The 72089-nt window shown below is 36.6% G+C and overlaps 1 long non-coding RNA gene across 2 annotated transcripts; it reads left to right on the forward strand.

The window, feature by feature from the left end:
• Positions 1-21337: 21337 nt before the first annotated feature.
• On the forward strand, positions 21338-54509 carry LOC121060872. Of its 2 annotated transcripts, XR_005814944.1 has the most exons (4): positions 21338-21464; positions 29763-29923; positions 33158-33220; positions 33908-33959. It is a non-coding gene; the product is annotated as an uncharacterized LOC121060872 (long non-coding RNA). The 2 variants fall into 2 exon arrangements; XR_005814943.1 differs by lacking the exons at positions 33158-33220; positions 33908-33959 and adding an exon at positions 54040-54509.
• The last annotated feature ends 17580 nt before the right edge of the window (positions 54510-72089 follow it).

Below are 72089 nucleotides of genomic sequence, written 5' to 3' on the forward strand. Positions count from 1 at the left end.
TTACTTGTCTATGTTTTAACAAATTGTGAAGTTAAACTGCTATCTATAGACTATTAAATGGTCAGAAAATGATACTGGATATGAGGGAAGTCCTCCTGATTTGTAGTTATTGTCCACTTATGCTCTGCCTTTTCTTGTGTCCCCTCCACCTGACTGCTGTAGACAGCTTCTGAGCAGTCTTTCGTTGTGGGCCTAGATGGTGGGTTAATAAACTGCCTGACATACTGAAGCATGTGGGATCTTGATGATTTGTGTAGGTTATTTTTCAGCATTTGCTGAATTTGTAGTTTCAGAATCATTGTTTGCTTGGTCCTTACAAAAAATAAAAAATAAAAAATAAATATTGAGCATGTCACAGAGCAGCTTAAGGGGAAAGTTTAGGCATATCCTAAATGTGCAAAAGAATTCACCTTAAAAAATAGTAACTGTAAAAATATATAACAACTATGTCTCTGTTAGAAAATTATTTAGAAATTGGGTAAGTTCCCAGGCATTGGAACTCTATCAGCTATCCTGTTATCATTGCTGTAATGATCCTTGGCAGTTTAGCCTGTGGTAGCCCGTTTTCTCCCAGAAGAATCCCAAGGATCGTTTGACCTTTAGCACTGACAACAGACAATTCATGCTAGATACTTCCATGCTTTGGAAAGTAAGAGAGTTCAGACATAGAAACAATTCTTCCTACTGGTTTGTGGATTGTGTGAGTTTTGACATTTTGTGTATGTTTACCTTATGACCCAAACACAATTAATTTGTAATGATCTAATCCATGAGGACCTGGCACATGATAAAAAGTAACAGGATGGTGCTATGTAACTACCCAATATATACAGTACAGTTAAAGGTTGTAGCTATGAGGTGAATGTGCCCTGCAGTGCATCCTTTGATTTTGGCACTAAGCATATTCTGCTGCTGTCTCAGCTTTATAGTGTGAGGAGCTGTGTTAGGTCAACACTCCACTGCACATGTGGATTTCCTTCCAAAGGGCAGAAACAAAAATATGTTCTAGCAGGCCTCTTCATGAAGATAATTAAAGCTTATCTTCTTTGCAAATTAAATGAGGCCAGCAAATCCAATCTGCCTACAGCAGGATGTACTGAAACATAGTTCCAGCCGCAGGGTGTGCTTGAGATTTTTAAATGTTACAGTGTGAAAAATCATTGAAGAATATTCACAAAGTGTAGAAAAGCCTTAGAGCACCAATATTTCAGCATTGAGATTTATATAATGAGAAATAAAAGAAAAATATTCAAAATGACAAAGAAAGATGTGGAAAATATAGTAATGTGTTTGCATAAATCATCTAGACCCAAGGAAAAGATAATGAATGGTATTCTACTTGCTCTCTGTGCTGGTAAGGGGCAGGGTGGGGCACGGGGCACACCTAGAAGCCTATTTCATTTCCTAAGAATTCCTGCATAAAGTCTGTCACTAACTTTTAATGTTTGATAATATTTGCTTAATATTATAATATATAATATTAAAAATATAATCTGTTTACAAATATGACACTTACCACTTACTAATTGGATACAAGTGCTCAATAGCAGGGGTCTAGTAGATCAGAAATGAAGTGCAGAGGCAAAGCTATATGTGAAAAATGTACCAATATATCACACATTATGGTTAACTCGTGCCAATATTATTAATCTCATTCTTCCAGAAACATTAACATTTATTTTCAGTTAATAAGTTTTGTGTGTGTGAGTGTGTGTGTTTTAATTATATCCAGTATAATGGGTTTTTGAAAGAAACCACAAAAGGTTGCATAATTAATAGAGTAGGTAGAAAATTGAGAACTTCGCTATCCTTACTAACAGCTAAAAGCTTGTTCAGGTTTGCTATTTTAAGAGTATATTCTATTTTTCTTTCAGATATTTCTTTCAAAGCCTCCTTATAATTACAGTATTAAATATTCCCTGTACTTGAAAGTTAGGTTTTTTTTTTTTTACAGCTGAACTACATTAACTACTTCAACAAGTAATCTGATTAATATGTATAAATGGATTTGGAATCTTTCTTGTATTAGGAAAACACTTATGTGAGTGTATCAGCATTTATATGCACCATATGACTTTAAATGGTGAAAAGTGATGATATTTTAATGTAGCATTTATTTGACCTCTTCAATAAATATAGTTTGTTAGACAGTCACCCACACGCATTTCTCTGGGCTTAAGCAGAACATAATTAATCCAGTTTCATTATGCAAAAGAACAGAATTTCAGTGGCTTATATATGAGAAATAATTTTTCTCATCTTGTGTTACTTATGTTGTATGGAATCTTTTCTACTCTAAAGAGACCCAAAAAAAATATTTATAGGTTCCTCCTTTTATCAGTTAATCTCTGTGTTTGTCTGGAGATTCACTGAAAACAATGAATGGAGTTATAAAATTCAACCATTTAATGCCTTTAAAAGAAAAGACTTTGTCTTTCTGTCCTTTGGTTTTCTCACAGCACTAATTTTCACATGAATCAGTGGGAAACAAGAAATATTTACTCTCCTCTAAAGGTTGTTTTGTTTTTACTGTAATGTTGCTTGAACTTATCACTGACAACAGTAGTAAAAACCTGACAGCGAAAATTATTCAGCTGTGGTTATTGAATCAGAAATCATCCATGCTCCAGAATTCATTCAATATTTTTGCATATGAATAAAATCAAATGAAACAATGACTCAAAAATATTCAACATTATTGTGTCATAACAGTCATAGAGTGGAATAGAAATTAGAATTGTGTTCACTGCAAATTCTGGTTAAAAAAAAAAAACATACCTTGTATTTGAATAAAATATAAAATATTCAAAATTCACAATGAAATGAAAGTTCTGAGCTCATTTCAGACATTTCTTGAAAAAAAATGTTCTGGAAATATCAAATAATTATCTGATTTTATTTTTAAAATAATAAAAAATACAATTATAAATAATTTGCAATTCATGCATAATTTATAATATAATTGTAATGGAGACTACAAAGGCAGTTATGCTACTGAAATTTAACATATATTATAAACCATATACTAATATGGTTTATATGATCATAATTTGTCTTATCATGCTAAGTCAAGTTAGTTATAGCAGAACACAGATAGCATTAATATATTTTTAATGAGACTGTCTTCTTTTTTTTTTAATTCAGCTGTTTCTAATTGGAAAAACATTCTGCTGGGAAATTTTGTTCAACTGTGTTTCATTATTTTCATATCATAGTTCTGAATATTTTAAATGTTTATTTATAATTTAACTGCCAAAATAAAACATGAAAATTCTGAAAGGTTACTAAGAACAGCTGAAATGTAGTTACATTAACTTTGTGTATATTTTTCCCATTACTGATGTTATCATACTGTATTTAACTCAGCTTTCTAGCAAGTAATTCCTGTGACAACACTAATTTAAAAAAAAAAAAAAAGGCAGAAAAGTCATTATGCTAAGCAAGTAATCAGACAGTAACAGAGAAAACTATCAAGGGTAGTTAATGCTGCAGGGAAAATCTGTTGCAAAAGTTATGCTGGGAAAGAAAAGCGTAGACAGAAGCCAAATATATGATATGCATTAATCTAAATAATAAAATGGGAAATATGAGAAGTGGATACATTTTCACTGAAGAAAATTTTCTTCTAGCCTTTGTGTTGATAGAGATTCCCTTCATGTATGCAATGAAGTGTCTCTCTCTGACTGAAATACAATAAAATGACTCTGCAAACTTACCATGCCATTTATACATCTGCATATCTGTATAGTCTTCTTGTGATTTCACAGTCTGCCTACTGTTTACTCCTCTTTATAATTCTGCTTGTAGAACATTAGATTTTGGGAGGATGGTATTTTCAATCTGATGGGGGTGAGTTGGATTTTATTCAGTAAGGATGTTATCCATGGGATAGCAGAATTTTTAATGTACTTCAAGAATCATATTCCATATACATAATTTCATTTTTGTAGGAATGACACAAGTTTCCAGAACAGTATAGATCCTTTAAGGAAAATAAAATAATAATAATAAAAATTATTCCAACTTTGCAGACAGTTTTGCCATGCTACATTTTCTGTACAACATACAAGAAAACATACAACTGAAATAGACATCATTCCATGTGAAAAGTTTCTGTTTGTTTATTTGGTTGGTTGGTTGTTGTTGCTGTTGTTGCTTTCTAAAATGTTTGTTATCTGCATTCTATGGTTTAATATGTTTTGGCAATATTTCTTTTTGTCATGAAGCTTCTGTTGTATTTCCATTTTTCTTGACCAGCAGAACAGTTGACATTACAGAATGTGATAGTAGCTTCAACTCGAGTTAGCTGAAACTGGTAACTTTTACCTATTACTGTTGTGAGTTGTAAAACTATTTCTGAATTTCCATCTCTATATGACTTTACAAATCAGTGGTGAAAGAATCAAAGATGTGCATATACTATGCAGTATGCTGAGTCTCATAAAGTGTATAAGAAGCTATAAAAATGTAAGTTACATTATTTATAGAACATTGTATGTAGATAGAATCATTCACTTGAGAAACTTGAAGAACTTTCTCATGATTAACTAATAGTAACACTATCTATGTACTATCCTTGTAGGCATCTGTCTGCTCTCATTCTAAAGATGCAAAATCAAAGAATTATAGAATATCTCATTTGGAAGAGACCTACAAGGATCAGTTAAGTCCAACTCCTGGACCACTTCCCTGGTGAGCCTGTTCCAGTACCCAACCACTCTCTTGGTGAAGAATCTTTTCCTAATATTCAACCTGAACCTACTGTGTTGCAGTTTCATGCCATTTCCTCAGATCCTGCCATTGGTCAGTAGAGAGAAGAGACCAGCACCTGCCCCTTTGCTCCTCCTTGTGAGGAAGCTGTAGGCTGCTATGAAGTCTCTTCACTTCAGTCTCCTCTCCTCCAGGTTGAACAAACCAAGCGACTTCTGCTCCTCATACACCTTGCACTCTCGACCCTTCACCATCTTTGTAGCCCTTCTTTGGACACTTTCTAATAGTTTTATGTCATTTGTATACTGTGGTGCCCAAAACTGCACATAGCACTCGAGGTGAGGCTACGCCAGTGCAGAACAATCACTTCCCTTGACCGGCTAGCAATGTTGTGCTTGATGCACCCCAGGATATGGCTGGCCTTGTTTGCTGCCAGGGCACACTGTTTACTCATATTCAACTTACTGTCAGTCAGAACCTCCAGATTGCTCTAATCAGAATTTCCAAATTCTGCAGGGCTGCTTTCAAGCCTCTTACCCTTCAGTCTATATGTATATTCAGGATTGATCTGTCGTAAGAACAGAATCCAGCACTTGGTCTTGTGAGGCCCCACTTGGAGTACTGTGTCCAGGTCTGGAATTTCTTCTTCATGTGGTCGGTGATTGCCCAGCCCTCTTCTTTGTCCAGATCCCTCTGTTCCTCTACAAGGCATCTCCACCCTCAACAGAGTCAACAGGTCCTCCTAATTTAGTATCATCTGCAAACTTACTTAGCATGTATTTGAGATATACAGATAAGTGAAATACATAAAAAAAAAAAAAAAAAATTACTTGTTTTGTTGATAGTTCTTTTCTCTGTAAATTCAAACACTTTTTCATAAGCCCTGTTTATGAAATGTGGCTTATTTGCAAAAAAGTTTCAGAAACAACACCAGAAAAAATGTATTGAGAAGTCCATGAGGTAATGATTATTTATATATTAGAACAAAATATAATACATTCTGTACACCTCAGCTATATTATAAGCAAATTAAACCATAAAACCCAAAATATAAATTAGCTACAAATTACCATCAAAGAAAGTTTTATAATTTGACATAATTGGATTGTATAAATGTCAGGATCATACATTCATAGAATGGATCAGGTTGGAAGGGACCTTAAAGATCATCTAGTTCCACCCCTCTGCCATGGGCAGGCATGCCAGCCACTAGATCAGGTTGCCCAGGGCCTCATCTAATCTGGTCTTGAACACCTCCAGGGATGGGTCATCCACAGCTTCTCTGGGCAGCACATGCCAGTGCCTCACCACCCTCTGAGTGTAGAATTTCCTCCTAATCTCTAATATAAATCTCCAGTCTTCTAGTTTGAAACCATTTCCCCTTCTCCTGTCATTATCTGATTGAGGAAAGAGTCACTTTCCATCCTTTTTATAAGTCCCCTTTAAGTACTGAAATGCCACAGTGAGGTCTCCTCAGAGCCTTCTCTTCAGGCTGAAAAGCCCCCCCCTCTCTCAGCCTTTCTTTATAGGAGAGGTGCTCCAGTCCTCTGATCAACTTAATGGCTCTTCTCTGGACCTGCTCTAACAGGTCCACATCCTTCTTGTGCTGGGGGTTCCAGACCTGGACACAGTACTCCAAGTGGGGCCTCACAAGGGCAAAGTAGAGGGGGACAATCACCTCCCTCAACCTGCTGGCCACTCCTCTTCTGATGCAGCCCAGGATGCAGCTGGCCTTCTGGGTTGCAAGCGTCCACTGACAACTCATTTCGAGCTTTTCATCCACCATAACCCCCAAGTCCATAACCCCCAAGGATATGCAAAGATGTTTAAAATGTAAACCTATTAAATGTAGATTCCTTATAGAATTTAAAATGAGGTGAGGAATAAGAGGAAAATTAACATTTCCATTAAAATACTGTCTCTTAGCATTTATTATACTTCCTTAAATTTCAGAGCAACTAAGAATATGTGCTAACAGAAACTATACCACAACATATAGGAAAATAATGTTTTAGGAGAAATTTGTGGAAGTTCTGTCTATGAAACTGAATGAAAGTTGCCTTTCTTTTAAGGTTTCACATCTTCTGTAGAATATTTTAGCAGTTCTATTCTCAATTAAATTGTACAGGAAGCTCAAAAAAGTCCTCTAGGAAAGGTACTAACTTATAAAAATCTTCTCCCATAAAGGTTAGTGAATCTCTGATGCCTTCTTGTAGGCACTGAAGAGAAGGCATGATGTTGTTTGATGAAAATCACAAATATTATGTAGAAAACTTCTGATTCATTTATCAGTATGTATACCTGATTTCTAAGGCACTGTGCATTTTATTAGTCAGTGTTTATCCCCAAAGAGGAATTTGCCCAACAGATGTTAGTACATCTGGTTTTGTGTTTGATGACTGAATGCTGTTCTAGACCAGCTAAAGTCAAGATTTCTGGAGATCTGCCTTTAAGATCAGGGACTAATTTGAAAAAAATGTGTATACGTCAACAGAAACTTTATATCCCTAAATCTAGGGTCTTAGATTTTCTATTCTCATATATATTGTATGGGATATAACTTGAAAATCAAGCATATTTTCAACGTAACTTAAAAATTAATGTAAATGACACAGTTCGGAGTCAAACCCACTACAGTATATAGCTAATATAGTTAACATCTATTTACTATTATTTGTATAAATATCAGTTCAGATATTTTAGAAATTCTGCTCCTGACTGTGAAGAATGTCTTTATAGTCAATTACAAAGAGACAAGATAACAGATTTAACTTTGGAAAATAAGTGATATGATAACTAATCAAAAAGCAACACGAGTCCACTAGGTATGTCTATTTTACTAAATATATGAAAGCCAAAGACCATCAGTGGCCCTTAGGTGAACAGATCAAGTTGCTCATGTTTCCAAGACTTTCAGATAAGTCCTTCTAAAGCAGATTTCTCTAGGAGAGAACTAACTGGATTGGACATAATTAATGTGCTTGCTTCTGAATATTTATTTCCAGTTAGGATTTGGAAGTGTGCTAGTTGAGAGAAGACACTTCAAAAACTTCCCTTTCTGATGTAATACCCTCGAGAGAAGTTAAAATTTTAATGTTTTTTTATAATCTTTATTAATATTTCTGAAACAATCTTTACTTGGACATCAATTAAAGACTTTTTCATGTCAATTCTGCTTATGCCTATACAAACCCTGGTTATAGGCTGAGCAGTACCCCTTGTCCAGTCCTTTTAGATAAGTTGTTCTGAATGCAACAGTCATTTCCTTTAATATATTTCCTTGAGGGAAGTACAGTGCAGCAATTGTCACTTACTTGTAGTTTAACTGAAGCTTTTAAATAGGTTCCTTTGTCCTTTTTGCCTTAGAGGCAAGAATGGAGTAGCAAGACCACAGGAAGTTACTTCAATCATTAGTTAAAGGAACCTTCACACAGAAGGTCTGCTCTGAATATTGATGAATCCATTAAAACTACTTCATTGGCTGTGGTTTTGCTTGCTTTTTAATACTAATACATTGATAAAGTCTGGACAACCTGCCTCCAGTCATAGATTCCATACAAGAGACTGTGCATAGGGAGTTAAATGATCTAGATAATAACACACACACAAAATGTGTGTGTATTTATATTACCTATACCTGCATATACATGAAGGAAAATTCTGTGCAAGAAAAGGAAATTTAATTTGACAGCTAAGCGCAAATGCAGATAAAATCACATTAATCTGTTTGATATATAATATTCAAACTTGATGCTCATGATTCCAGTGACTGGGAAATAGTCTTAAAAATACTTCATGTCTTTTAATATGTTTCATTGGTTTGTCATGGCTTGCTACAGTAATAGTATTTAGGACATTTTGTGACCTGACACAATGTGACATATTCTGACCAAAAAGCAACATGACTTCATATAGAATGTCAGAAATTTACATTAAACACATCATTTGTTTTGAACTATCAATATGAATTTCAAGTAGTAAGAATGATTTCAGCCTGCATAAGAAACAGAAATTCCAACTCCCTGCTGTTTTATTGTGGACATTAGAATATGTTAATCAAAAAAATTCAGAAAAAAAATAGCAATGAATTATAGGTGAAGCTGCATTTAAACAATAAATACAAATCCAACTACAATTTTACTGCAAAAATTACTGTGTTAAAATGCTGTCACCGTTTCACTCGGTAAATCAAGACTTCCAACTTTCTTTGTAATGTCATAAAATATGAAAAAAAAAAAAAAAAAGTACTGCTTGTATGTCCTTTTAATTACTATTCACAGATTTTTAGCTGGCAGTGCTGTCTGCAGAGAGCATCAGCTTAAATTACCTTCACTTCTCATTTCACTGAAGACTTTTGGGAGTGGTTTATTAACCACCAAACAATTTTGCTATCACTTCTGTTATAATTAAAAAATAGAAAATACAACAACAACAACAAAAACATAATGAACAAGTGGTTTTGCTAGCTGATACATTTTGCTTTTTGCCCACTCCTCTAATGTGTATTTTTACAGCATTGCTGTTGCATATCTGCCTTATTAATAAATTGCATTTATAAGAAGTAAAATAAAATAAAAATAACGAATAGTTTCAGTATAGTTAAAAATTCACGTGGAATCAATAAAGAAACTCAAAAGTCTTGAATCAAATACCTCATTTTATATATTAAAAAACTATATATTACTTAAGATAAAAATAATTTCATAGAAAACAGCAGGAACACTCAGTATAAGGTGAAGATGTTTGCCTTTCTCAGATCATGTTTGTTCCATTAAGTAAAACTAAATTGTAAAAAAACAAAAAAAAAAAAAGTATGAGAGTTGACTATAACACAAAGGGACTAGAAGTAAACATATGAAGGAAGTTTAAAATAACTCTTCAAAGGTCATTTTAGCTAAACTTGATATATATCTCCAGAAAAGTAGGTTTCGATTAGACATGATAGATAGTTTTGTGACAGAGAGAGGAATGGTAAAAATACTTGATTAGAGTAGCTCTTTGGACTCAGCTCAGACACACTGTGATTTAGACCATTAAGCTCAGGAACCACTTATATTTTTAGACACATGATGTATAACTTTTAAAATTTAATTTTTATGGAATCAATGGAAACATTTTATGCCTAGTTCTGATTATATATTATAAAGGAAAATTCAATATCTTCTTTCCAATGGCAGGTTCCTCCACTAGCAATGTAAATTCAGGTGCAAGCTAGATGCCTAAATTGGTATATTGGACTGTACACCATAATCCATAACTATATTCAATCATAATAAAAAGAACTGTTCTTTATAGCACAAGAAGGATAAAATATGGTTTTTCTGTATTAAATACTTATACTACTGATACATCATCAAGAAAGAAAACTACTTACAAAAATCATATTGTCTGTCCTTGGTAGAACCCCAGCTTCCTGTATTTACTCCAGCATCTCAGAAGATTTCATATTATGTATAAAAAGTATTTGAAGACTAAAGGTAGAACTTTGAAAACCTGTACCTTCTTTATTAATGTCTCCTGAGGAATAAAATGACCTCATATAGTCAGGCTATCTAGACTATATTATGAACCTAGAAAGGTCAGTGAAAAGAATGATTTATAATCTAGAAAAGTCGATAAATACTATAACATTGATATTTTAAATATATTAAATATGTTTTGTTGCATTGATACTTTTAAAGTTGTTTTGAATATTTTAAACATGTCCACTGATGTCATAAAAACTATTTCTCTGTTGCATTTCATGTATTAGTGATATGTCCTTCTACTCTTTCCAGCATGACTCTTTGTGACATTTCTGTGGTTCTAAAAATAGGAAGTCCTTGAATTAATATTTGAAGGGAAGTTAGATACAAGCTCAGGACTCTAGAAATCTTCTTTCTAAATACAAATCACAGAATCACAGAATCACAGAGTTGTAGGGGTTGGAAGGGACCTCGAGAGATCATCGGGTCCAACCCCCCTGCCAAAGCAGGTTCCTTAGAGCAGGCTGCCCAGGTAGGCATCCAGATGGGCCTTGAATATCTCCAGAGAAGGAGATTCCACAACCTCCCTGGGCAACAAAGATTTCTATGTTTCTATTCTTCATCTATCTGTTGTCTAAAGACACGTAGCTCTTCAGATATCAGACATGAAGCATGTATTCAGTGTTAAATTAATATTGTTGTCTTCAAGTGTTTACTGCATATTTTATTTGGCTATTTCCACCACCACAAAATCAACTAGCTCCTCTTCCCTTCCAAGGAGAGTAACTCCCATCATCAACTCATGCTACTTACCTTATTGAGGTGCACAGTGGATGAAAGAAAGAGTAGAATGAAATTTTGTGGAGAAAGTATGACTCATTCAGCTTCATCTCAGTATTCTTTAAATCCTTCTACACTATCCCCATAGAAATTCATGTGCAAAACCCCTCACTTTACTGGTACTTTCAGAATACAAAAGATACCTTGGATTTTTTTCCAAATGAAGTCTTGCCAATTTCAAACCCTTTTTAAAATGCTGATTAACTTCATCCAGAATGTAATTCCATCTTTGTGGCTTGCTTTTCATCAAAATCTGTTGTAGAAGCAAGAAGTACCCCAGAAATATCAACAAGTCTTACTTGTGCTACAATATTATTATCATTTATTTTAAATCACCTTTTCAAGTATTTTTATTTTAAATCACCTTTTCAGCTGACATGAGTTTTGGTTCTAATTCTTGTTAAGACTCTCTTCTTTCTCTTTTTATCCTTCCCATTTAAGGAAATGCAGATATTGGACTCAGCTGACACTTTCTGTTGCCTTCTTTTTGTAGTAGTCCAAGCTACAATAGAGAGATGACAACAGCATTGCAACAATGTGTGGAACTTTTACTTCAAAATCCAGTAGGGATTTTAGGACACTTAGGCCCAGGCAGAGGTCTCGAATACCAATCTTTCAAAAAAAAAAAAAACCTGCTTCACTGGTCCCAGTAGTTCAGTCTTTCATGTAGGAGAGTAATGTAATAAAACCCCCCAAAGTCTCTGAAAAGTAATTGAACAGGTAAAATTTATCTGTGTGGAGAATATATTAGCACTGAGATAGGATTGGGATGAGAGATTCTTTTTTTTTTTTTACTTGCAAGACATTCACATTATTTCATGTTCTAATTATGATCATATCAAAAACATGATGCAATGTGCTATTACACTGCTGATATAACTGAATGATATATCTATATATCTCAATGATATATAACTCGATATAACTCAGTGATATGACTTGGCACTGTACAAACGTTTTCAGTTCGGTCCTGTATAAACAGAAACATTCTATGAAAGTGTAATCTGAACTATTCAAAGGGGGGCACAAACATGAAAAAAAAAAGGAGAGGGAAAAAAATTATATATATAAATTTATATATATTTCTGTTACAGTATGAGACCCAGAGGTGACCCATATACAGTCTAGAGAAATTGTAGTTAAGATGTGAATTTTGCTAAGTACTTCATTCTGTCAGGAAAGAGCAGACTTACAAGCAAAAAACAGTTATCAGAAAATTTCCGCTGACAGATAACTTGCACCACCAGACTAGATGATGGGTATTTAAAATACCTGTAAGACAGCTAACCAAGAATATCTAGCAATGTGTCTTGTTTGCAATGCAGTCTGAAACTATCATAAAATCATTTATCTATTTCTGTTTCACACAGATTTTCACACTGTTTCAAAAGCTGCTCTAATTTCATGATTGAAACTGCAAACAGTTGACAATGTAGTTCTGACTAAAATTGCTAAAGCACAGATACTCAGATTCTCAAGTGATATATATTTTATATATTCTCTAAAATATATTTGCCTGCCATCAATAATATCCTGGTTAATACTGTTTTCCTATATCTCAGGCCCATTTTTGGACTTTTCAAAACTATAAATTGCAGGGTTTTCCTAAGTGTTTTGTGGAAAAGTAAAACTAAAAGAAAAGCAAGAAAAACATTGAAAATATGTTTAAAAGTGGTTTGAATTTAAAATATTACTTTTTCTGTTGAAAATACAATACAATTACTTTTCATTGTTAACATCACTGTTTGATTTGAAGTTTCACTTCTGAAGAAAAATTGTGATTTTCATTATTGCACACTGCCTTAGAATATCATAACTGCATTTCTGTCTCTACTTCAAATTCAACTAATATATTTATTTATTAATGCCATTTTTTCATCTGTTGGCTCATTCTAATATAACAATTGCTGCAGAAAACTAAATATACTCATTAGTCTATATCATTCACAAATAATCATAAATTATTCAAGGTTCTGTTTATGACATGGGCAAAACTAATCAGTTGTTGATGAGTTTTAAATATCCTTTTTAGCTGTACCTTTCATTGGTTCTACATAATGACACACAAAAAGATTGGAGAAGTAACATTTTATTTATATCAAGAGAGCTGATGGACATTAAATAATATTGAAAACTGAAAAAAACAGAACAGTTTAAATTATTGTTGTGCTTACGCTTGTCAACAACAAAAGGAAAATTAACGAGGGTATTTTTTGGTGTACTCCTGAAAAAGTACAAATGAAATATTTCAAAAGCAGTAGATGGCTTAAAAGGTGATATACCACATCTGTCTTCCTTCTCTCTGGACATTTCCTGTCTCTTTCCACAGACTATGAAAAGTACGTGTTTTACTTTAAGATGCTGTCGAAGGCAAATTTACACCAACAGCTTCAGGAAGGTTCAGCTCATGTAGATTTAAAGATGGGTTACAGTTGCCTAGACGTAGCTGTCTGTTTTAATTTGAGTTGCAAGGTATTATCTGAGACAAAACTTGCAGATATCAAACAGAGCCTTTCAGGTGTACCATTCTTATTTACAGCAGGACTTGAAGCCCAGGCAGGTTACCCAGGAATGCCTAAAACAACAGTGGATAACCCTGTGTGGATAACAGAACTGAGTGCAGAATATTATCTGCATGATTAAAATAATTTGATGAATTCTATTCCAGCTTTTCAGGCTTATTTCTTTTTTATTGTTTTAATAGTAAGAATAGTAATAATATTTTTAAAAGCAATATGGGAATAGAAGAAAATACCAGAGAGATTCTAGCAAAGATGAATATGAGGAACAATTGTTTAGTTCTTTGTTTGACTAGAAAATAAGACAGGAGATTGTCACAACTGTCACTGATGTAAATCATATTATAGGCAGCCCTATAAAAGCCTTGCACAATGCATGGTCAAATACAAAACCACTCTATTCTACATGATATAGTTCTTTTGAAAATTCAACAGGATTTTGATGTCTTTAGCAGTTATAAAATGTTTTTATGTTTAAAATGAGGGACAAATATGAACCTTAGCCAACAGTTTGTCCAGTTGACCAAGAAGGCCAATAGCATCCTGGCCTGCATCAGAAATAGTGTGGCCAGCAGGACGAGGGAAGTGACTGTCCCCTTGTACGCAGCCCTAGAGAAGCTGTACCTTGAATATTGTGTTCAGGGTTGGGCTCCGCACTACTGGATACTGATTTGCTCAAGCATGTGCAAAGAAGAGCAACAAAACTGGTGAAGGAACTAGAAAACAAGACTAAAGAAGAACAGCTGACGTAATAGTGGTTGTTTAGTCTGGAGAAGCTGAGGAGCTGAGAGTGACCTCAGAGTGACCTCATCACTCTACCACTACGAGAAAGCAAGTTGCATTGAGGAGCGTGTTGTTCTCTTTCCTCCAGTGACAAATGGCAGGACCTAAGGAAACTGTCCCAAGTTGCACCAGGGTAGGTTTAGACTGGACATTAGGAAGAATTTCTGGACAAAAAGGATGGTTAAGCACTGGAATGAATGGGCTTTCCAGGGATGTGGTGGAAGAACCATGGATGTGTTTAAGAGCTATGTGGATGTGGCACTAAGGGACATGGTTTAGTGATGCAATTTTGTAGATCAGGTTGCTGGTCAGACTTCTTCTAGGTCTTTTCCAACCTAGATTAGTCTATGATTCTATATTCAAAGTGAGAATAAAAAGAAAGTGATATGTTTAAATCAAGCTTTACCAATTGCAAGTCAAACTATTTACAATATTTCAGTATCATTATGGTACTGAAAACAGTAGAATAATTTAAGGTTCAATTGGTCTTTTAAAGGTTTCTGGTTCTGTTTACAGACGCTTCCATTATCTAGAACTAAGAAGTTCAAAAATAGGTGTGAAAGTTACATACAGAATTTAGTTGTGCATAAATTACCATTGAGAAAATATTTTTGAACACTAATTTTTGTATGTAGTCCTTAATACTCTGTTTTATGAATATACAGCCCCATCCCCTGTTGAATTTTCTTCCTTATTCCTTGTGCAAACTTCAACATGACAATTTAATATTTTTATCATTGTGATTTATCAAGGTTGTCAAAATTTCCATAATCAGAACTACAGATGCTTTATTTTCTTGTTTTTCCTCTTTTTTGTCCATTTGTCAACAGAAACTGGTGTAAAAAAGTCAGCACTGAAATAAATGAAAACAAACAAACAAACAAAAAACATAAATAGTCATGGCCATAATGTAAATAAGATAGCTTTTCTTTACAGCCATAAGGTAAAGTGGAAAATAGCCAAGAGAAAATGTTTATTCTTTGTGTGGAAACACGTGACTTGCTTATGATTTGCTAGTTATCTTTACCACTGAGAAACCCTTCAATTTAGAAGAAGAAAAGCTATGAAGAATTTATGAGTTCCTTCCTTCACTATGAAGGACAGTAGGCTAGACCTGTCACTGATTCACCATGGGTAAAATTTAGTCTACAAAAGGAGCCAAAACACTTTTGTATGTATCATTCAAACTCAATTTCAGCCATATTCTAAGGGTTTTAATTGAAGTTAAGTGGAACATGGTCTTTCTTTCACATTTTCAAAATGGACTGCACTCCATCTGAGAATATCCTAATTCCATCTAACACAAAGTTTTATATGGTGCTCATCATTGCTGCATCTAAGCAGCACTGCATTAAAGGCAGGAGTAACATCTGTGCTGTGTGAGTTCTGGCATCTTCTCAGATATATTTGCAAGGCAGTTGTTCAAAGCTATGATTTTCAGAAGTTTATAGGTATGTATGAATTTTGTTTTCTATTTATTGCTTCATATAATAAAGTTGTAATGTAAATTGCAGAGACAAAGTCAAAGAAAAGAACCTTGAACTCACTTCAGAAAGCAGTATTTTTTGGGATGCTCCACAATTTCTTTGTGAAAATTTTTTCTAAAGAAACTTCACACCTCAAAAAAATGGCTTCTGGAAAACTAGAATAGGGCACTCTGAGCTCTTGGCTTTTCACTTGCTTTTCTTAGGACTTGAGGCAAGCGCTGCATCCAGCACTTTGCTGGGCTCAGTGAAAATGACAACTACTTTCAGATCAGTAACAGCTCCTCTGTTTGTTCAGAGTACCCCTTCTACTTCTCCTTCCACCAATAAAGGTCCTTGACACCTTCTTCATAGTGTCCCATGTGTTTTGTCACCTTTCCTTGGCACATTTCAGCTTCTGATAATTCTTACCACTGCACTGATGTATCTCCAACTCTAGATCAAAAAAATTAGCTCGATCCTGCTGAAATATATCCCACATTCAGTACTGGGCCCTTGTTAATAAAAAATCACAGGTCAATGCAAGAGCTAAATGAACTCGGTAGATACTTCTACTCATGCTTTTATTCAGCACTGCTAAGATAAAATCACTATGTCCAAGTAAGGCATGTGGAGGTCAGACCTAAACTTGACAGGCATAGAGGGAACTGTGAATCATCTGGTGATGCATAAGGAATGGTTGCAGATCAAAAGCATACTGTGAAATGTAGCAGCAGTTCAAGATTGCACCAAGAAAAACACTTCCTGCAAGTAAGCAAGGGGTATCTATGTATATCAGCATTTTGCAGATACTAAATGAAAGTCAAAAAGCTGAAACACGTTCAGAAAAAGGAAGCTTCCCTCTCAGAATGCTTAATCAGCTAGGGAGAGTAATTGACCTTTATCTGCTCAAGCATAACCTTGGCTGAATTTTTCCATTTAATGCTCTTTTCTTCCTTCTATTCCCATCAAAACATTCCTTCTTTTCACATAGACTCTGCTTGAAAACATGGTCTATTAAGGGTATCCAAGGAAGGAATTTAGTTCTTCTAGATATTTGAAAATGTTATAGGACCATTGAAGTTTGTTAACTTTACAAGAAAATATTAGAATAAAGATCCCGTAGTTGCAAAGGTCAACACAAGAAGAAAAACAGCTAGTGAAAGAAAACCTCTGAGAGTGCAGCTAATAGAGGTAGCTAACAGATGCAGCAGTTTGTGCAGCCCTCAGGAACCAAAGAAAGATGGTTAATATTCAAGCATCACTTCCTCCAAGGTCAAGAGTCGTCCATCTCAACCAAGAGGAAGTCAGGCAAAAATGAAGAGAGGCTGGTACAGATGAACAAGGAGCTCCTTGCCAAACTCAAACATAAAAAGGAAGTATACAGAGTATGGAAGCAATGACAGGAAACCTGGGAGGAACACAGAGACATCGATTCCTTCTTAGATGTCAAGATGTAACCCACTTTTAACAAAACTGAGTAGCAGCAGAAGTAACAATAATCAATGCCATATAAATATCTATTTTCTAGGACAAACAATTCTCATTTTGCTTTCCTTCATAGAGGAAAAAAAAAATGTTTTTATATTCCCTTTTTAAACAAACTGCAATATATAATGTGAGTGGTTTGTAGATATGTTTGTACCAGCCTAAAAGCAAGAAGCAAGTGCTGCCTGGTCATCTGACTGCTACCTGTCTGGTAAGAAGCTGAGATAAAAATACCATTTTACCGGATGCATTGAAAGCACTTGCTTTCAGCTACCAGTGTCACAAAACTAGTAGGAATGTCCTATCTTTTAGCCTTTTTGTTAAATTTAGCTGCAATTGGCAGATGGACTTACAAGTCATAGATGAACTAGCTTATGGATAGTGCAGTTTTATATATTCCTTTTCATTGCAAACACAAATCATATCTAAATAAATAAGAAAAGCAAAACATGCCATCCAAAGGGGAAAACACAAATAGTAACCACCAGAAGAGCAAGCAGCTTACATAAATTCAAATAGAATTGCAAATGTAAATGCAAATGCAAAAGAGAGAGAGTGTGCCAAATCGTCTCATAGATGTCTGGTGAATTGCCACAAATGTTAAAGCATATATGACATTTTCTTTTCACATGTTTGGTTAAATTTAACACAACACTTAACCCCATATGACTACATTTGTTTAAATAGTCCTAGTACCAAATGGAAATAAATGCCTGAAAGAGGTCTCCACAGAAGAGGAATATTACTCTTGTGTTTGCTTTACAAAAGTGTAATGACATTTTGGAGGACATTAAAGATAATATGTGTGAAATAGGCTTCTGGTTGAAAGAAACAGCTTTAATGCAAAATTACCTTTTTGTTTATGAAGCCGTATTTACATTTTTTCCTAAAGTAAGTGATACAAAAGTGTTTGACACCTATCTCCCATCTTGGTTTAAATATATCATTTTTTAAAAATATATAAAGTCTCTTTTGACTAGAATGGTAAAAAAAAACAGCTAGATTAATTATATAAATGTTGATGTAGTAGTATAAATTGATGTTTTCCATTTCCCTAAATGTTGCAGTGGCTTCTTTTACACAAATGATAAATTTTCATAGAAAGATTTTTTCTTTTATTTTAAAATAAGAGATATTGAAACTAAATACAGAATTTACTTATATTTGTTTCAGCCTTTTTGTTCTCAGCAAACTCGTTTGGAGAATGATTTGTCTTTTTGCCACAAAACGCATAAAAATTATTATCTACATTTTCTTCTTTTACATTAGGAGACATATCAGTTCATATCTAAGGCAGCTTTGATCTCATCCTTTAACCACATGTCACTATTTTGTGATTTTTGAGTGTTTCAGAGATCTTATAGGCACTTCTTTACCTACCTTATTTTCTAAACTTCTCTCTTTCTTCTAAGTATAACATTAAATGTCAAGAGGTTTGTTATCTAACCATATACAAATCTATTCCATATAGTTTTAAAATATTAATCTTTGTAACTATTATTTTTATTTTCTATCTTATGTGTCATAAGCCATCAATACCTAAAACAATGCCTTTGGGGAATTTTTGTAAAAAAAATCATTTATTTTTTTTCCCCTTGCATTTATAAATGTTATTCACATTGTATTATTTTGTACATCTAAAGAAATTTAAATATATCTAATCCTTCCCAATTCCTCTTCCTCTCTTCTCATTGCCTTCTCTTTTTACCCTCTTTCATTAGCAAGAAAAAATAGCCTATAACAACTCAAAATTAAAGGATTTTAATCTTCTAGCCTAAGCAATACAAATGCATATTTTCAGCATCAAAGCACTCACCAAAATTTCCACAAGCAGATACTATATTTTCTCCTTGTATTGGAATCTCCATTTCTCCAAGATTGGATCAAGTGTACTTCATTATCTTTGTCACAAGTAGTCAGCCACCCTGAAGAAAGGAAGTGATAATTAGTGTAACACTATGTGAAAAGAGAGTATCTGCCCCTTTAAGGATATGTGGTCAAGAGCCTTTTCCAAGACAATGTGGTGGTTTTACCTTGCTATGCAGCAGCTGAACTCCAGTATGACCACTATCTCACTCCCCCTCCTCAAAGGGAAAGGGGGAGAAAATATGATGAAAAGGGCTCATGGGTTCAAATAAAGACAGGGAGATCACTCAGCAGTTATTGTCATGGGAAAAACAGGCTCAGCAAAGAGAGATTAATAGAATTTGCTGGCTATCACTAGCAGACTAGAACAGTGAGAGACTAAAAGCAAAATAAAAACACCTTCCCCTCATCCACGCTCTTCCACCTCCTCCCCCCAAGTGGCTCAGGGGAATGGAGAATGGTGGCTGTGGTCAGTGCCTAATGCTTCATATTCGCTGCTCCTTCACAGTCACTCTCTGCCCCTGCTCCACATGGGGTCCCTCCCACGGGATGCCGTCCTTCCCAAACTGATCCTGCGTGGGCTTTCCACAGACAGCAGCTCTTCAAGAACTGTTCCAATATGGGTCCATATCATGGGAACAGACTAGGCCTTCAGGAACAGACTGCTACAGAACAGATCCCCATGGGCAGCAGCTCCTGACAGATCACCTGTTCCACTGTGGGCTCCTCCATGGGCTGCACTGTTGAGATCCACTCCACCATGGTACTTCCGTGGGGTGCAGGGGGACAGCCTGCTCCACCGGGGGCCCCTCTGCAGGCTGCACGGGAACTTCTGCTTTGGTACCTGGAGCACCTCCTGCCCACATTCTTCACTAACCTTGGGGTCTGCAGGGCTGGCTATCACTCCTCACTCTCCCATCTCCTTTTTTTTTTTGGTTGGTTTGTTTTTTTTGTTTGTTTTCTTTTGTTTATTTTATTTTGTGCAGTTTTTTTTTTTTTCCCCTTTCTTAAATATGCTCTCACAGAGGCCCAACCAATATCACTTATTGGCTTGGCTCTGGCCAGTGGCAGGTCCGTTTTGGAGCCACCTGCAGCTGGCTCTGGTCTAACATGGGGCAGCTGGGCTCTTCTCACAGAGGCCACCCCAGGAACCAACCTGCTACCAAGTCTTTGCTACACAAACCCAAGACAGAAAACAAGAGATAAAATAGAAGAAGAGAGGAAGTGATGGGAACCAAGTCTGGTCAGTCACATTATTTTATGAGAGCAGGTGGGAATGCAGGAATGTTTATGCCAGCAAGGATAAATGAATACGAACCTCTAATCTGGAGAAAATCACAAGGAACAAACATCCCAGTCACGCTAACTGGTGGGCTGAGAAGCTACAGGACTCCTTCCAGGAAAGATGAACTTTGCAACTGATAAGACAGCACGTGAACCAAGGGGCCCGGAGTAGGAGGGTGCAGGAAACTGCAGAGCTCTGAAAACCCATGGGGTGTACAGGGGAAAGGGGAAGCAAGAGGAACAAAGAGGTGATGTAGGTTAAAAAAAAAAAAAAAAAAGTGTAAAATTGTTGGCTGCATGTAGTTGTAGCTAGTCACCACGCTCATCTGGCCAAGCTCTGCACCTGATCACTACAGTTTGCCCTATCTTCTTGTATTTCCTCATTAAATTTTTACTCTCTGTATTCACACTCTGCAGTGTCTATGTGTGATGCAAGCACTACATGCCAGCTGCTGGTGAGAGGTAGCGTGTGTGTGGTGTGTGTGTGATATCAGTGACTGGAGTGAGTGGGTGTCTTCGAGTCACTGTTGTGGGAGTAGTGTGTGTTCCCAAACCACTTGCGGGGGGGGGGGGGGGCGTGGCCACCAGCACGAGTGAGGCAACGGCAGAGCTCTCCACCGGTGTCTGCTGAGTCACTACGCAGTGAGTCACACAGGCCTGGTGCCAGCTCCTGGGGGCTGAGTGTCTGTATCTTTCCCAGCCTTGTGTGTGTTGGGTGTCTGTGTGCATTCGCTTAGCAAGCTTTAAACTAGATTAGCCAGAGAGGAGTGAGGGCCTCGGGTCCAGAAAAGGGTCTTAATAGGAAGGGGAGGGTGTACATGCTGGTACTGCCTGAGGGATTTGCAAATGTGGTGTGCATAAGGAATGAGCTTTTTAGTTTGTATATGTTTCCAGGGAACTTTAAGATTGACTTGCCAGCAAGTAGGTGACTCATGAAGTGGGTAAGAGGTCCGGGATCAGGGCAGGGGTGCTGGGTAAACAAAGGAGCTGTGGCAGAACTTGAGGAATCCAGGCAGGGGGCTGAACAGACACAGGAACTGCGCAAGGTACACAAAGGATCCCTGAATGCATGTGTGTTTGTGAGTCTAGAGCGTGTTGTGTGTGTGCCTTCGCTAATGAACTTCCATCTCTACCAGCCAGAGGAGGAATGGGACTCAGCTGTCTGTCTGTCTGTTTTACATGAAAGCTGTTGGAAGCAGCCCTTTAGCTGGGGTAGCCTGTGTGACCAGTCATGTTAGTGTCATGTCTGTCTGTGTGTATCTGTATGACTCTGGGATAGGTGTTCAGCTTTGCTACTGGCTGAACTTGCAAAGAGGAAAGCAGAAGCCATGTTTCCCAGGCTGGGCAGAGACCCTGGGTCCCCAAGCACTGGTCTAGGCCCCCGGAATCAGGCAGGAGTGGTCTTTGGCCAGAGCAGCTGGAGAAAGCAGCTGCACACTTGGTTCTTCTCCTCCCTTAAGAATAAGATGCAGTTTTGTGTTATCAAATCTCCATAAAATTTAAAATTATAGGTCATTCAGCTTTCTCTGGAAACTTAAAATTATATAAAAGGACACTTTTTATTCTTATATGCTTTTTCTTACTTGTTATTGTTCTGTGAAATCTACATATGTTGCAATCCTGAAAAAGAAATATAGAAAAAAAAATTAAAACCTTTTCTGTGTCTTTCCTTTCATAGGTTGCAGAGGCAATCTGGATTTGTGAACAGTTTATCTATCTATCTATCTATCTATCTATTATTAAATTTGTAAAAGCACCTTATGGTGACTGAATTTTCTGACCTGCAGAGACTTACAGAACTTTCTCTTGTTGTTGTTTCCTCTGAGTATTTAATTTGTTGGATCTATGAGGAGTCTTACAACAATTTCATTAAGGGTCAAAAATCAAAATAAATCATTAAAACATTTGGTTACTGTAATAAAGGAGCTGTGCCAAAATCAGCAGACGCTATAGAAAAGCATTGAAAAGACAAGGAAAGCTAACCATCATGACATGCTATATGCCATGTCTTGCTGTGGAGAACAGGCACTAAGCAGACATAACCAGTACTGCAAAAATATGAAACTTTTCTTACAGCTGTGTCTGAAACACTTGACTGTTTTCAAATGGGAATATAAACAATGTATGGAGTATTCACAGTACTCTTTGCACTGTCAGTCATGGCAAACAGCAATTGTAAGACTTTTCCCCTTGAGCTACAAGTACTTCCAAAACCCACCACCTTCAATGGGAATTTTTACACAGAAAAAATAATCTTCTTTCAAAAAACAAGACATTGAAGATGTATGGCATTATTAATAATTCTTAATACAAATTACAAAAAATACAAATACACTATTTACTGATACATAAAAAAGAAAACTTAATTCTTTACAGCTAATAGAGATATAAGTTTATGTTCATAGGAAAACAAATTTTTCTGAGCATAGAGTTCTAAAGATATTATATTGACAATTTATGCTGTATATTAAAAGTAAAATTAAAACAACAAACAAACAATCTTTCCTATTAGCTGTTAACGGAATAGTCTACCCAAACACATAGGCATCTATAAAATCTCAAAGGATCAAGGTATCATATACAAGAAAGACAATAAGGGTGATATAGTTAAGGGTGATACAGATATTGTTAGGTGTGTGTTTTTGGATTAGGATTTGGTTACTGGAAACCTGGCATTTGTTCTTTTTATTGTTTATTTTTTTATGGTGCCCTTGGTTGTCTCTTCTGGCCACTGGTTCTGCTTCAGAAGAGCTCAGGTTTCCTCTACGAGACTTATTGATAGGTACTTGTAACCATCTCTTTGTAGGCAACTAAGTCCCAAACCAGCAGGTAGTACTGAATTCTATCCAAAGTGCTTAAAAATTAGGTCAAATTCAGTCCCAGAGTTCTGTTTCAAAGGCCAACACATCTATTGCCAAATCAGTCTGCCTGAACTCCCAAAGCATTGTTTATCCTTAAATTTCCCATATTTTTCCATTCCACATTGTTTATTTTTTGCTTAATGCTTTATTTTTGTTTGCAAAAAAAAAAACATTTAGCTTAATGTTGTTCTCTGATATGTAAATAACTTGTCAGGTAAAAGTCTTTTGGATATGCAGATGCATGAGGGCAGCCAGGCATAAACAATATAAATAAACACAAATTGTATTTAGGTTGAACTAAAAGTCAGGGAAGATTTTATATACAGAAACTTCAAGTTCTTAAATAATAGTCATTTTTTACCTAAATGGGGGTCTTTTTTTTTCCTTTCTCTGAGAATTTACTAGTTTGTTGTCTTTAATTGTACTAAATTACGTACTAATAATGACAGATATTTTCTCCACAAGAAGACACACTTTTTTCCTAAGTGTGTATGAGATTTTCTAGAGCTTTCCATATCTTTTGAATCAGGAGACAAAGGCACTTAACCCTTATCCTGAACTCCATGGAAGAAATCACTTTATAATACTTTCTTATGCCTGAAAAATAAATAATATAATAAATCCCCAGATGTAAATGTAACGTTTATTATCTGGGCTTTTCACACAGTTATGTCTGTACCTGAAAATCATTTACTACTAAACATTTTCTTAAAAAACATGGAACAAATGTTTTGGGTAAGAGGAATAATGGAAAAGGATAAGATAGTGTTGATTCAGTCTGAGTATAAGCTTTTTGCTTATGTTCTAGCTATTCATCTGGGCAACCCAAGAGGAAATATGACACAATCAGAGTATTAATAAGCTTGCCTCACAGCCAGTTACTCTAGTAAGGAAGGCATGTATTTAAAACTAAGATTTCCATCTCCCACATGTAGGTGTCTAAACATAAATTTCTAAATATAGATGTTTCCTTAAATGATGGAATTATAACTACTGTAAATGTGATTCAGTTGCTTCAGCATGGATCACCTGGGATGTCACTGAGTACTCCCTGGATTACAGAAGGGTTTTGGTGTGTTCTACAACACAACACATCTGTTTTACACAGCTAGGAAATCTCAGATACCTTAACCCTTACAAACTTACATTAAAGCAATTCAGTTGTTCCTTCACTGCCCATTACATTAGTATAGAGAACCAGTTTTCATGCTGGCACCTGCAGCTATACATCTCTCCTTAGCTTTTGCAATCTCTATATGACATATTTTTAAATATAAATAGGGAAAATGTGGATTTTCCTTGACATATCTTTACATTCTAGCTGAGTATGATTGTTACTTCGTTATTGTACCTGTTATCTTTATTACTGTATTTCTAAGAGAATCCTAGACCCAAATGATAACAAGTAGATACAGAATCTCTGTCTTGAGTCCAAACTTCACTATCACATACTGGGGCATTTGCCTTAGTGGAAACTGTGCCTTGAAAAGTGTGTAGTATGGGCTTACTCATTCTGAATGTGACCAAAGCCTTTGGAAAATAAGTGGTCTTCCTGCTATGCTTGAAACATCATTTCAGATACACATTGGACAAAAAAGTTTTCTGCCTCTGGGCATCAAGTCCAAAGAGCAGATGAGGAAGAAATAATTCTGATGAGATTCTTCTTTTGACCTTGGGTAACTGAAATACAAAGATTGATAAATTACAGCTTTCTGGCCAGCATAAAGTGTTCCTTTACTTAGTACCACAGCAACTGAGCACATTTTACATATTGTTACTAAATCATCTCAAAATTAAATTAGCATATTGTGTATTTATTTATTTTTTTGAATGTGCTGTTCAAAATGGCCATGATGGGAGTAGCACTTTTATGGGTAATCAGACTGAATAAATACAGCTGCATTATGAAGCAATACTTGATTTATCTGGCCACAGCAGGCACTGGCTTCATTTCATAAAACAACAGCCAACAAAACTTAGCTAATACATTATTTTGATGCTTTTCTGTGTTGGTGCTGTTCATCTGAGGAAGTTTTACCTGCCATTTTCTTTGCAATAGAAACTTTCCAGTAAAGCTCAGTTTTAAGGATTTGGGCAGCATTATTATTACTTATTAAAGTAATAATTTCCAAAGTTGGTTCATGGTGTTTAAAAAAATAAAATAAAACACACAATCATGTACATTAAAAAAAAAAAAAAAAAAAGGTTTGGTCCCTGCCATAAAGAGCTTACAGTCTAAAAGGTACTTATCTTAAGAGGTGAGAGAAAGGTTTCATTAAAGGATTTTTAGATGCATGGAAATGCATTATAAATGTAAGTAGAATAAGCAAATCAATCAGACTAATGGCAAGCAAATGTTCTTTAGTTTAGTTTTGTTTTGTTTGAGGGGCAATACTGCTCATTTCAAGCAACTTTTGCCTTCAAGCTTTTGATTATAAAATGGCTTAGGTCTTCTTTCCATGTTGCATAGCTGCTTCAGTGACAATCATTGCTTCTGATCTTCCCTTACATCTACAATGCAGCCAGAAAAGTTGATTGTTTGAGTCTGCCTTGGTTTGAAATGCAGTTGTAGAAGAGCAGCTCGTTATAGCAACCAGGGGGCACAACTCCATGTCAGACCAGTCACTGTGGGGTTGCAGTATGGACTCACAGGTGGGCAGAGGTCAGTGTTTCAAATACTGACAAAAATAGTGACATAGTGACAAAAAACCTGTCTTGCCTCCAGATCCCATGTGCCAGACAGGGTGGGCTAACCAGCTGTTTCTGACAGGTGACACTCAGGCTGCAGAAGGGCAGTGCTGCTATACGGTGAAAGTTCAGGTTGCCTGCTTTGTGACAGAAGGATGAAAGAAATGCATTAATGAAGGGATACACAGCTTCTTTGATTTTTTTTTAGAAATTTATTTCAGAACTGAATATATTAATATAAAATTAATTTGGTGAAATAATGTAAAGGTTACAATAAAAGTTTAAAATCATATATACAGTATGTATAAATTATATAAAATAAATATGCCATAAAAAAAAAAAAAAAAAACACTCAGAAAACAACATTTAATATCATCCCAATACCTTATTTGAAATTTTCTGTTGCTATGGAGGATGGATGTTAGGGCATTTAAAGCATTTCATTTAACTTAGCTGACTCAGATTTTTATTTAGTTAGTTAGTTTGTTAAAGAGGAACTATTTCGGAATCTGTTTGTTATGGGGGTCCTGAAACAGCACAACCATCTTGTTCAGTGACCCATTTGAGTTCTACCTCTCACAAGAAGAAAAAAAATACAGCACTTCTAATGTTTTTTACTTCCAAATCTGCAGTCAGAACATTTTGATGGCACCTTTAAAAGGCAGCCTGTCATATATTTATACATCAAAAAGCATATTCTACTTTCTAAAATTTCATACAATTTTGCCACATTTAAAATAGTATTCTCATTTACAGCAGTGCTTAAATACATTGACCAAGCCTTAACTAAGCAACACAGAAGATTATCATGACAACCATGAAAAAATACACAGGAAGTCATGTTAGCAAGAAAATAAAAGCAATACAAATTAAAATCAGAACGCTTTTGGGGGGAGAAAAAGACCTCAAAATCTTTCGTACTAAGTGACTGAATGATTCATGGCTTAAAGCGTTAGTGTTATTAATCAGTATCAGTCCTGTTCTGCATTTGAGATTGGTAGGAAATCAGAGCCTGGATTCAACAGAGCAACTTGATCCAGATTAGATTAGAGTCTCCTAGCTGGCTGAAATACTTCACACATAGTTAAACTTGCTATTTCTCTGGTTTTCTCTGCACTCTAGAGGGTAACAATGTTTACTCTTTTGAAAACTCAATCTCTTACTGAACCTTGATCTCAACTGGGCATTCCATCTTCACTTGCTATATCAAAAAATAAATCAAATATGCTTGTGCAGAAAATGTTATTTTTTCTGTTCCCTTACATCTGTCAAAGCTTCCCAGTTGATCAGAAAAATAAAATAAAGTATATGCAGAGAAACTGGATATGGATATAATTTGGAACTAACGCATTTAGAGTGGCAGAAGATTTGATGCAAGGGGATGGTTAGGACATCACTGTAGAAAAAGTTAAACTGATTCTACAGACATTCTGCTTTGGGTCTTTTAGAAGGCATCTGATCAAGAGCATGTTTGCTCCTGTTCAAAGAGCAATAATACCAAACAAACGTTTGGAACCAAAATGTTTCTTGTGGTTAATATTTCTATTTTATTGGTTTCATCATAAAATGTTAAGTCTGGGGTTCAAAAATTGTGAAAAAAGTAGGTTCAAAGTAACTTAGTATTGGAATAGAAAATCTTAAGAAGATAGGATTTTTATTATTAAATGTTTTCCTACTTGACAAGAAGTTAGAGAAGTTAGACCCCTTTATTAGGAACTAGTGGATAAAAGTTTGTTAGAAAACCAAAATCACTTGCAGTCAAATCTGACTGTAAAAATATATAAGTATGCTAGGCCCCTTTTTCTTTTTTTTTCCATTTTTTGTTTTCCTGAAAATGTGCATGAAGAACTGTTCTTTAGTTCATATTTAAGAACATCAACTGTAGCTTATAGAAAAAGTTTAGCATCATTCATTTATAAGTTGTTATATAGATGTCAAAACACATAATTACAACAGCTATCCTAGAGAAAACAATGACATTTAATGTAGGTTTCGTATGACCAAATGTGGATTTATACAGTATTAGGAGCTGAATCAGTTGCTTAAACAGAGTTATTTAATGTTACTAGAAAAGCCCTATCTGGCAATCAGCTTTGTCTTCAGAAGGGTTCGGGTTTTTATAGGTTTTATCTGTCAGCCCTAAGCAGGTGCCTTTGATACTGTACCAAATTTCACCAGCTTTCTACTTTTGATTCACCTGATAGTTACCTACGCTCAACAAATGGGAGTTTAGGTAACTAGGGCTGAATTTAGCTAACTTCAGTGTCACCTAAAACTCATCAGCATCTCTCTGCTATCTGCTTGGGGCTGATAGATCAGGACCAATATCTCCTGGAAGAGGAGCTAGATGCGGTAGAATACACTGGAGTGTCTCATATGATACCAGATGTCTACATGTAGACAACCTGGTTAAGCTGCTGTTCTCTACCTTCTAGATCACCATGTGTTGTCTTTTAATGTGTTACAGTTAAATTTAAAACAATATAAATAGAGCATATCTGGTCAGATATAAAGCATATTTTAAACACTGGCTATGGAAAAATGTTTAATATAATAATACATTATTTATAATGTGAATAAAATATCTTTAGAAGCTGTAGTAAATATTTTCTTTCTTTGAAATACAAAAGTGATTTACATACATAATGGAAAGTCTGCCATTTAGTACAGAAAATATATATATATTTTTTGTCATGTTTATAAAGTTTTGTCTGAGTACATTAATTCTGGAAACTCTTCATCTAGTGCATTACAGTCAGAAAGTGGAAATTGTTTCAGTTCCTAGCTGCCTAACATATGTCAGAGTTTGCTGTTCTGAAGCGTATTCTGGATTATCACATCTTTCAGGCGAAAATATTAAGGTAAAAAGAAACTGAGAAGTTTTACAGGCAATTTGTTTGCAGTCATCACTCTACTCAAGAACCTTAAGTCACATGATGTACAGTCTAAGCTGGCATCACTCTGTGTTGCTCCTTGTATTATGGTTTTAATTGCATTTTTTCCCACTTTTATATTTTACATATGCTTAATTAGTGGAATAACTATTATAAATTATCGATATTTAGCTTCTAGATTATGAATAATTAAGTATAATGAATTTTAGATCAGTAATCTTTTACCTCTTTTCGATTTGTATCTGACTCGGTGAATGAATGATGCAGAAGTTAAGGACTTCTTTTAAGCCACCAGTCCCACTTTTGAAGTTGGTTGACTTCAAACAGCAGTATGATTTTTAAATGATTTGTGATATAAGGCAACAATTTAAGAAAATGCATGCAACAGAATAAAGTCTTCAAGCGCAGTGGAAGCTAAACCTTATGAAGAGGACAAATTTTAATTGACTCATGATACTGGTTTCCAAAAATTTTCAATAACATAATTTAATTCGATATTTTGAAAGTTTTGCTTTGTTTTGATAGAATACATCACTAATGATTTAGAATACCATTTATTAAGGAGAAAGATAACACCCGCAGTCAGATATCCAGAGGGGTGTGTTTGTGCAAGGACAGCTGTCCCTTTTGGAAATGCAACACTTTGTAGTACATTCTGGGTTGAGACAATTATTGTATACTACAAAAGCTGGTATTAGTAGCCTGACACATAAAGCCATTATGTTCCCACATGTTCACTTTCCTTTTACGTTACTGAAATATTTCCTCTTGCACTGAAGGTTATAGCATAGCTAACGGTCTGATTTCTTGCTGATTGCCACCTGTGAACACTGCATATTGAAAGAGGAGATGGAAATGTTAAAATAAAATGTTCCTAACATTTAAGCATTGTTTTTTTCAGCCCTCTATTACAGAAGGCTTCAGGACATTTTGTAAGAAAGACATTTTTTCCTTCAAATACTGAATGAAATAGATGGAAGAGAACAAAGAAGACATATTACACTTGCTGCAGAAGGCTTAAAAAATGAACAACAGTCTGCGGAATTAATATCTATTCAATTTGTAAGTTATGTTTATTTGTTAATTTCTTAATTAATTTATTTCCTTCTAGCAATTCCTATTGCAGGACCAGAAGGACACAAGCAAGGACTGCATTACAATTTTCACTGACTTTTTAGGTGGAATGAGATTTATCTTACATAACTTTAGACAGGTGTAGTGTAGATGTCTATATCTGACTAATCAGATAACCGTCACTGAAGATTTGCTGAAGTCATTTACTGAATATTAAGTTCTAGTAGCTCTTTCCCCAGCTCAGCTATGGCTCAAGATTATCTAATGTTACATTATTCCTGTATTGTCAGTGGTCAACAGGCATAACAGGTGAGTAGGAACAGCCACTTCCTGATTGCATCTTGGACCTTGAGGTCTGGATCACAACCTGATCTGGGAAGTACCAGAACTGTACATTCTGGAAGGTACTGGAATGGCAGGGTGGAATGGTGGAAAATAACAAAGCTGTCTTATCTGAACCGTGATCAGGATGGAAAAGTACTAACAGTCAGTCATCTCACGGCTGTACACATAGTGTCCCTAAGCAAAGAACTCCATGAGCTCTTCAGGGATCACAGTGGGCTGTGACCTTCAATCTCCCCCTGAGCTGGGACACCTTTCAGGTGGAATATCTGTTGGGGCTGACTCCTCAAGTAGTTCCTGTTTCTTATATAGCAAATATTCTAATATAGCAAATTCTTTTGAATAATTATGTTAAACTGGCTGATGATTAAGTGCTGTTAAAAATCACACAATCTAATCCTGTGATTTACCATAAAATATTAATAAATCTTAAATTGCTACTAGATCAAAGTTTTGTAAAAAGCTATTCACAAGCTAGTGTTCATCACTAAGTGTGTGAGTCCTTCACTCACTTCTTAGCAAAAGTAGATTTGTTTTAACACAGATTTGTTGCTGATTATGTAACTATGTGATTGAGTTTAATGAAGTGATTAAGCAGCTAATCCTAAAAAACATTGTCCAGGCACATAAAAACAAGAAAATTCTCAGGAGCAGTCAGTATGTATTCACCAAGGGGACGACACGCTTGGCCAACTTGAATAAACTTCTATGATGAAAATCACAGGGTTGGTCGATGAAGATATTGTCTACCTGGAGTTCAGTAAAGCTTATTTCTCTGTCTCCTGTAAGATCTTCATACACAAGTTGTTGCAGTATGGACTGGATAAGCAGACAGTGAGGTGGCTTGAAAACTGTTTGAATGACTGTGCCCAGGGGATTTTGATCAGTAGCAGAAAGTCTGCTTGGAGGTCAGTAACAAGCAGTGTACCCCAGGGGTTCTGCACTGGATCGAGTCTGGCTTAATGTCTTCATTTATGATCTGGCTGGTGGCACAGCAGGTACTCTTAGAAATGTAGATGGCACAAAATTAGGGGAGCAGTGGATATGACAGAGAGTTTTGCTGCCATCCAGATGGACCTTGACACACTGGAGAAAATGGGCCAGTAAGAACATCCTGCTCTTCAACAAGGAGAAGTGTAAGTCGTGCACCAGGGGAGGAATAACCCCAGGTACCAATACCTGCTGGTCTACTTATCTAGAAAGTAGCTCTGCAGAAAAGAACCTGTGGGTGTCCTGTTGGACACCTAGTTGAACATGAGTCAGCAATCTGCTCTCGGGGTAAATAGGGCTAATGATATCCTGGGCTGCATTAGGCAAAGTATTGTCAGCAGGTCAACGGAGGTGATCCTTCCCCTCTACTCAGGATGGGTAAGGCCACACTTGGAGTACTGTGTGTAGTTCTGCTCCCTTCTTCGTCCCTCAGAACAAGAAGGATGTGGGCATACTTTAGAGTCCAAAGTGAGGCCACAAAGATGATTGCAGCACTGGATCATCTCTCCTATGAGAAAAGGCTGAGAGAGTTGAGATTGTTTAGCCTAGGAAAGAGGAGGCTCAGAGGGGATCTCATCAGTATATGTAACTGAAGGAAGGGTGCAAAGATAATGGAGCCAGGCTCCTGAACATCAGGAAGCACTTCTTTGTGCAGATGATGGAGAACAGGAACAGATTGCACAGAGCAGTTGTGATGTCTCCCTCCTTGGATATCTTCAAAATTCCATGCTTCAAAATATTATGAATTGTGAAATTATAATATGAAGTTTCTATTAAAACGTGTATATTCACACATTTTACTCATCTATCCCAAAACAAAGTAGATCCATCTATTTACAAAATATTTTAGAAAACTAACAATTACAACCATGAATTTATGAAGACATGAAGTTGTCGTGTTTTAAATTGTTAAGGATCTGGAGGAAACACTGTTCACGCTGATCACATTTGCAAATTACAACAAAATGGGTTGACCAGTCAGTACATGGGCAAGGCTGCCATCCTCAGGGGCTGTATAATTCAACAAAGTAAAATGCAAAGTCCTGTCCCCAGGCAGGAAGAATACTAAGCAGTGATACAAGCTGAAGGGACTCACAAGGATCAGCAAGTCCAACTCCTGGTTCCACACAGGACTACCCCAAAATAAACCATATGGCTGAGAGCATTGTCCAAACACTTCTTGAACTCTGGCAGGCTTAGTGCTATGAACACTTTTCCTGGGGAGCCTTTCCAGTGCCCAGCCACCCTCTCAGTGAAGAACCTTTTCCTAATATTCAGCCTGAACTTAACTGTGTTGCAGCTTCATACTGTTCCCTTGGGTCCTGTCACTGGTCAGCAGAGAGCACAGCTCAGCACCTGCCCCTCCACTCTTCCTCTTGAGGAAGCTGTAGGCCAACATGAGGTCTCCTTCCTTCAGTCCCCCATGAGGTATCCTCCCTTCTTGGCTGAACAAATGAAGTGACTTCAGCTGCTCCTCATACATGTTGCCTTCTAGGTCCTTCACCATCTTTGTAGCCCTCCTTTGTAGCCCTCTCTAGTAGTTTTATGTTCTTATACTGTGGTGACCAAAACCGCACACAGTACTTGAGGTGAGGTCACACCAGCACAGAGCAGAGTAGTGCAATCACTTCCCTTGACCGACTAGCAGTGCTGTGCTTGATACACCCCAGGACATGGCTGGCCTTGTTGTCTGCCAGACTGTGGACTCATATTCAGCAGTCATATTAAACTTGTGCTGATAAGCTTTGAATTAATCACCCCGAAATTGTTGAAAGGAAAAGATGCTTAGATTAATGTAGCAAATTTAAATTCCGTGGGATTTGTATGTTAAAAGTTTTGCCAAGGAGTACAGTTTTTTTTTATTTTTATTTTTTTTTTTTCTTGATTAAGGTCTATATGGACTTCCAGTATTGCAAAAGGATGATCTTACACCTGTTTTCCAGCTGCTAATAGGTAAAATATGAGGCATGCTGTTTCTTTGATACAGTTCCCAGAACAATCTTTGTCAGCATAGTTATCCAAGAAGAAGCACTCACATATTTGTCTTTATAAAAGATGGTGAATCACAGTGAAGGAAGTCAACTTCAGACAAATTTGAAGCTTAGATGTATGGAGATATTTACCAATTATATACATAGATATAATCTGCTATCTCTGAAGCTTTTTTCAGATAGGTGTTGTCTGAGCACTGAATATTACAGATGTTATTTTTAGCACAATATTAGACTATTAGGTGCATCCTAAAGCCTCTTTGGATTGTATTTTAACAGACCAGGAATTGGCAGTTTTAACTACATTCAACCACACTAATCTATGCTTGGTTTGTGTTGATTGTAAACATACCTAGTTTACAATTACTTGCTTTATTGAATACTCACATTTTCACCCAATTCTTTGAAAGAATTAGAAGAATAAGCATGCAAGAAGAAATAAATTAATAAAATTGGCACTTCTGGTGATTTGCCATAATAACACAATAGAAGAAGGGGAAATTGCAAAGATATAAAGGCTCTCTCTCAAGAATTATAATATAATTGAAAATAAAATAAAAAATACAATAAAATAAAATAAAATAAATAAAGTATAAGAAATTTTGCATTTGCAGAAGAGTAACTCTCTCACTAGTCTTTCTCCCTCTAGGTCTCCATGAAACTGAGCTCATTCACACTGTAAAAGAATTAAAAAGAGTAAAGCAAAAAAGAAACAACAGCGATAAAACTCAATTTTTATTTGATCCACACTTTTCTGGAATATTAGGAATTAATCTGTTGGGTTTAGTGCTGGTTTTTTTTTTCAGATTTTTTTTGACACTTTAATTTTGTCTTGTCATTTGTAGTAATTTAAAATAAAAAATGTTTTGTAGTGAAAAAGAAAAATGTCCAGCATTCAGTTCCTTTGTATTTGCCTAAGACTTTTTATCATGTTACAGACAAGCTAATGAAAATTTTGGTGCCTTAGAGGTGTATGTTTCTGGCATATTAGTATTCATCAAACATAACAAGGAATTGCAGGAAAGAAAAAAAACTATGTAAATGCTTGCATATTTACAAATCATACAGTTCATAATGATAGGGAAATATTTCCTCCTTGAATTTTCATGAGATTAAACTCTCTCAAAGCAGGATGGTGGTTGCCCAGGTTGACCTATGTATCTAAGAAATTAAAACACTTGCTTAAGTATAACTAGGTAACTTCTTTAGTAACCCCAAACTCACATACCTGATATGAAGTCTCCAGTCTGTGTATTAAAAATCATGCCCTTCTTAGAAAGGACAGCTCTGAATATAGAAAATTAGAAACTGCAGGTCATAGGAACTGCTCCATTTAGCAAGTGTAATGAGCTATCCATCCCAATTACAAACACAAATCATAATCAGTTTCTTGGCAGAAGAAAAAGAATTTTAAATTAAGAAAACATGAAGAACACAGAAAAAACAGCAGGCAAGATAGCTTTGCAAAGGTATAAGCAACTAAACTGGCAGGTGAAAGACATGGGTGAGTAGCTTTCAATAAACTGTATATAGCACAGAAAAAATAATCTATAGAAAGGGAATACTGAAACCATTGATGAGATCAGCAAGTAAAATGAGATAAGAGAAGGAAGAATAGATATGGTTGAGCACATAATGGTAGAGAACGTATAAGAACAGTCAAATTTTAACAAAAGAATACTTATACCAGGACCCCAAAAGAAATACAGTTAACATTAGCAAATGTCAATAAGAAAACATTTTGTGTATTGAGAAGTAAACCAGTAAGTCAAGATACTTAAAGAAGAGGTAACTTCTTTAGTATGTAGTTTTGTATTTTGAACTTATGGGAACCTAGAAAAAAAGGGGAAGCAATAACAACAGTTATCATGGCTTTTTTTTTTTTTTATGATAAAATGGGGAAAACCACTTCTTTTCACTTTTATATAGGTTCTTCTGCCCAAAAATTCTCTGGTTTTAAAAAGAGAAAGATGTCCTCTCCAGTAAATAAAAGGAGGCTAAATATAGGCTTAAACCCTGGACTTCTGATCACCCAGAGAGTTACATACCTTGGTTCTATTTTGAACCACATAGACCCAAGGGATGCTGTCCTTCCTGAACTGATCCTGCGTAGGCTTCCCCTAGACAGCAGCTCTTCAAGAACTGCTGCAATATTGGTTTGTACCATTGTGTCCATCCAGCAGGAGCAAACTGGTCCAACATGGGTCCCCCTGGGCAGCAGGTCCCACCAGATCACCCCCTTCACTGGGGGCTCCTCCATGGGCCGCAGTGGAGATCTGCGCCATGTGGGACCCATGGGCTGCAGGGGGACAGCGGGCTCCATCAGGGGCTTCTCCACAGGCCACTGGGGAACTTCTGCTCCATGCCTGGAGCACCTTGCCCTCCTTCTGGACTAACCTTGGGGTCTGCGGGGCTGGTTCTCACTCCTCTCTCAGCAGCTGTTGCGCAGCAGGTTTTGTTGTTGTTGTTGTTTGTTTGTTTGTTTGTTTTCCCTTTCTTAAATCTGCTCAGATTTAGTGTTGCTCACTGACTTGGCTCTGGCCAGAGTTGGGTCCCTTTTGGAGCTGTCTGGAGCTGTCTCTGATCATGTCTCTGACATGGGGAAGCTGCTGGACTGTTCTCAGAGAAGCCACCCCTGCAGCCTTCCCCCCACCCCGTTCTCTTTTCCCCCACTACCAAAACCTTGCCATGTAAACCCCATACGAGTCCCCAGGCTATGTTGGTGCATGGAGTTATTTCTCTCCAGATGCAGGGCTTGGCATTTTCCTTTTATGAACATCAAGAGATTCCTGTCATTACATTGTTGACTGTCAAGATCTCCCTGAACTGCACTACAGTCATCTGGAATATATATATCAACCACTTCCAATTTTGTATCATTTGCAAATATGTCTCTTAGATTAGATGCATTTCTTTCTTTTTCTGTTCTCCATGTTTTGTTTTGTTATTTTTTTTCTTGTTCTTCACTATAATGAAAAAAATAAGATTTTTCATTTATTGAAACTGCTGATTAGGTGCTGTTTTATTCTTCTCCCTCTATGAGTTTTGTAGAGCCTAATCATCAAATTAAAAGTAACCTGTCACCTGTGGCTGAAAAGATCACAAGTCCATTTGTCTGTATAAGGTCTGTCTTTATAATTCTCATGATATAAACATCCACATAAGCGTCTTGGACAGAAGAAAGATGTTTAAGCTCCTATTATAAGGGTTTGTAATGTAATTTCAATGACTGCAGTAGGACATACTGACAGAAATGCAATGCTACCAAATCGCTCAGGTATAGACTTCACAGTTCTTCCTGCTTTCAAAACTAATAATTAAGTCAGGCTTTTCTGTCTATGCTGAGTATGGTAGTATTTTTATGAACTCTTTTAAAACTGTTTTCATTGATTTTCAGAACAAAACCTCATTAATATATGGCTGTGATGGGATGACCTTGGCTCGCTGCCAGGTGCCCACCAAACTCTTCAGCAAGACAGGGAGAAAACATGATGAAAAATGTACAAGGTCAAGATAAGGACAGGGAGATTGCTCAACAATAATGCTGGCGAAATACATTTGACTTTGGGAAGGTTAATTTATTGCCAATTAAAAATACAGTAGGATAGAGAGAAACAAATCCAAACTAAAACTGCTTTCCCTCTAGCCCCTTTATTTCCAGGTCCAACTTCTTTGTTCCCAGTTCTTTTATCACCTCCTTACCCTCATCCTCCTGCAAGCAGCACAAGATAGGGAATGGGGGTTGCCATGAGTACATAACACCTAATCTCTGCTTCTCTTTCATCACACTTCTCTCCTGCTCCAGGGTCCCTCCTACAGGATTCAGCCCTTCATGAACCACTCCAAAATGGGTCCTTCCCATGGACTGCAGCTCTTTAAGAACTGTGCCAGCATGGTTCCTTTCCATAGGGAGAGTTCTTCAGGAAAAGTCTGCTCCGGTGTGGGTTCCCTACAGCCACAATTCCTGCCAAAAACTTGTTCCAGAATGAGAGAGCAGTGTTCTCATGGGCTGCAGTTACTTACCAGGAGCCTGCCCCTGTGTGAGGTCTCCACAGGCTACATTTTGGGTATCTGCAATGATGTGGTCCTCCATGAGCTGCAGGGTTTCAACCTGCTTCACAATGGTCCTCTCCGTGGGCTGCAGGGAAATCTCTGGTCCTGCACCTGGACATCCTCCTCTCCCTCCTTCTTCACTGACCTTGCTGTCCTCAGAGTTGCTTTCTCTCATATTTTTCTCATTCCTCTCTCTCACAGCTGCTGCACTGTGTATTTTTAGTGACCTTTATCCTCTTTCTTAAATATATTATGTACAGAGGCACCCACCAGTGTCACTGATTGGCCTCAGCTTTGGCCAGCTGTGGGGCTGTCTTGGGGCTGCCTGGGAACTGGCTGTATCTGACATGGGGTCAGCTCCCGATCTCTTCTCACAGAGGCCCTCACTTGCAGTCTCCCTCCACCCCCCACCCCTTTTCCCTGTAAAACAAATACAGCTGCAAAGATGATAATCAAAACAAAAAAAATTAACAGAATACATGATAAAAGAAGTGAAGAGGAATGCTGAAGTACAGCATATCATTCGATCTTTTGGTCTGCTTGACTGAATGAAGACAAATTAATTCAAAAATAAATTAATTTGTGGACAAATCAGTGGAGAAAGCGATCCTATATAAAGATTACTAAAACAAGTTTTTGAGAAATATTATGTTTAAAGCATTATAGTTAGCTTCCAAACTCATTTCTTCAGAGTATTTTACAAGAAAGGCTAAGCCTCAGCAACGTGCAGGCTGGTGACCACTAGAAATTATAGCTGCACTAATGACAGTATAGTTAATAGTATTAGGTTGACTTGAACTCCAATATAAACATTATAAACCGGTGTAATCAACAACAGCATATAACTGGTTTTATAAACACTGTTAGCAAGACACAATGTATAGCATTGTGTCTTATAGCAAGACACAATGTATAGGCATTCCTGAGAAGAGTCCCGAAGCCACCCCATGTTAGGTAAGAGCCAGTTTCCAGCTGGTTCCAAAAGGGACCCAATGCTGGCCCAAGCTCAGACAATGAGCAATGCTGTTTGTGCCTCTGTGAGAGGCAGATTAATAAGGAAAGAACACGCTGTGCAACAGAAGCTGGGAGGGGAGTGAGAAAAATGTAGAGGAACAGCCCTGCAGACACCAAGGTGAGTGCAGCAGGAGGACAGGAGGTGCTTCAGGCATGCAGCAGAAGTTCCCCTGCGGCCTGCGGAGAGGCCCCTGGTGGAGCAGGCTGTCCCCCTGCAGCCCATGGGTCCCACATGGAGCAGATCTCCATGCTGAAGCCCGTGGAGGAGCCCACACTGAAGCAGGTGGCTCTGACCTGAAAATGTCTGCAGCCCACATGGACAGCCCCTGCAGAAGCGGACTCCAGGCCAAGAACTACAGTCCATAGACTACAGTTGTGCAGGCAGTCTGGCAGGAGCTGCCACCCATGGGTAGCCCATGCTGGAGTAGTCCATTAATGAAGGATGGACCCCATGATATAAACCCATGTTGGAGCAGTTCTTGAAGAACTGAAGTTTGTGGGGAGCCCATGTAGAATTGGTTCAGCAAGGATGGCATCCCATGGGAGGGACCCCAAAGTGAAACGGTAAGAGAGATAAAGGAACTGCAGAAGATGAAGTGTTACAGATTGACTGCAACCCCCATTCCCATGGAGTGGGAGGTCCCATGGTCAGGAGGAGGCAGTAAAAGACAGGGGATGGGGGGAGGTAAGGGTGATTTTATTTTGCTTTTAGTTTCTCACTGCTCTAGTCTTTTAGTAATAAGCAATAAATAATACTATTCTCTTTATATTGAGCCTGTTTTGGCTATGATGGTAACTGGAAGTGATCTCCCTGTCCTTATGTAAACCCTTCATCTGTTTTCTCCCCCAGTTCCTTTGATGAGGGGGGAACTGAGAGAGCAGTGTGTTGGGCTTAGCTAAACTATCAATGTGAAACCAGTGTAACATTTTGCAGAGGTGTGAGTGGTGGTTTTTACACTTCTGGGCAGCTAAAACTCCACCATAACTGCTCTCTCAGTCCCATTTCTCAAAAGTGGGAGTAGGGGAAGAAGAAAGTGGGAAGTGGGGTAAGGGGGAGAAGAAAGTATGATGGGGAAAAAAAAGAAAAGGCTCATGGTTCAGGTAAGTGTAATTAAATCAAAGGTGAAAACAAGGAGTAAAAAAAAAAAAAAAAAAAAAAAGCCTGCTTGAAGTGCATAGGGAAGAAAAAAATCTTCTGTAATTTCCTATCAACAAGCGTGTTCAACCACATCCCAGAAAGCAGAGCCTCAATACGCGTAGGCAGTTTGTTTGGGTGACAGACAACTTCCATAACAAGAGGCCCCATTCTCCTTCCCCTTTCCCACCTTTTATTGCTGAGTGTGACATCATATGGTATGGAATATCCCTTTGGTTGGTTTATGTCAGCTGCCCTTCTGATGTGCTCTCCCCACTTCTGGCCAACCGTCAGCCAGGCTTTGCAGGGTTTGAGGCAGTCTTGATGCTGTGCCAGCACTGCTCAGCAATTTTGTGTGATACCAAAGCTGTTCTAGCCACAATTGCAGAGCACAACATATGCTGCAGAGAAAGTCCTAGTAGCATTCTGGTATAATGGACTGCTGCAGGAGAAAGTCCCAGCTCCATCCCAGACAGACCCAGTACAGTATGTAGCAAGTCTGACGACCAGAAGTAGAAAAACAAATACTTGTGCTGAAGTACTTAAGAGCCATGGAAAATAGTGTAAATAGCAACCCAAGTAACAGAATTGGTAAGATGAAGAACAAATAACAAGATAACATGAATGGACCACAATTTGGTGAGCCTAAAACACAAGAAGGATGAATGGAAAAAAAAAAAAAAAAAAAAAAAAAAAAAAAAAAAGTTATGCATCGGGAAATAGACGTCATCTCCCTTTCAGGAGAGGTGCAAGTAGAATAAATACCAGATGAGAAACTGAAGAAAAAAAAAAAGGAAAAAAAAAAAAAAAAGCTGCTTCAGATCGGACTTGTCATGTGACAGAGCTCTCTGGCTTGAGCACCCTGCCTTCAGTGACTGTGGACCACCAAGGACCTCTAGCCATAAAGGCCTAAACGTATGCATCAGATCCATGGCATTGCATGCGCACAGCTAATACAGGGTATGAGTGCTAAGGACAAGCAGTTTTGTACACATAGTTATAGTCTCAACATGTAAGAAATTATCATTAGCACAATGTGTGCTGTTGTCAAAAATTAGTCTTATTTTGTTTTAAAATTTATAATTGGTCTGACTTGTTAGTCTTGGGAATCAGACATTCCCATCACAGTAATCTCTAATTCCCTTATGGTATGCATATATATGTGTATATAGAATCATGGAATCATAAAATATCCCAAGGTGGAAGGGATCCACAGGGATTAGCAAATCCAACTCCTGACTCCACACAGGACTACCTGAATATTAAAACATATGTCTGAGAGCATTGTCCAAACACTTCTTGAACTCTGGGAGGCTGGGGCTGTGACCACTTCCCGGGGAGCCTGTTCCAGTGCCCAACCAGCCTCTTAGTGAAGAGTCTTTTTCTAATTATTAATAGTATTAGTAGTATTGTAGTATGTGTATAGATACACAGAATAATATCTATATAGATATATAGATATTCTTTGAAAGAAGACAAAGTGGTGCTAATTAGGAGGACAGAAACTGTGCCTGCGGTAAAGGGAAAGAGCTGATATTAAAACTTAATGACATATGTAACTTTATATAATACCCATGCTAGAATCAGAAGTAGAAAGAAATCATCATACAGAAACTAAAGATTCTTGTGTAGATAGGATTTAAGGGGAAATGCTAGGGTAAGAGAACAGCTTCTAATGAAGAGAACATTTCTGTTGTTCAATGCTGAAAAGAAGAATGGAATGGAGGGAGAAGGGTGCAAATGCAGAAGAGGAAAGGGGGATGGTGAAAAAGATATGAAGAAATACTCAAAGGTCTGCTTGTACAGGAGTGGTATGGTAGGACAGTTTCTCACATAAATGAGTAGTGTGTCACATAAAGGAATTGCAAAAGTATTTAAAGAGAGAGATTTGGTGATGCATATGCTTCATGGAAAAGAAATGAACAGTACAATAGTACAATTATGATTTCAATCCTAAATAACAATGCTGTTTCCCAAATGATTCTTACTTTCTTCTTCCCTGTTATATCAGACTTCCAGTGTCTCTCATACTAAACCTTACAAGGAAATGACTATGGCTAAGAAGTCTAACAACTAAAAGGAGAGGCTACTTAATGTCTATTTTACAGGGATAATGCTGAGGGTATTTGCTGAAATAAGTTTCACATATATCCCTTACTTAAACTAGTAATGAGATGTTCAGTCTAGAAATAATGACAAGACAAGCATAGTAACTGTTTAAGTAGTTTCCAAAACCTGTTGGGCTGTGGGGGAAACAACAGAAAAAAAGAAAGAAGAAAAGAAAAGAAAAGAAAAGAAAAGAAAAAAAAGAAAAGAAAAAAAAGAAAAGAAAAGAAAAAAAAAGAAAAGAAAAAAAAAGAAAAGAAAAGAAAAGAAAAGAAAAACAAAAAAAAACAAAAAAAAGAAAAGAAAAAAAAAGAAAAGAAAAGAAAAAAGAAAAGAAAAAAAAGGCAGTGGAGAGATTAATAAATCTCTTAATAAAATTTGCTGAACTAATCAGTATGTAAACTTTTTTTTTTTCTTTAGTATTCTGCTGCAGTAGTAAACTGAATTAAGACAGGTCATGGAAAGCTGAACAGGAGGTATGGAAGAAAGGAAGTGACAGGCAGGATTAAAGAGAAAGGTTCAGAGAAACTGAGGATTCTACGGGCCATAAACAGATGGTGATAACAAACTGTGCAAGAAGGATAACACAAATGAGTGGATTAGAATTTGGGGGGGGGGGGGGGGAGAGGGAGGAGGAGGAATTCACTAAATAGTAGCAACCTAAATGTATTTTGTCAAAGAATGGTTGTGAAGAAAAAATCTTAATTTATGGGATCAGAATCATCTCATTTATGTGAGACATAGCAAACAGCACACAATAACAGAGATATAAGGACAAAATATAGGACATGGGACTCTGTCCAGATGCTACGAGTTGAATTATAAATGATTACAGCAGTTTTTTTAGAGAGTAATATAAAATATTATATAGTAAAGTTGGCAGTATTATGCGTTGGCTAATCTTTCAGAATGATGGACTACAAGAGAGACAAATAGGACCGGTGTACCCTAGATAAAATAAAAGAAATTAAAACCATAAAATATTGCAGGTTTTTACAATTTTATTTTTCATTAATTATATACCAGATGAGCAAGAATGGTAGCTATAAAGTAAAAGCTAATTGAGAGAGAGTGCTTCATCCTTGACTTTCTCCTGTTTTGCAGGCCGGGCAATGAAAATGACATAAAAATTGAAAAGTATGATAATCTTGCCTTAAATTTAACAACATGATAGAATAATAATAATATCAATAATTTGTGTGTGAAGATACCACAGCAACATTATGCAACCTGGAAATATAGTCCATCCTAAGACAATAGGTACTTAGAAAGTCACTTCAAAGAGTACTGGGTTTACATTCTAATATAGTAGCTCAGATGCTTTGGGATGACAAAGTATAGAAATAGAAATTTATAGAAATCAATCCACTTATGCCTATCAACTCAAATGCATAACAGATCAACCAACATGATAAAATGTATTTTAGCAAGAAAAAATGGACTTCCTTCTTTTCTTTTTTTGTTGTTGTTTTAAAACCAGTCTTCTTGCTTTTAATAAACAAATATATTTTTATGCTATTTTTCTACAGATATAAGAAAGCTGTATGCTTTATTAAAATCATATATCTAAACAGTGATATTCAATTTGGAATAGATTATGACATCTTCCTAACTAATCAGTGGCTTGTTGTCATGTGAATCTGGTGGCAAATAAGATCTCACGTCTATGCTAATGTAGTTCATCTCTAGCATAAAAATGCTCATAACTCTCTGAAACCAGTGTTCCACTGATTTTCCACTGAGATTTATAATGTCCTGCTCTTTGAGCTTTTTATGTTCTGCTCAAATGGGTTAATTTCACTTAGCATGAAAAATCTATGAAACTGGCTTGTTTCTGTTGAAATTGATAGGTGTTTTTTTTTGTTTGGTTGGTTGGTTGGTTGTTTTTTTTCAGTGATATGAAGGGAACCTGAATCTGACCATGTATGAATACTGCAATTAATGGAAGTAAACAGGAATGTCAGAAAGACAACATCCCCTCTCCCCACATTAGCATCCATAAAAATACATATATTTCCTACATTTTTATTCAGAGGATCTGCTCTAAACGATTTATTTCTAATGTAATCTCGTTCCTTCTTAAAAAGTCATGCTCTGCGTTACAACTATTCTTTGTATAAACTGCAACATTCCAATACAAGAAGTCATGGACTGGCAGGTAAGATTCCAGGATCTCCACCCAGAATAAACTGTTTCTTAGCAAAAACTCAATCAAATGGTCACTTTTGCTGAAAACAAAGCTTTATACGGCTCTTCATAATCAGTTATATATGAATAATGTACAGATGTCAAAGAATGGGGCTGGTTAGGCATATGGAACTCACAACTGTGTTGAGAGTTAGTACTAGACTAATAGTTAAGACAGATATTAATTTAGAAAGAAGTCCTGTCATATCAGACTGAATGGTCATTTTGACAAGAAATTTTAATTTTGCCTTGTAAGAATGATTTGCAGTTCAATAAAAATATTTTAAATGCCATTTAGCATTCTTCCTTCATGCTTGTGTGAAGGTTTATGGTCTTTTAACTAGCGTCCTAAAGGTGAGAGAAGGAAATGCAGATGCTTCGTGACTAGACGATACAGTTCAAGTAACAGAAATGGAATCTTTTAAAGACAGTAAGAAGATACAACAAACTTTTTATAATGAAAACAGTAGTCAGCGATGATTTAACAGGTCTGATTTCAGACAGGAACATGAATAAGATCAATCTGTTACAAAACTAACAAAGTTTATTGTATAACTTTGTATTGTATTGTATAAGGTATATTTCTATTTCTCTCTATATATATTTCTCTCTCTCCATCCATCCATCCACCCACATTCAAACCTTTCTTCTTAGCTGCATATCTACAGAGTCTAGTATGGTTTTGAGACTGAAAGGTCCTGAATGCTTCACTGCACAGCTCTACTGTGCAAGGAAACCAGCATAGTTGCAAAACAGAACCCCAACTTCTGTCATGTAACAGAGAGAGAGTACATCTAAATGCTATATGAAAAAAACTGTGAAGTCTTCTGGTCCAGAGATTTGGAGACTAAAATTTCTTATATAGTAACAATGAAAGCTGCTTTTAGAGTTTGTTCATTACCATCTATTAGTCATCAGCTGTATGGTATATCAAACAGCCAAAATGCTTTTGATGAGGTTACAGTGCCCAAATTTTGTGAATTTTGAGAAAATTTGACTTATTAACCAGCATGTCAAAAATTAATTTAGGATCGATACTCAGCTGTCCTCCTAAAAAAGCACATCCTTATCCTGGCTAGATTCTTTTCCTTCTATTGTAATAATATGCCTCAGGAGCATGCCCTTCTGATAATCACGGACTGTTTTCTACCAGGTACAGCTGTTATCTATTAGTTTGTGTCAGTCTCAAGAGCATACGATATCTGCAGTATGTGGACTGTCATTCAAACTCATTTTTTCATCTGAACTCAGCAGCGTCAGTGACAAGGTGTCAGTTTTAGCATAACTTTGGAAGATTAGATTCTGCATGCAAACCCTGCTCATTTTTACATTAGAGAACATTTGCTTGTTTACAGTGGGATAGTTATATGCTTGTAAGGAGGGCCTTTGCTTAGACATTTAATAAACTGGTAACTCTCTATACAAACAGTGACTAAATAGCCAGCATTCCACAGAGTAGCAGCCCTGTCTGAATATAGACCATTGCTTCAAATAATCACTCTAGTATATGCATGTCGGTTTAACTTTGCCAATATTTAAAGCAGATACTTCATGATCTCTACAAATACTCTTCTGCAGATAGGATGAGCAAGTATATGTTGATTGGTCAGCTTTTCTTTCAGGGGTTTCTCTAGCAGCAGTAGAACAGCATCCTGCTCTTTTCATTGAGCTGGCATAGTCTTCCCTGCATATCAGTGATATTCAGATTTTGTCATTTGTGCTGCATTCTAAATTTTCAAACATAGACTCGTGCTCCTTTCAGCTACAGACCCTATTTCTGTAATTTAATTTCTCTAGCTTGTGATCAGACTTATAAAAACAGGAATCCAATTTCACTGGGGAACTCCTGTCACAAACTATTTCCATATTGGATGTACACACCTGCAGCTAACTGCGCACACAACATCAGTCTTGCTTCACATCACTAGGTGCTAATGAGATAAAAGTAAGAACAATGAATCTGTTGGTACAGGACCAGATCTCAGTAGGTTTGCATATTCAGTAGTGCTGCTTTTTGCCAGCTCTTCACTGAGTTCAACATTGCTACACTTTTTGTACTTGCAGAGAATCAGAGCAATAACATTTCCTGTATATGAGGAAAACAAGCAAATATAGTGGGGAAAAACAGTATGTATCTCCAATATGAAAAAGCAGGAGAAAAAAAAAAAGTAATTTGTAAAAGCATTTTACTACAACTCTGTAGGGAAATGTTAGCATGGATTAGCATATTTGAATCAATTCTAACTGCTGAGTGATAAATGCTGGTATATGAATGTTGATGTTCTGAATTTGCATTTGCAACCTCATTTTCCTCAGAAAAAAATAGTATGGAATATTGCCCTCAGCAGTACGTTTGAAAAACATTATTTGTCAGTTAGCAAAAGCAGTACAAGCTTTCCAAAAGCTCCAGTATATGCTCAGCATGCAGAAAACACTTCCATACCTTTTGCCTGCTTAACATAAAGAAGCATGACTGGTTTATTGGCTTGAGAGCTTGATCTCTACTGATTGAGTATCATTATCTACTTCTTTTTTTTAGCTACTAATTTTGTGCTTATATTTTTTCAGGGTAAAGCAAAGGGTTTCAGCCCCTGCTGGAGCCATTGAGCTGCGTATTTCACTGCATACTGAATATAAACCATTATAATAACTAAAGCCTACATTTCATTTATGGACAGTCTCATAAGACAAGTATTTTCTGAATTAATCCAGATCATATCCGTATTAACAACTATTTTCTTTATTGTTACACTGAAAAATTTGGAAATGTTTTTACAATTTTCAATTTTTTTCTCTCAGAACCTCTCTAGACTGAAAAATAAAACCACACCCACGCTTTTATTTTCTTCCTTACAATCTCCATTTCAGGGTTATATGCAACAGGTGTATATATATATATATCAGGCATATATATCACCTGATATATTTACTGAGTTACTATTTGTACCACTGTACCAATATCTGACAAAGTGAGCTACAAATGCTTTTACTCTGATCTTCTACATCTTCTACATCTGATAGTCTACATTTTACTGATGATTAAGCAGCAGTGCCACACAACTATGTATAATTAAAATACTGCTAATACAAGCATCACATATAGTTAGTGCTACTTACAATTTGTCACAAAGCTGAAATTTAAAAATCATTCTTTCCCATAACTATTTTCTGCATTTTTATATAATTTAAGGTCACATACTTATTAGATTCATTTTGTTATACACAATGAAATAGTAAACAATTCCAGATGCAAAAGAGATATTGAATACAAATTTAAGTGGGTGGTCATTATATTAAAGGACCAGTGTTTGTCTATTTCCATTTTACACCAGCTTACATTATTTATCTGCATTTTATGAATAAAGACATTATATAGTTTTTATCCTGATGAGCTCACTCCTAAAAAGTGAGTTTCTTTAAACAGGAGACATAGTCCTGTCTCCCATTAAAAAGATGAATTCTTGAATATAGAGATTAAAGACACGTTTGGCTTATTTGTTTGTTTGATATTCATGATGTATGTGGAGAAGTAGAGGAAAGAAATCTTGGGGTGAATTACTGTAATTCTGCTTTCCACATATCACTCTTACATCTTAGGAAAAGGAAATATTAACCATTGTCTTAGTAGGAGACCTTACAGAATCTGCGGTTATGAGATGTACCTTTCTTTGTCTACTACTTCAGTAATACCCAATTGCTGTCAAGAATTTAAGGTGACCTTTTTGTTGGATGAAGTGTATGTGGACAACAGAGGAGGAACCTCATTGAAGCTTCCATTTCTAAAATGGTTTAGAATTGGTTAGATTTGGTTAGAATTGGGAGTTTTACCTTACAATCTGTTTCACCTTTTCACACATACCCAAGAAACTAAACTTCTGTCCTCTTCATTTGAATTTAGCAATCTAACGCTTATCTATGCAGTGGATAACAGATTAAATGAAAGGATGAGATGATATGAAATTAGAAGAAAAAAAAAAATATAGAAGCCACATAGCTCACAATGACTATTTTATAAAAATTGAGGGTGATGAGGCACAGAGGAGCTATGGATGCCCCATCCTTGAAAGTGTTCAAGGCCAGGTTGGATGGGGTTTTGGGCAACCTGACTTAGTGGAAGGTGTCCATGCCCATGGCAGGGGCATTGGAACTAGATGATCTTTAAGGTCCTTCCACCCAAAACCATTCTGTGATTCTACGATTCTATGAATTTCCATAGAACGTCCTAAGTGTTTGGCTGAACAATTAGCTCTGTTATTATGAAATGTCTGTTGCTTAAAGTGTATAGTCAGTAGGCAGCTGAAGTTATTTTAATACAGAGTAAGCTTTCACCATCTGTTGTGTCCTCTAATTAGGATGCCAAAAACAAACAAACAAACAAACAAAAAACCCACACATAATTCACAATTGCATAGTAAAAATAGAGTAATAAGTAATTAGAATGTATTTGTATGTTCTTCATTAATTGCTGCATTCATCTGTTACATTTTGGTAATGACAACAACAACAACCAACAATTAAAAAAAATGCAGCAGAAAGGTGTTTTGTTTTGTTTCCCTTTTTGTTTGTTTGTTTTTTCTTTTCACACTAACATCAGATCAGGTCCTCAGTTAGTTCAATACAATATTCTTCAGTGAAGTCAGTGGAGTTGAGACAGACAACTGGATTTGTAGCATGGGTTCTGGTCTATCTATTGTTTAAACAAAATAGTGCAATTTTTGCAAAAGTTGTTTTAATACCTGACTTAATGGCTTCTCATTATTAGTTTATTTTGAAGAAATCTAGCATTTTAAGACACCTTTTTTTTTTTTTTTTTTAGCATTTTAGCATTTTAGCATTTTAGCAGAAGGGCTATCTCGTCTTTCATTTCAAAAATATAGCATCAAATATAGCATCAAGCAATGCTTTCTTTCAGTTTTAATAAAAGGATCATTCATTTTCCCAAGTACCATTTCTGTGAAGAGGCCCTGACAGTATTTTGTAGAACTGCTCCCTTTATGCATAACATGTATGCTCTGGTGTAGTAATTTCCTCTGCAGTACCCTTTCAGTTCAAATAACTTTATTACTTGCTACACTTCTGCATTACTCTTTGTTATTATTTACTCAGAATTCCAAACTAAAATCACTGTCTGTTGTCATGTTTGTCTTCATTTTTATTGGCTACATAATGTTGAATACTTTGAGTTTCAAAGCTAAGAGAGTACATAATTAAATAAAAGGATTTCCCTAGAAGCTATATGAATAAATTCCACATCTGGATTTTTCAATGCATTTCTATTTGGTTATAAAAAAAGTATTTTATCTTCCCTTTTAATTGCATTTGTTTCTTTTTCTGCCCTATTATATAACTGGTTATTTCCTTATACATCGCTATAACTAGTCATTTCTTGCCAATGACATGTCATTGTATTATAATCATATGTGTGTAGAGGGAAAACAAAAAAGGACTGATCATGTTGTCCATGTCTATGGAAGAGATCAGAAGACTGTTAAGGTTATGTAATTCTTCTCTCCATTTTCAATTTGAGGAAAAATCCAACTCTAGTGCGCTGTATTCCACTCTCAGAAAGTAAACAATGGACAGTTTTCCTACTAAACCTCCAAACCTACAGAAAATGAATCTTACAACTCATTTTACTCCTTTAAGTAATTACTAATTATTACAATATTTAGTACAATATATAAAATATGTAATGAAATAATTAAGCAAATTACTCATTAATACTCTTAAAAATAACTTTTATAATATCCTCACATGAAATTTTATCACAAGCTGTGTCCAGAAATGAGACATTAAAATAAAAATTGTTGTCATTATTACTCTAACTGAAACAAATAGATTTTCAGAAACTAGAACGCTGTTTGAATTAAGGTATTAATGTGATGTAGATGGTCATTATGTATATATTTCTCTGAGTACTCTCTGGGCGGCTATGACAGGACTCAGAGAAGGACTAACTCTCATCCTCCTCTGTCCTAAGTTGTGGAGAGTCTTCCCCCCAGATCCACCTGAAAATATCAATGAAAAATATTAAATTTACAGTCATGTTCTCTAAAACTAAAAAGAACAGAAATCTGCCTTTTGTGCTCATATGAAAAGTTCATTCTCTGTTGTAATAGACCTGTAAGGATCCCAGCACCTAATGTCATATAAAATCCAAAGTCATTGAGACAACTAGGAAGTACTAAAGGAATCAGTCTGACAGTCAACAAGGAAATATACACAATCTCTGAGACAGACTCTGCATAGTTAGGCTATGGTCTCTGAACACAGTCACATGACAGTCTTAGCTTTTTTATTTATCCCTAAAGAGTAGTAAAACTGCTTTGCCCACAGATATTTTGAACTCATGCATTTGTGTTTCTCCTTTAATGAGCAAATTATAAGCTGAATGTGCCTGAAGGAATACCTGTGATATTTAAAATCTTTTCTCCAGCAGGCCTTAAGGAAATCCAAATTCTGGTAATTCAAATGGCCTTGTTTGTCCAATGTTTAACTAGCATTAGTAATATAAACAAATGCTTCCTTCTTCACAGCAAGAGTTCCCAAATAGCAGTTCAATTTGCATTTTCTCAATACTATTGATCCAAAACTGGGGAAAAAAAAAAAAAAAAAGAAAAAAAGAAAAAAAATACCATCTTACATGATTTGCATCTGAGCAAATAGTTCATTCATCTCCTTTGTGGCATCTAACCAGATACATCCTGCAAAACATGGCAGGGCTTTCATTTGTCCTGACTACTGCTTAGTTTTTCTTCTGTTGCATGTTGGTCTACTATATGAAATATAAAAATTTATTTCCTAACCAGTTAATGTAGTGTTCATTCTCAAAGTAAAGGGCTTTCCAGGGACTTGACAATTTTAACATAAAATTAGAACACAAGCCAGAGAAAAATCCTAGTATGTAGGCATGCCATAAGAACTCAAGCAACGGGCACAAGCAATGGGTCCCAAGAAAATCGTGTGTCTTAAGCAAACATAAAAGATAAGTAGACATAAATCTATTCATAGTCTCCTATGAAGAAAGGCTGAGAGAGCTGAGGATGTTCAGCCTGAAGAAGAGAAGGCTCAGAGGTGACCTTATTGCAGCTTTTCAATGCTTAAAGGGGACTTATAAAAAAAGATGGAGAGTAACTTTTTGCTTGGGCAGACAATGACAGGAGAATGACTTTAAACTAAAAGAGAGGAGGTCTAGATTACAGGTTACGAGGAAACTCTTCACTCAGAAGGTGGTGAGGCACTGGAACAGGTTGCCCAGAGAAGTTGTGGATGTCCCATTCCTGGAGATGTTACAGACCAGGTTGGACAACACCCTAGGCAACATTATCTAGTGGGTGGCATCCCTGCCCATGGCAGGGGGGTTGGAACTAGATCATCTTTAAGGTCCCTTCCAACCCAAGCTGTTCTATGGTTCTAAAGAAAGAACAAGTTTCACAAGAATGAATCAATAACAGAACTGTTTGAAAACATCTGAGTGTGTCTGTTACAAAAGGAATAGCTGGAGAGATGATAATGGCTTAAAATATTTTCTGGAAGCCTCTGATCTGAGAGAAATTTTAGAGGGATGTCTTGAGATGAGAAGATTTCAGAGAGTGTTGGAGAATTATGTAGGACTGAGGAAACTGGTGCAGTGATACTGGGATTGAACTTTGAACAATCCATGAATTACTCTATACCCAAACCTGCATGCAGATATTATTTCAAAGGAAATATGTTAACTGATTCCAAAAGAGAGGTTATAAAAGAGTATGGGTTTCTTGATTTTGTTTGCTTGTTTTTCATTTCAAAATGCAATGTTTTCAAAATGCAATGTTTTTCATTTCACAATGCAAAAACAAACTGGGCAGCTAAATTAGTTGATAACATAAAAATACCCTCAGATATGTACATTCAAAGATAAAAAAAAGTATCCAAATATTATAATAAATAATAATATATTGAAAGATGATTTTCACTTAAATAATAAGCATTGAAAAAACAGAAATCAGGTGTATTCATTTTGCTTCAAGAAGATTAAATTATGCAAAATATTTTGGTGGTTTCCTTGTCAGTAAAGGATCTGAACACATTCAAAAATATCATGTTAAAGTTTGTCTCATGTGGAAGAACAACACATACATTATACATAACTGCCTCAAAAACTAATTATACCCATATCACAATTACAATCAGAAACACAATCTTTACTTTTGTATTACCATGAAAAATGAGACCAAGTTACATAAAATTAGTGAAGCATCATATTTACAGCGAATAACCATTATTCCTCATGGTATTTTTGCAAAGAACTAAACAGTAAGTAAGGAACTAAGTACCACAGTTTGGAAAATATCATAGGAAAAAATAAGGAATTATTAGCTACATGCCCTTGACAACTCCTCTGATAAACATCCGTGCTGGAACAAGGAAATTTTCCAGGAATGTAGAGCTAGAGGCAGAGATGACAGTATTAAAAGCAAATAAATTAAAAATTAATCATCTCAATTACCCACCACAAAAATAACTCTGTGGATAATGCTAGTAGGACTGTGATCCTGACATTCTTGACTTCATAAAAGTGCTATTCTGTTTCTCTTCTCTTATTGTTGAAAGTCCTGTTCTTACCTTTCTTGTACATGAAGCTGATTCACGTGCTACAGTAATTCAACAGAGTTTGCTTGATAGCCTAACAACTTGCCCTACACACATGGCCCAAGGGAATGGAATAGGACATTTTAAAAGGAAAGTATCATTTTGAAAGTTGGAGGAAAAACAACAACAATAACAACAACAACTATTCTGATCATTCTAGCACTTTGAGTACCTCGCTGTTAGTGACATGTTCCTTTGAAATATTTGACAATTCATTAAATTCTTAAATAAAACCAATGTAAGTATAATTAGTCACATACTGATCCAGTTGAAAAATAATAAATCTAGAAGATTAAACAAGTGCAATATAAATGATTCTTTGAATTCCCAGGAAGATTACTTGCAAGTCTAAAAAAGCACGTTTTCATATACACACCAATAGTGATTTTAAAGAATATTGCTGACAACTCAATCTAGCCTGTGGAGTTTTTTTTTAATAACCAAGCATCGTATCTTTAACAAAGACTGCGCTTATCAGGCATAGATGAAACTTCCCATTTGCAAGTTTATACTGACAACTTGGCTTTGCTTCCTATTTCATCCCAGTTCATAACTCTCTTGGAATAGGCAGTATATGTGTTATTTTGCACTCAAGAGTTTGTAGAAAAACAAATAGCTGTTTTCTTTGTGATATCACAAAGTTGATATCACAACAGAGGATAATCTGCACTAAAGATGCACATTATACGATGAACTTATCCATACCATCTGGCTCTGGGACTATGAAGCACACCATGATGCTGATAATGAAAAAAGTATAGAGTTAATTGTGTTAAGACAGGAAAGATCTGTAGCACTCCAGTGTGATCTACAAGTCACCATGCAATTACTGAACAATGTACAATGAACTAAACTGTTAATCTTTGGGAGGGATAGGTATATAGGGTTTTCTCAGAGTTCCTGTTCAGTAGATTTAGTAATTTTATCTTGGAAAGGGATCACATTTAATATTTTTAAAAGGCTATTCCATGTTCCTAGACTATGTATGTATGTATGTATGTATCTACCTATCTATCTATCTATCACAACTGAAGACACTCTTCCCTAACAGATAAGATTCCTATACTCTGCCTGCATAGTTATCATTATTGAAAGTTAGCATGTTTTCATTAATATATATGAAGATGACCATAAAAACTGTTTTGCTAGCATGTTATTTTGAGGACAGAAAAGAGAAACAGATGAAAAGTGTATTTTTTCACACAACATTACTCATTCCAAACTTCAAGTGAAAGTGGAAGAAGAAATTTCAGAGAATGATGATATAAAAACTGTAAATAAGTTTCCTTTATGTAAAAATATATATTTACTACTATTTGCTTTTTGTTACTTTTTTTTTTTCCTTTAGGGTAATACTTCATTCAGAGTTTCCTCTACTTCCTATATTTTCTTCATTTTTCCCTGATTTACCATGTTTTCCATGAACTTCTAAGCTTCAGATTGAATTATTCTGATTCTCGACTGACAAGACAAAACTGGTATGTATGCTGCATCTCTGAAAAGTCAGGAAGGGTGCACTAGCACAATCCAGGCCGCTAACCTGTAAGAAGTACTAAACAAGAGGCTAGCCTAGAAATTTCACTACTCAGTTTATTCAACGTTTCACAAGTTGCTACACTTTCTCATACACAAATGTTTACTTCTGTCTCTTTCAGCTAATGCCCCTGTGATGTTCTCATCCCCAGTTTGGGACAGTGTCCAGGAAGAAATAATACAGCTTCTCTCCCGTGATGAATCAAGAAAAGAAGAGTTGCAAAGTATAAACTGTAAATGCATGAAGGCACATACATAGAAAACATTAGGAAATAGTTTCTTTCTTTCTTTAAACTTCTTTAAATGTATTTGAGTGAACTGTTTAACATCAGCTTATTTTTTCCTACAACTGTATTTATGGCTTGCTGTATCTGAAAAGTTTCATGTATAGAATACACATATTTAGTGATATATTAGTATAAGGATAATCTATAGCAATTTGAAGATAGAATTAATTTTCATTTGTATGATCTTTTGTGCATTTGTATTTGAAAATAAAAAATCTTTCCTTATTTAGGCTTTTACTTCTGATCATATTTCCTCTGATCTTCATAAAAGTAAGGGTTCTCTAGACATATTTTTCTAATAAATAAATAAATAAATAAAAATGAATGGTTAATGACCTTGAACTTACAATACATAATTTGACTTTCAGATAATTAATACTTTTTTGTTTTTTCCTTATTTATGTGCATACATGACATACAGATATGTTATACTAAGTGGACTCAACTGAATGTACTGCAACACACTGGACAAGGATTGTTGAAAATTTTTTCCTTAAATTTCGTATGAAAAGTTTTACACATCAGTATGGTAGATAAAACATATGGAATAACTTTATTAAAAAAAAAAAAAAAAAAAGAGAGAGAGAGAGAGAATGAATGTTGAAAGCAGATCTAACCTAATGGATAAAGAAAAGCTTTACACATTTGAACAGAAGAAATTTCATATTTTGTGGAGAGAAAGATTTAACAACAAAATATCTGAATAATTAAATTATAAAATTAAAATTTTAATGGGGGGGGTGTTGTTTGCTTGTTTGGTTATTATGAAATTTAAGGATTCAATTATAAGAAGGATTAAATGAATCATCATGCCTTATGTCTATGAAAGTGTTATTCAAAACTGAGAACTGATAAAACTTAATCAACCAGTTTTTATGTGCTGGATTTAAACATGGTAAAAATTAGAAGAATTTAAGAAATGGAAGACTCCATCTGCAAGTTTTTTAGAGTCAGGAAATTGTCTCCTTGCCTCAGCTATTGATTATTTGTAGAAAACTTAACTTTTTGTTTGTTTGTTTGTTTGTTTTGGGTGGGGGATGGTGCTGGCTATTTTTTGTTTGTTTGTTTGTTTTTTAAATTTTCAGCCTCCCAAGTGTTTGTTTTGACCATTTATACTGAAAATTTACTTTGGCCACAATGACCTTTCAGTTTGCTTCTGTACGCTGCCTACCATAGCAGGATGAATTACTATAACAATGTCATAAGCAAATTACGGGAGGTTTGTAAGGTCAATTTTTTTCAGTAAAGCATACATTGTATTTCTATCTGTTGAAGAACTTTCTTTGAAGAAACTTGTAAACCATTACTGATCCAAACCCAGGGGAAAGTGACATAGCATTTAAATTTGAAAAATGACTGTTACAATCTGAAATATTGTTATCATACCCCAAATGAATACAGCTCAAGTTATATTGCCAACAGCCCTAAAGCAGAAGTGATACATTTATAGACAGACAGTTTCCTTAATGCAATGTGAAAGGTCCTTTCTGCCTCTGTTAGAAAAAGCACAAAGCCTGGGTCACGGTTTTGATGCAGTAGTGGCAGGAAAATCTGTTTCAGCCACCCTCATCATAGAGAATGCAAACCCCAGGAAGGACATACAAGGCAGATGATCCTGCTAATGAAAGGTTATGTCAGTAACAGCAAGAGGAAGCTATCATGAAGCTGAGGTTTTCCCTTACCAAGCTAGTACACAGAACAATAAAAGCTTTTTTTTTTTTTTTTTTTTTTAAGACTGAAATGTCACTAGTAGTGATAGCATACATAAGTCTGAGGTTTTGTTCTTATATATTTCTCTTTACATTCTTGTTGCTTTTACTATGTTTGCTCAGAAGTAACTATTAATAATAATTATGTCAAACCAATAATAAGACTTAGATCTAACATCAGTTATTCTCCTGTTCCAAACTTGCTCGTAAATTTGATCTTATTTTGTACGATCAGAAATTCTGGTACTGTTCTGTTTCCATCCTTTACTTTATTGGAGGAGGGTGTTCAAATAAATAAGGGAAGCATAATTGGACATGTATCTCTGGAAGTACGATTATGCTAACACTAGTTAAAAGACACAAGATTTTTACTGGCCTGACAGTATAGAGTCTTAGGATTCCCCTGGATGTGTGTAGGCCTGAGCTGGTTTTACCTTTTTTTCAGCTGTGATACCAATTGCCTAGTGGTCAGGTAACTGCTTCTAAGATCTATTTTGTATTTTGTTCAATTTTGTACAATTGTGTGATACGAAGTATACTGTTAATAGATAAGAAGTAATTATTCTCTGTAGAATGAACTGTCTGTGACTCTAGAATAAAGCATAATACGATTGCCCCAAAGTAAAGAAGTAAGACCTTTACAGCTATCAAGGAAAAGAAAAACTGGATAGTTAGAAATCAACTAGAAGAAAAGCAGATTGTTTAAAAAAAAATGTGTAAAAACAACCTTAACATGCAGGATGATGAAGCCGCAATCAAACAAGCATCAAATTCCTCCAAGCAAAGACCTCTTGACGTTGATGATTTGACATGACCCATTCTCCTCCTAGACCTCTTGAAGAAGCCTGGCGTTGTCAGCCTCAGGCTCCAGTGAGACTCTAGGTGGACACTAGGATGTGTATATGTAATAATTTCAACGTATTGTTGAAGAGTTTTTCCTCTGATAACAAGTAGACAATTTTGAGAAGTATTAGCATCACTTTAACTGAACCTATAATAACTGATATATTCTGATTAGACTGCTAAGACTTTAGTTAGACTAAATGCATTCTTAGTCTGCATATATATAGCATGTTTTCCCTTTTGCTCGTAACAGATTTAATAGAGAATATCACAGGAAAGCCAGCAATTAATATGAAAGTATAAATTGTATAAATGATGAATAAATCATGGGCCTGTTCTTGGGAGCTAGGGTTCTACAGCTATCCAGGTGAAGATTAAAGGAACAGGGAAATAAGAAAGAGATTTGGATCAGGGGCACAGGTTGTGTTTTTTAAAGGATCAGGGGCACAGGTTGTGTTTGCCTCTGTCCTTCCAATAGGGGGGATTGATGCTGACAAACAGACTCATCACTTTAACGCGTGGCTTCAGGACTGGTGCAACTGGCAGAATTTCGGGTTTTTCGGGTTTTTTGATCATGGGAAGGTCTACTTGACACCTGGCCTGCTGGCACCAGATGGGATGCACCACTCTCTGAGGGGGATAAAGATTTTTGCTCAGGAGTTGGCAGGGCTGATAGACAGGGCTTTAAACTAGAGTCAAAGGGGGAAGGAGATAAAACCAGGCACACCGGTGATGAGCTAAAGGATGGTGTGCTAGAATCAGAGAGACTGTGTGCTAGTGAGGCCCTTTGATTGGCTACACAAGGTGCTGTGTGTAGGGAAGCGCATTTGAAGTGCTTCTACACAAACACATGCAGTATGAGGAATAAAATGGATGAGCTAGAAGTCTTGGCCCAGTCCCGCAGCTACGACATCATTGGCATAAGCGAAACCTGGTGGGATAAGTCCTGTGGCTGGTGTGTTGCAATAGATGGTTACAGGCTCTTCAAGAGGGACAGGCAGAGTAGGTGAGGGGGCGGCGTGGCAATATATGTGAAGCATGGGCTGGACTGTGTGGAACTTCAAGTTGGCGATGGCAAAGTTGAGAGCCTCTGGATAAGGATTAAGGGACGAACAAATAAAGGGGATGTCGTTGTGGGAGTCTATTACAGACCACCTGGCCAGGACAACAACGCCGATGAATTATTCTTTGCAGAACTAAGAGATGCCTCAAGATCAACTCCCCTTCTCCATATGGAGGATTTCAACTTGCCAGACGTCAACTGGGATCACCACACGGCTGACATGAGCAAGTCCATAAGGTTCATAAAGCACCTAGATGATAACTTCTTGGTGCAGGTGCTAAGGGAGCCAACTAGGAAAGGTGCCCTCCTAGATCTGTTGCTGGAGAACAGAGAGGGTCTTGTGGGAAACGTGGCAATTGGCAGCCGTCTCGGTCATAGTGACCATGAAGTGGTTGAGTTTAGAATTTATGGTGACAGAAGGAAAACTGCCACCAAAACTTCAGCCCTGGATATGGGGAAAGCAGACTTCAGGCTGCTCAGGGAACTAGTCAGCAAGGTCCCCTGGGAAGCTCCTTTTGAAGGCATTGGCGTCCATCAGTGCTGGTCAATCTTTAAGCACTGCCTCCTAAAAGCACAAGATCAGGTGATTACAAAATATCGGAAGTCAGGCAAGAGGGGCAGAAGGCTGACCTGGCTGACCAGGGATCTTCTAGTGGAGCTTAGGCGAAAAAAGAAAGCATACGGCTGCTGGAAGGAGGGTCAGGCGACGAAGGAATACAGGGATGCTGTTCGTGTTTGTAGGGAGAAAATTCGTGGGGCCAAAGCCCCACTAGAGTTGAAGCTGGCCATGTCTGTGGGAAGACAATAAAAAAGGTTTTTTTAGATATGTGAACAGAAAAAGGAGAACCAAAGAAAACATAGGTCCGCTACTTGATGGGGAAGGTCTCCTCACAGACAAGGACATAGGCAAAGCAGAGACATTAAATGCCTTCTTCGCCTCTGTCTTCAGCATTGATGATGGGCTTCGGGACCCAGGGTACCCTGAGCTGGAGGACCATGACGGTGGGAATGACAAACTTCCAACCGACCCTGAACGTGTGCGGGATTTGCTGCTCCACCTGGATCCATACAAGTCCGTGGGTCCAGATGGGATTCATCCCAGGGTGCTTAAAGAGCTGGCTGACATCATCGTGGGACCTCTCTTAATTATTTTTCAATGGTCTTGGGAATCTGGAGAGGTCCCAGTAGACTGGAAGCTGGCAAATGTTGTGCCAATTTTCAAGAAGGGTAAGAAAGAAGACCCTAGCAATTACAGGCCTGTCAGTCTCACGTCAGTGCCTGGTAAAATTATGGAGAGGATGATCCTTGAAGTTATTGAAGCGCACCTGGGAGACAATGCAGTCATTGGTCCCAGCCAACATGGGTTCACAAGGAGTAGGTCCTGCCTAACAAATTTGATTTCTTTTTATAATAAGATCACCCATCTAGTCGATCAAGGGAAACCAGCTGATGTGATCTTTTTGGACTTCAGCAAAGCTTTTGACAGGGTTTCCCATAGGATCCTACTGGACAAAATGTCCAGCATACAACTAAACAAAAACATCATACGATGGGTGAGCAATTGGCTGACGGGCAGGGCTCAAAGGGTTGTAGTAAATGGGGCCACATCAGGCTGGCGGATGGTCACTAGTGGGGTCCCTCAAGGCTCCATTTTAGCGCCAGTCCTCTTCAATGCTTTTATAAATGATTTGGATGTAGGACTAGAAGGTGTTTTTAGCAAATTTGCCAATGACACCAAACTTGGAGGAGTTGTGGACTCGGATGAGGGTGGAAAGGCCTTGCAGAGAGATCTGGACAGATTGGAGAGCTGGGCGATCACCAACCTCATGAAGTTTAACAAAACCAAGTGCCGGGTCCTGCACCTGGGACGGGGCAACCCTGGCTATACGTACAGACTGGGCAACGAGATGCTGGAGAGCAGCCCTGTAGAGAGGGATCTGGGGGTTGTGGTTGACAGCAAGTTGAATATGAGCCAGCAGTGTGCCCTGGCAGCCAGGAGGGCCAGCCGTATCCTGGGATGCATCAAGCACGGCATTGCTAGTCGGTCAAGGGAAGTGATTGTCCCGCTCTACTCTGCTGGTGCGGCCTCACCTCGAGTACTGTGTGCAGTTCTGGGCACCACAGTACAAAAAGGACATTAAACTGTTGGAGAGTGTCCAGAGGAGGGCAATGAAGATGGTGAAGGGCCTAGAGGGGAAGACATCTGAGGAGCAGCTGAGGTCACTTGGCCTGTTCAGCCTGGAGAAAAGGAGGCTGAGGGGGGAACCTCATCGCAGCCTACAACTTCCTCGCGAGGGGGAATGGAGAGGCAGGTGACCTATTCTCCATTATCACCAGTGACAGGACCCGTGGGAACAGTGTTAAGCTGAGGCAGGGGAAGTTTAGGCTAGACATCAGGAAGAGGTTCTTCACCGAGAGGGTGGTTGCACACTGGAACAGGCTCCCCAGTGAAGTAGTCACTGCACCAAGCCTGTCTGAATTTAAGAAGAGATTGGACTGTGCACTTAGTCACATGGTCTAAACTTTTGGGCAGACCTGTGCGGTGCCAGGAGTTGGACTTGATGATCCTTATGGGTCCCTTCCAACTCGGGATATTCTATGATTCTATGATTCTATGTATGATAATAAAGGTAAAAGTGGTACAGCAATAACACGGGAAGTGAAATGTTGGCTTCACTTAGTGAGATGTGTTATCAGTTGTACTTACAGAAACGTGTTTTTTTTTTTTTTTTTTTCCTTTTTACTCCTATAAACCTGATGTAATTAGAAAGATTGTTTTTATTATTATTTCTAGAAATGGCATATTTTATGTCTTTTTTCCTCTGATATATATCTCTGGTTCAAATAAATATTTTGATCTATTTATTAGTTCATTATCTTAATTTTAAATAATTAGTCAACCCTATTGGAAAGCAAGAAGTAGTGAAAATGACTGAAGCAGTTGAGCTTAACATATGACAGTAATACTTGGTGAGTAAATTACATATATCTATACATTTCCACTCAAAGCATTAAGGTAGTTTTGCTTCTTCTTGTGCCTTATTGCATTGTTTATACCATGAAGTCCCAATCTGTGTAATATTTACTCTTCCTGGGAGTACCATAGCTTTACCTCCATTATTCTAAACATTTGCAACACATCGCTGTAATACAGATGCAATACATCCTCTGATTACCAGGGGATGAGGGGGAGGAGTATTCCAGTGATGGATTGAGACTTTTTCTGCCCCTGAATTTATGTTTACAAAGACTGAAACAAAAAATATAATAACATGAAAAATAAGTTTTCTACCTAATTTAGACAGTACGATTCTCTGAATAGAGACATTATTTCCAATTTCATTCTTAAAGCATTCCATATTCCTATTGCGTTACATATAAAGAGAGCCATATTTTCAGTAACACCAATACAATGCATTTGAAAAAAAAAAAAAAAAAAGGATGAAATATAAATTCAATAATTAGTGTGAGTTGTTTGAAATATGGAAATTTTATATTTAAACAGAAACTATGAACAGGAGGCATCTCTGAAATAAATAGGGGAGATTTTGAAAAACATCTACAGTGCATAGCAACAAAAAAATAATTTAAGTCAAAAAGGGTTATTTTTCAAAATCCTTCTTTATTATGTGAATATAAATATAATTGAACTTGCTATTAATTAAATTATGTTCTCAACCTACAACTCACCCACAAATAGGCAGTTCTAAATAATTGGATAATTTTATGCTCCTTCATTTCTAATCCCTTCCAAATCTGTGATAATGAAATTACTGAATCTTATGTGCCTCTAATATCTGGTTGCTCCAGATATTAATGAATTTTCCTGCTTAGGCAGAAGAGTGTCTTTTGCTGACATACTGCTTCATCAATCTGTTTTTAAGTATTACCTTGACTATGTTCTACCATATTGGTGAAACTAATTGTCCAGAGCACCAAACCATTAGTGACTCTTCATTATGCGTGGATTATCATTTTCTGTTACATATGGGCGACAAATATCTATACTTATGCCAGTGCAAGGCTATAATACTCCAACTATAATAATCCAAGTGTATATATCATAAGGTATGCTAACATGCCTTCATCATTCTGCATTTTAACATTTGAAATAACACTTTCAGTACAAACCTAGATTATTAATTTATACCCAGGTTTTACAGTTGTAAGTGTACTGTTAGTATTTTAAATAGTTACTCAGCACACATTTTTTCTAACAGTTCAGAGTTTTTCTAATATTTTTTTTTAATAGTTCAATTTGTTTAAATAATGATTTAAAGTTTCATCTTTACTAAGAGAATAAATAAATAAATCATAGCTATATATTGTAACTCAAAATGCTGTTATGCCCATTGCCAGGTCTGGCATAGACATACACTAATTTATGTTAAGAAAACAAGGAATGAGATATAGTGGATATGTTTAAGATCAAAAATTCTGGAAATCTTGCTTGGTTTTCGTATTACCCATACTCAAATAATTTTCAGTAGTAACTGGAAAGGTTCAAAAACTCCATATCAATGCTGCACGATTATAGGCTACAGGTGATTATAGACTGTAACCTATATAAGCCAGTTTGCTTTAGGTAAGAAATCTCACTTAAAAATAAAAATAAAAATGGAGTTAACCTGTATCATATAAGCTAAATATAAACTAAAATAAACTAATTTATTGTATATATTTCTTAGACTTATTGCAATACAAAGTAAAATAAATAAAAAAAATAAATATTTGCTTCTTACGTGAGGTAAAAAGTGTGTGCACTTCCTCCAGCCACTCTGGCCGAGGACTGTTCCTGTCTGAATGCTGTGGCCCAGCCCAGCGCCCAGAAACCAGGGGTCTCTGTCCAGCCTGGGGGACACAGCTGCTGCTTTCCCGTTTGCAGGTCCAGGCAGTAGCAAATCTGAGCACATACACCCGAGACACACGGACACACACAAACAAAGACAGGACAGGGACAGAAACAGTCACACAGGCTTCCCCAGCTAAGGGCTGCTTTATACAAAGGACTCATGTTAAACAGACATATGTATCTGAGACACCTTACTCTTCTCCAGCTGGAACTGTTGCAGGCACACAGCACTCTCCAGGTTCATAAGTATACACACATTTGCAGGTCCTCCAAGTACCCCCATACTTATTCCAGTAGCTGCCACCGCAAGCCAAGTTTTTCTACTCCTTGACCTGATTCCAGTAGCTGGCACGGACTTTCACTCACACACAGACATCCCTTCCCAGTAGCTGGCATTTAGTTCTTGCAGCACACACACACTAGAAAGAGTGTGAATACACTGAGAGAGATTTAAGAAGAGATAGAATGAGGAAATATAAGAAGATAAGACAAACTGCAGTGATCAGGTACAGGGTTTGGCCACACAAGTCTACCAAGCAACCCCATTTTACATGCAACTGTCCCTTTTACAGCCTTTTCTATCTAACCCCATGCTGTTCCTCTTACTCCCCTTTCCCCCTGTACACCCCTTGATGGGTTTGCAGAGCTCTGCAGCTTCCTGAACCCCCACAGTCAGGGACACCCTAGTTCACTATCTTATCAGTTGCAAGGTTCATCCTTCCTTGAAGCAGCACACACAGTTTGATTGCCCATAAATTAATGAGACAGAAAGGTTTGTATCTAGTCATTTTCTCCCAATTTAGAAGTCTTCAATCAGACAACCCTGCTGGGATAAACATTCATACATTTGAACAAATTAAATTCTCAAAATTAGTCTGACTCTATAGTAGACTCTGCTGATAAAACACTGTATGTACTTTACTTAAGTATTCAGAAAGCCACAAACTGAATCCTTTAATATTGAACTGCAGAGAACAGTACATAAGTATTATCTCTGTCTAGTAGAATAGCGATTGATTTCCTCTGCATGTTGATGGAAAAGGGAGTGGAGGCAAAGATGGCAAAGTTCACTTGTGATACTAAGCTATTTGGGTAGAGTTACCAGGAATAAATAGATGCATAAACAGATGTAAAACAAACATCTATAGGAATCAATCTCAATTTTATTTATACAATTTTGGTCTCTGAGTTCACTGGAAATGGAACTACACAGCTGTGATATATAATCTTGTGAGTCATTGACCCAATATTCAGGAATGTTCAAAGAAGAAAGAGCAAAAAATTATAATTATTAGTAAAAGAATGGAAACTAAAACACTGTGTGCCTCCATGATGCACTTCTGTCTCTAATGCAAAAGAGGGTAAGGGTGGAAGATATATAAAGAAGATTACCAAGAGAGATCATGAAGAGAGATCTAAGAGGCAGAGTCGTTTCATATGTGAAACAGCAGACTGTTCAGCCTCAAAACCAGATAACTGAAGAAGGATTAAAAAAAAAGAGATTGTGAAATCACAAGTCCCTGTCACAGTTTGGGGCATAATATGATTTCCTGGAAAAGTTTGAAACAATGTGAAGACTCCAAGGGGCTCAGACATAGAAACATAATTAGTCACAGGTTTATTTAATGTTCCACTTTCCTGCAAGGGAGACAACATGTTCCAGATGGAAGGTCAAGTGGGTCAGTGAAGGGGTACTGACTGTGCCATGTCTGGCATAGTCCATGCAAGGGCCCACAGTCCTCCTCAATGCTTAACTGTTAACTTGCTTCATGGTGTGGTTTTGGCATCATTTTACTCTCCCAAATGAAGTCAAAATGTGGGTCAGGCAATAGCATGGGCTGGGATCTGTTACAAGAAGAGAATAGTGGCAAGATCATTCTATTCCGATAAGAGTGTAAGTCATGGTACTGCACTAGTTCATTTACTGCACGTCCTATTGTCACCTGGTCCAGTGAATCTCATATTGTAATCTCATCTCCTGAAGGAAATATATTTCTGGTCTATTTGAAATGTTCAATCAATCCTTTTGGGAGTGCAAAGATGCATGAAGTTTGTAACAAACTACTTTAGGAGTACCCAGATCTAGAGTACTAGCCAGTCTATTTTCAGATCTATTAATCATTATTTAATGAATACATCTGATTGATTTATTATCATTAATGGTAAATTAAATACATGATATAAGTCTTCTGAACTGTCTTCAGTGTTATGGACTATTAATACTGAGACAACACTTGAGACAAGCTGTCCTTTTTTTTTTTTTTTTTTTTGTCAGATTCTATTCCGTCCTTCCATCTGCTTAGTGTCCTGGGAAGTTCTAAGAGAGCTAGTGGAAAGTTATGGGTTGATACTGGATAAAGGTGTGAATAATGTTCAGAGTTACAGATGAGACTTTCTAAAACATGCAGTAGTGGTCCACATGAACTTCCCACTGAGATAAAATTTGTCTGTCTACTAGTTCATATTTGTCCAGTCTTGGAAAGCTTTGACAAATGACAGTCTCTCAGTCTGAAGTTTTGGTGAGGACCAGGCATATTCACCACAATGAAATTAACTAACTTCAAAGAAGATAGAATACAGAAGCTCAACAGTGAAAGAGGAGACCATCAGTGTTATTGTGTCTTGTTGCTGGTGATCAGTTATATGTTCTTAGGTTGCTGTTGTACCATTGACCAAAACATGACAATGTGATTTAAAACACACCCTAGCTATCCTCGTCAAAATGTTTCAAGCACACTTTTCCTTTTTTTTTTTTTTCTTAGCAATAGTTTCTTACCATTAATAAGTTCCATATAACAGGAAAATAATGCTACTGTTAAATTTTTGAAGCATATGCATCTGCACTCTACAAAACAAAATCACTGAACTCAGGATTCCATATATGGTACTGTAATCATTATCTTAATGATTGAAAAGTAATTTAATAGCAAGATATTGTATTGCTATAAATGGATTAGGCAAAATATGATTTTTAGAATACAGCATTATCGATATTTTCTTTTTTATAATTTATGATCCCTTCGCTATACAACTAGCCTTCGCCAATAATTTATTTTGACACTCTCTTAATTTGGAGCTTAATGCTGCAAGAAAATGACTTATATAAGTTGCTTAAACCACAGAACACTTTAATGTATAAAGCAGCATAGTGTCTATTTTTCAGAACAGAATTACAGTGACATTCAATCAAAAGATACAGATTCATTTTTTCTTTGGGTCATAGTAGAAATACATTTCTATTTGCATTGACTAGAATTACACCACATTTAACTCAACAAGACTTTTTTTCAGAGAAATTAAGATGTTTTTGTGTAAGTTTATCATGAACTGGTATATTATCCATCCTCTATGTCCATTATAGAGAAGCATAACAACATGACATTTTGTTCAAATCATTTGAATTTTTCAGTCCTTCTTCTGAAGTTTTTGCATCATAGATTGTTTTAAAAAGAGATGGCTTTGGAAAAATAAAGAAAAATCCTAAAAGTCCAGTCTGCTCACAGACATCTTGTGTGTTCACGTTAGCTTGTACCAAGTTCAATATGTTCTAGGAGCAACTGCATAGAAATATATTGGGAAGTTTCAAGACTAGTATCATCTACAGAAGAATTGCATTTTAACTCCATGATTAACTTTAGTAACCTGTATTAAATGGTCTTTGCCATTTATTAGAGATTCCTAAAATGTGTATCAAGTAGCTTGATATGCTCAAATGATAACTTGAAATGCACTCGAGCTTAAATAGTGTTTAAAGTTCATACAGTCCAAACTGAGCACCAATCTTTGGTGGTAAAAGTCGAATATTAGCTGAAGAGATGAACTCATGGTGAACATTTGTCTCAGTTCCTGGAGAGGATGATGACATTTTATTAACAAAACAAGTCCACAGTGAAATAGATTTCATTTTGAGGTTTGCTTTTTTGTTGTAATTGTTGTTGTTTTTTTCCTAATATTCATCCCAAATTTAACTTCTCATTTACATAATCATAGTTGTCTCCTTCAAGCTGGAAAAAAACATCTAACTCTTTATGTTTGACTCTTTCCTCATGTATCATGTATGTCAGCTCCTGTATATAGGCAAAGGAGAGCTGCTGCTTTTTAATTTTATGAGTAGGCAAATCCAGGCCTCTATGCTAACAATGCTCTGCTATGGGAATTTGGGAAGAGTTAGGTGAACAGCAAGTTTTCACGGAGATAGGTGGTTTATGGATGTGATGCACAACACAGTCCGTATAAATAACTACCATCTTAAAAATATATAGTTATTTAACTAAGTTGACAGGCATTAAGTATGACATAGTCATTCACTAGAATTATAATACCTTATTTAAACGCCTAAAATGCCACATATTTTTGCCCTTGCTGGCTACATAATTCTCCTGTCTGTCTTCCCTTCAATCATGTGAAGTAACCTTTCCAAAACAGCAGCCGCAAAATAACTCTGATTATATTTTTTTTTTAATGACTAATAATTCTTTGGTTCATATGAAAGAGTATGTCCTCTCTCATGTTCTTATTTATTTTACTATTAGTTTCCATCTCAGTGCTTTCATTTAGTAAATAAAGTAAAATCTTGTTGCATACTTATACAAACTAATTGAAAAGGACGGTGATACTTTTTTTTTTTTATCGATGGCTTTCCTGAACATATAATTATTTCTTCTAATGCTCTATTAATCTTCTTTCTCTTTTTATATTCCAAATATCTTATAGGCATGAGGTCATATATTTCTCTTTACCTCTGCAAGTAGGATAATTTTTATGTAAAAAATTTTGTGTTTTCTGAAATTCAGTTTTCCCTATTTTTCTTTTTTTTTTTTGAACCAAAGTAATGAAGAGTATTTTTTTTTAATTCCTCAAGAATATCTTAGTTTTAAATTTTCAAAATAAATCTCTTTACACTCTTTACTACAAAATATACTCATTGTAAGGATTGGATTCTAACACTGGTCTAAAAAATGTACACAGATTGAGGCATAAAGTGGCAAATCCCATCACCTGCTGACATAGCCAAGTATTTGCAAGATGCTGTTTGTCTCTTCATGACAGAAAATGCAGAGTTTTCTGGGGAAATAAATAAATAAATAAATAAATAAGGAGCATTCGAGTAATAGGATTCATCTTGAATAACTCCTGCCATCTATAATGTAAGTTTCCATATTTTAGTGGTCACTTTAGATACCCTTTGTAGTTTAAAATGGAAAGAAATGTGTCTTCTGGTCTAAGATTTAATTAACCAAAGTTATATTTAATTAACCAAAGTTATATTTTAGGATAAGAAGAAGCCTTATTACTTTCCATTGTTTTTAAAGACTTATTACTTTCAATTATTTTTAAAGAGTGCCTAGAATGACTAATTCAGATGTAGATGTCTCCACTGTAAAAATCCATGTGGGAGGTTTTTCTTACTCGTTTATGTACTGTTCACTGATACCTCACCAACCTGTATGCTGGATATTTGGGTTTACAGGTTGAATAAATTTTCTCAGGAAAGGAACATCCTTGAAAATATAAGTACCCAGTGAGGATATGTATACACCAGTAAGTTTAGTGCTCAAAGACCTTTCCACATATAGGCTAAATGTTACAAATAGCTAATGATTATATTTACAAACAGTAAAGTCTTCAAAATAAGATGCTACATGCAGCTATCAGCTGTCAGTCAGGATACAATATTTCTGCCTGTTATTCTTTGCACATGTCCACGGCATCCATATGTGCTGGTTGAGTTATCCCTCATCATTGTAAACTGCAAATCAGAAATATATGTCTTTTAATATACTTTCTTTCCTTCTTCTAATAGAGAAGTAGAAGGCACTTTTCAAGTGCAATTCATCTGGCCTATTTAAGACAGAAGCCGTAGCACAGCTTAGATGTGTCTGTTTCTTCCTATTAAGTACAAAAAGGGTCCAGATGAAAAGCTTGCACATAAAAATCTGCACTGAAGACAAATCAGGGAAAAAATGCCTAACAGTTGATGACGTTCTTCCTGGTTATTCTGAGAAGATGGTGCACATCTCAAAGCTGAAGATTGGGAGATTTTCTAAAGGAAATGTTTTTGTTTGCTGTCTATACAGAGCTTTGGAAGACTATTTGTTTCTCTAAACGTTTGTTCAGCAAAAAAAGGAATATTCCGTGCAAATGAAAGGGATGGTTTTGTCAAGGATGGAAACCTAATCAGGATGGGAGAAATTCATGCATGTGGGAATAACATGGAGAGTCTCTGAACGGATGAAAAAAAAGATGGGAAAAAAAAATATTAAATTTATATAACCCGTGTTCCTATTTTTTTTTTCCCAGTCTCTAATTATCACTTATGAGTCATTTTGGTTTTGGTAGGCAATTTCTTGTGTTTGACAATTACAAGTACTACAACAGTACATTTAAATTTTATGGCCAATTCTGAGGTAACCAGGATTTCCACCCTTTAAAATATATGTGGGCTAGAAAATGTACCTCTTATGCAAATTTAGGAATGTCTTGTCAGTGTAAATAAATATCTAGCCCTCGTATCAATGAATTATCATTAGTCCAGTTACAAAAATGCTCTTCAGTTGAAATCACCTAATTAATATTATGTTGGATCATTTTAATGTATCTAAAATATATATAAAACCAAAACAAACAAACAAACAAACAAAACTTTTATGTAGTCCCCTGCTTTTGTGCTCACCCTTTTTGTACCCCTCCAGTTTCAATGCATCTAAGACTGATAATGATACTCTTCCTCCAGAAGACAAGGAAGATTATAGCGAGTCATCAGTTTTGGACATCTTCACTAGGAAAAGAATAATTGTGATGGCAATGACAATGGTTTATTTCTCCTCATTCTGTACTTCCCTTGGGATATTTATTCACATTTTCCATTATACACTACAAATGTGTATCAAAAATGTGTATAAATTAGTCTGCATTTCCATGTTATACCTGAATTTACATGATGTGTTTTACACATTGCCTATTTGTTCATTTTCTCTTCCAATCACAATTTTACCCAGCTTTCAGGGTGGTATTCCTTCAACAAATAGTAAGTGAGCCTTAATGATTAGTTTATAACCCTGAAGCCTCTGTTTTCATCCTGTGCTCACACTTTTGAAGCCTCATTCTGTTTGTACTCCTATACACCACATTGTTATTTTGGGGTCACAGCATGCACTACTCAGATGAGAATTGTTTCACCATCAATTAATTAGAGAACTATACCAAAAGTAATATAACACACTATATAGTCATTCAAAGCTAAGCAAAATTAAAATGATTAGGCAATAATCATCTATCATCTGGTTGTTAGACAATTTCTGCTACTGCTGAAAAAAAATGAAAAGAGCTCCAGGCAAGCATAAGCAAATCACAGCTGGCAAGCTCTGGTTCTGAGAACCTCCAGCTGATACAAGCCTGTGGCCTGCTACTAGTAACAGTAAGCCAAATTTACCAGTCTGAAGAGCTACAACATCCTATTGTTTTATTTTCTTTTTTTTCTTTTTTTCTTTTTTTTCTCGAAGACTGGAACACACCTCAGACCTCTTTATTTCTTCCTCCACCCTACTCCCTGAAGTAATGTGACAGACATTTTTCTGCTGTAGACAGGAGAGATAGGACCTAATAACATTGTGTCTTTTGCTTCTGCTCTGCTCTTTTAATCTCTTTGTATTATTTCACTTTGTTCTCTTTGATAACTTCAGCAAGTAGGACCACTAAGGATCTCTTCTCTGTTTTACTGCTAAAAACCCACTCTCCATTTATCTGTTCAATACTACAGTATACTCTCCAAGTGTATAGATGGCTTGTGAAAGGATTTTTGGAAGTCAGATACCTTACTTTCTTTAACCTTACATAGAGGACCAATGATTTCAGGGTATTTTCATGTTGTGCTAGACTGAATATTGAAACCAGGAGTGGTAATAAGGGCCCTAAGTTTTTGATGTATTTCCTACTACAGGAAAAAAAAAGCATTGAGAAGCTTTGAAATAATTTTGAATAAATATATTTGAGAAATAAAAAAGAATAAAGAAGTAAAAAGTTTAAAATACTAATAGCTAAAAAAAAGCCTGGTACTTTGAAAGGGTTTCCCAGGGCCAATTGTTTTGGCAGTTAATGGAAACTTAAAAAGTAAGCTATTTTCCTTTGATTTTCTGACAGATTTAACCTTCTGAAACAGCTGTTGTGACTATTGTAAAATGTGTCCTCTAATTCTCCACCATTTCCACAAATTAATGGATTCTGAAGAACCTGCAAGGATTATGGCTGCACGAGGTAGTGAGCTGCAAGTGACAGTGGCTGTATAATGACCTTCCTGTCCATTGTCCATTATAGATTCATGGAATCATAGAATCATTAAGGTTGTAAAAGACCTCCAACATCAACTGGTCCAACCATCCCCCTACCACCAATATCACCCCCTAAACCATGTCCCTAAGCACCACATCCAACCTTTCTTTAAACACCCTCAGGGATGGTGAGTCCACCACCTCCCTGGGCAACCTGTTCCGATGACCAACCACTCTTTCTGAGAAGAAATGTCTCCTCATTTCCAACCTGAACCTCCCTTGGTGCAACTTGAGGCCATTCCCTCTAGTCCTGTCGCTAGTTATCTGTGAGAAGAGGCTCCCCAGCTCTCCACCACTTCCTTTCAGGTAGATGTAGAGAGCAATAAGGTCTCCCCTGAGCCTCCTCTTCTCCAGACTAAAAAACCCCACTTCCTTCAGCCAATCCGTGTGTTCCAGGCTCTTCACCACCTTCATAGCCCTTCTCTGAACACACTCCAGGGCCTTGATGTCTTTCTTGTAGTGAGGGGCCCAAAACTGAACACAGTGCTTGAGGTGCAGCCTCACAAGAGCTGAATACAAGGGGATGATCACCTCCCTGTTCCTTATGGCTACACTGTTCCTTATACAAGCCAGGATGCCATTGGACTTCTTGGCCATCTGGGCATACTGCTGCTTCATGTTGAGGTGAGCATTGACCAACACCCCTAGATCCTTTTCCTCTGCACAGCTTTCCAGCCCCTGTGCCCCAAGCCTGTAGCATTGCATGGGGTTGTTTTGGCCAAAGTGCAGGACCCAGCACTTAGTCATGTTGAACCTCTTCCCATTGGTCTCTGCCTTTCGATCCAACCTGTCCAGGTCCCTCTGCAGGGCCTTCCTCTTGCAGATCGACACTTCCCCCCCAGCTTAGTGTTGTCTGAAAGCTTACTGAGGGTGCACTCAATTCCCTCAAATCATCAATGAAGATATTAAAGAGGTTGGCCCCAACACTGACCCCTGGGGAACACCACTGGTGACTGGTCGCCAGATGGATTTCACTCCGTTCACCACCACTCTCTGGGCCCAGCTGTCCAGCCAGTTTTTAACCCAGCAAAGAGTGTACCTGTCCAAGCCATGGGCTGTCAGTTTCTCCAGGAGAATACTGTGGGAGGCCA

Source organism: Cygnus olor, chromosome 1 (genome assembly GCF_009769625.2).
Source record: "Cygnus olor isolate bCygOlo1 chromosome 1, bCygOlo1.pri.v2, whole genome shotgun sequence".
NCBI lineage: Eukaryota > Metazoa > Chordata > Aves > Anseriformes > Anatidae > Cygnus > Cygnus olor.